This window comes from Mytilus trossulus, chromosome 14 (genome assembly GCF_036588685.1).
Source record: "Mytilus trossulus isolate FHL-02 chromosome 14, PNRI_Mtr1.1.1.hap1, whole genome shotgun sequence".
Taxonomy (NCBI): Eukaryota; Metazoa; Mollusca; class Bivalvia; order Mytilida; family Mytilidae; genus Mytilus; species Mytilus trossulus.
Window position 1 is genome coordinate 79,506,682 of NC_086386.1, and position 55,540 is coordinate 79,562,221.

The 55,540-nt window shown below is 31.0% G+C and overlaps 3 protein-coding genes across 4 annotated transcripts; 2 read left to right on the forward strand and 1 right to left on the reverse strand.

The window, feature by feature from the left end:
- Positions 1 to 2,256: 2,256 nt before the first annotated feature.
- LOC134698113 (uncharacterized) lies at positions 2,257 to 10,300 on the reverse strand. The gene is made up of 5 exons (XM_063560403.1): positions 9,972 to 10,300; positions 8,065 to 8,152; positions 6,429 to 6,562; positions 5,924 to 6,005; positions 2,257 to 2,312 (listed from the first exon to the last, which is right to left on the reverse strand). Exons 1-5 carry the CDS (start codon positions 10,254 to 10,256, stop codon positions 2,257 to 2,259), a joined length of 645 nt encoding a protein of 214 aa, XP_063416473.1. The 5' UTR covers positions 10,257 to 10,300.
- A 13,430-nt stretch (positions 10,301 to 23,730) lies between these two features.
- On the forward strand, positions 23,731 to 30,498 carry LOC134696686 (uncharacterized). Its single transcript, XM_063558606.1, has 6 exons — positions 23,731 to 23,881; positions 26,282 to 26,338; positions 27,341 to 27,524; positions 28,355 to 28,488; positions 29,256 to 29,388; positions 29,864 to 30,498. The coding sequence occupies exons 2-6, from the start codon at positions 26,311 to 26,313 to the stop codon at positions 30,084 to 30,086; spliced, it is 702 nt and encodes a 233-aa protein (XP_063414676.1). The 5' UTR covers positions 23,731 to 23,881; positions 26,282 to 26,310; the 3' UTR covers positions 30,087 to 30,498.
- Positions 30,499 to 33,701: 3,203 nt separating this feature from the next.
- On the forward strand, positions 33,702 to 53,877 carry LOC134695931 (sorting nexin-5-like). Of its 2 annotated transcripts, XM_063557424.1 has the most exons (15): positions 33,702 to 33,743; positions 35,667 to 35,746; positions 36,230 to 36,391; positions 38,443 to 38,544; positions 39,587 to 39,717; positions 40,417 to 40,492; positions 41,427 to 41,510; positions 45,829 to 45,903; positions 46,526 to 46,556; positions 47,480 to 47,564; positions 50,052 to 50,091; positions 51,113 to 51,199; positions 51,671 to 51,760; positions 52,274 to 52,339; positions 53,134 to 53,877. In XM_063557424.1, the coding sequence occupies exons 2-15, from the start codon at positions 35,738 to 35,740 to the stop codon at positions 53,269 to 53,271; spliced, it is 1,176 nt and encodes a 391-aa protein (XP_063413494.1). In that variant the 5' UTR covers positions 33,702 to 33,743; positions 35,667 to 35,737; the 3' UTR covers positions 53,272 to 53,877. The 2 variants fall into 2 exon arrangements, with proteins under 2 accessions (XP_063413494.1, XP_063413493.1); XM_063557423.1 differs by lacking the exon at positions 35,667 to 35,746 and having other exon boundaries at positions 33,703 to 33,743.
- The last annotated feature ends 1,663 nt before the right edge of the window (positions 53,878 to 55,540 follow it).

Here is a 55,540-nt window from a genome sequence, read left to right on the forward strand (position 1 = left end):
GTTAAAAAAAAAAGGAATTTAATCGTATAAATCAATAAACTGCTGGGAAAAAAGTTCCCCCTTTGTTCGTATTTACAGTGGAACAACTCGTAATGGATCTTTTCAAATCGACAGTAGCTCGTAAATATAGAATAAAGGACTTTTTGTTTTTGATACTGACTTTTATCACAGTAAAATATCAGTTCAGCCTGATATTTTCTGTGATAAAGTCAGTTTCAAAAACAAAAAGTCCTTTATTCTGTTTATCGATAATTTAAAAAAGATAACAATCACTACAATAATAGAGAAAATAACAAACAAACTTCTTTTTCGCGTCGAATCACGGCGAATCACACTTGACGTCAAAGGCTGCATTACGTCATTTGAAATTTTGTAACAGCACAGTAAACATGGCGTTCTCTTGCACAAAATGAAAAGTAATTTTTGGATGCGTTTCATTAATATTCAGCTTTGGACATGACACTAACAATGGCAAATATAATGGTAGAATATCGGTAAGTCAAATTTCTTTATTTTTCACAAAGCATCAGTAAAGTGATAGTCAGAAATAAGAATAATACGATATGAATCTGACAGCAGATTTTTCATCGATCATCATTTAGAGTTCAACGACAAGTTGAATCTATATTTTACTTAGTTTAGTGGATAAAATTACATTTATTTTGTCATTATTCGTTCAGTGTTCATCCGTTGAAAACGATCTCATTTATTTCAAATAATTTTAAGATAGCACTGTGAGGTGAGGAAACATTTATACAGGAGACAATGTATGCTGACTGTAAATTATCTGAACAAGCTCATTTCCTGTCGACTTCATAATTATTTCTACCACTTTAATAGACGTCACTAAACTTTTAGCTTATAATTTTTGCTTTTTCAAAGTCATGTTCATTTATTTTCATCACGGACCAGAAAAATGAAACTTGAAGTTTAAAGGCCCTGTGATTACCTTTAATTTCAGAAGCGAATTTAGAGGTAGACGACCCGGGTCACAGTTACCCCTTATAAAGGCTACAATTCTGGTCAAAGCAGACTTTTATAGGTCAGTTACCCCCCTTTTTAAAATTTATCCTAGATCCGCATATGAATATCACGGTTCACTTTTTTGTTCTTTGTTCTATGAATATCTGTCATATTGACAATGACATCACATCTTTTAATATTGTAAATGATGGTCCCACAAAAATGTCGAAAATGCGTAGTTTTTCCTAGCGGTACCTTTTTAGTAACTATTTATGTGTTGCGTTTAAATATGAATTGTAACACTTTATAGTGACTGAACAGGTAAAACGAATACTTCTCAAGAAACAGAAAAAGACAACTACTTGGAACAGCACCAGGCTATGTATAGGTGACGGTACATGTATGGTATGAATAAAAACTCCGCATGGACGATATGTTATTTGTACTTCATATAACGCTTTTTTTTTTAAAGTCTATCGGTTTTTTCATGCATTTGCTGTTCACATTTTCACAACAATCGTTCAAAAAGGCTGAACTAAAAGTTTAAAACAATGTAAAGTGTTTCATTCGCCAAAAATCTCGTGCGTTTCTGCGAAACAAATCAGGCGCAATTTTGTGCATGAAAGGGGAAAGTAGATCCTTACGCGTTGCATCCGTGCATGTCATTTGCGTACTAACTCAATGATTTATTATATCACAGCCAGTCCACTGATACTGACATAATCAGCGAGTACACATCAAAGGAAAAATGTACAAGTTACCGATAAAGTTTTTGAAAAGGCCAAAAAAGCATACAAATCGTGGGATTGTTGAGTTTATGCAATCCGTTAGAAAAGTGAAAGGCGCATTTTTTATACTATTAAATAACGGATAAGAAAAGAAGATTATGTATGAACTTTTGAAAAACTAAGACTTTCTACCTCAGGAATTGATTACCTTAGCTATATTTGACTAAATTTTTAGGAATTTTGGTCCTCAAAGCTCTTCAACTTCGTACTTTTTTTGGCCTTTTTTATTTTTGGGATTCGAGCAAGAGACCAAATGACACAATAATTGATAACTGTTGGTTACCGTTCGACCTTCAACGATGACAAACCAATACTGCAAAGTCAGCAACAAAAGGCCACGACATGTCTAATGTAAAATATTTCAAACAAAAAATAAACAACATAGTTAATGTACAAAATTTAATGAAGGAAAAACACAGAAGAAACACAAAAATTGGATGAATCTAATGTGTCAATCAATGGCCACAGCCACACTGTTTTGAATTTCATTCTATAATCAAAGCTGTCATTTATTATTTAGTTCTTTAGAGTTATGGTGTGTCACCTCATTTGCTTTTAAACCTAAAAGTATTAAAGATATTATAATGTTAGGAAACAATGATTTTATACAGATATAAGAGGAAGTGGTAAGAGTGCCAATGAGACAACTCTCTATTCAAATAAAAAAAATAAAAATACCTCACACCGAACATCAGCGTATGAAGGGCCAATAAAATGACGGATATAAAACTATTCTAACAGGAAAATCAACCGTCTAATCTACATACAAAAATACAAAAAAACGATAAACAATTATGAACCATACCAACGAACAAAAACTGCAAAACATCAGATTTCCTTTGCATTTTAAAATATTATTTACTCAAACAATATTTGCATTGCAGACGGCTGTATTCATATTATAAACTTGTTTATTTTGAAAGTTTGACAAACATGCAGAAAGATTGATAAATGTAACAATTGTTCAAGGATGAGAGAGTCGATCATTTGAAAGAAATATGTTATTCACCTTAAAAACAGGACAAAATGGCGTTTTAGAAAAAAAATCATGCATGTATTCAAGTGCCAGATTTGATAGTGTTCAACCGTATGGTTCACTTATACTTTTGACAGGCACTCGTGTCGTTCAATTCATAACGTTGGTCTTGATTAAGGCTCTTCAAACTGAAAAATATAAAGAAAAAATATCATCTTTCATACCAGAATAAAAAGTTTTTGCATAAACTTTGACAATTTAACAATGTTCAATGTAGGTTGTATGATCATTTAAATTCCTGTTTGGATTTCGCAATATTTTCCTTAGGTCCTGATATTTAGTCAAAGACTAGTATTTGTTTTATTAAATACGCATCTTGATTTTGTTCTCTGTAACGGATAATATAGTTACTTGTAAAATTAAAATCAGGAATATATTATCAGCTTAAAAAGATATGTCATAAATTGCGTAACTGAGCCTCTTCAAGAAACTAATTAATCCAGATTCGTAAAATTCCAATAGATTATAAAAAAAGAAGATGTGGTGTATTTGTCAATGATTCAAATTATTCAACCAAGATCAAATGAATTTGACGTAGAAAAAGTATAGGCGACAGTACGACATTTAATGAGAAAAACTAATACCGTATACACATGGTATACTAATTTCTGTGTCATCTTATTCTCTTGTTGAGAGTGGTCTCATTGGCAGTCCGATCACATCTTCTATTTTTATATAGAGGCTATAAAAGGCACCAACTTGACATTTTCATTGGCTGTATCACAAAATGATATGATGAATTCTAAACAAAACACCTGAGCAGTGTATTCATCATGAGCAAAGACAGACCATTCTTCTGTTGATCGAACATGATAAATATCGGCTATTATCAGAACACGTTTCTAATGTCTACCCGAGTAAACGCGCGTTTACTCTGTGTCCGTTAAGTAAGTAGTAAACGAGCGTTTACTTCAGATTTCACAACAGTTTTATTATGTGCACTTGAAAGGAAACGGGCGTTTACTTTTCCCGTAAAATGATTGTGTAAATTAAGAAATAAACTTCTGATAATTGTTTACGATTCAATATTTTGAATAAAAGAGGACATGCTGGCACTATAAATTGATGCATACCAAACTGTTTAGTCATTTTTTCCAAAATTGCTGTCATATGTATTATACAATCCATCCTGATATTAAAATATAGCTGATTTACTATGCAGCTAATAAGATCTTCATAATAAAGTGCCAATATTATATAGTCAGTTTTGGTTTTTGCAGACAAATATTTTTGTTATACGAGTCAACCTGAGGTATGAAACCTAAGATATTTTGAATAAAGAGATGACATGCTGGCACTCTCAACCGATGCGAACAAAATTTTGCTGTCATTTGTTTATAGTCCCTCCTGATCTAAAAATATAACTGAATTACTGGGCAGCTTTATAGATTTACTTGATGAAGTGCAAATGTTGTCAGTTTTGGTTAATGAGGTCAAATATTTTATTTTCTACGAGTCATCCTGAGTCAGACAGTCTGAGATGTAAAAACTACTGGATTTTGTGATGATTTTATTATTCGAATAAAAGAAAGACATGCTTGAACTGTTTATTTGTGCAGAAAAAGAAATTTAGTATTATTAGTTTTCAATTAATTAAAGAGATTGAATAGCATTATTTACTGTAGTCGTCAATGTGTCAATTGAAAATTACATCCCAGCTTCTTTGTTCTAACAGGGATGATCTGAGCTGGATCACCCCTACCAGATCACCCCATTTTGAGTTTCTTTGTTATGCATGCTTTTTTTTTGTTCTATCACATTTTGCGGGAATGTTAAATCCACTATAAAACTTATAACTAACTATTCAGAAATTACTATGTATCAAAATTCACGTAGAAAAAATCCAGTGTATATGCTGGGATTCGAACTCAAGACCTTAAGCATATCAAGTCACGACACATACCACGACACATACCACTACACCAGAACGACTGGATACAAAATAACAGTAATTTAACATACTTTAAGGAAGCAAGATCTTTTATTATAAGTTTGGCGAGTTGGCAGACCTTTATTCAGTGGGTTTTAAACCTTTTTCTTTAATAAGTGAGTTGTCAGACTGATTAAGTGGGGCAAGTCGGTAAACAAGAGTGGCGATATAGTGTGGGTCTATTGGCACGTGGGGCGAGTTGGCATTGTTTGATATCTACTCATCGTGTTCGGGGGTCATAAAGGGTATACATCATATAATAATATATAAAGTATATTATAATGGTTGAGTGGCGTTCTAAACTAGATTTTATGAATTATAAATAGTTTATCGTCTGGGATGTAAAATTGTTATCCCACACGGACTTGGTGTGTCGGTGTGGGATAACTATTAATGAACACTTGGTCTTTTAATTTTTATATACTTTATCATTTGATATGTAAGGTCAGTGTATTCAGAATACGAATACTATTTAAGTCAACGCACGTTTATTACAAACAGTAAACGTGCGCTTACTTTCGACGAAATTAGGAGACGCGCCTAATTTCGCGTCAACGCAGAGTTAGCATTAACGCGGAGGTAAACGCAAAAGTAAACGCCCGTTTACTTTTTATGTCTACTGAAATTTCGGAGTTAACGCACAGTTAATACGGCGTTTACTTAAAGTGCCCGTGTACATGTAATGCTTGGTCTGCACTCAACTGTACATTGGTAACCTCTTTCATACTGCATTTTTTTTTATCTTATTGGGGTGATCTCTGGTATCTAATGTTTAGGAAGAATAAGCAGATACTGCTTCACAATTGCCACCGCCTTCATGAGGTCAGTTTCATATGCATAAAGGAAAAACTCTGCAAAAAACAGGGCCAGATATTACTTTAAAAAAACTCAAACTTTGCGCTTCAACATTTTGAAAAATGACTCTTGATCCCAGAGGCCTCTAGATAATTAGACAATGCTGTTGGCTGTCCATTTTTGATTTTTTTTGTGGTATTAAACTGGCACGACAATGTAATCGAGACTATTGATTGTTAATAAAGAGTAGGTCCTGTTAAGCCAGAGACTATTAATCGAGACTAGTGACTGTTAATCGAGACAAGTGACTGTTTATCGAGAGTAGTGACTGTTTATCATATATATTTTTATTACCTAAATAAATTGAATTTTTCATATTTCCACCACATTTTCGTGCTGGATCACCGTTACAATCGTAGTCGCATTCTGCTTCTGGAATTTTTGGATATTCACTTTCAATCAGGACATTTCCACATAGACAGAAGCCACCTGCCTACAAATTATAAATTATTATTGGTAAACAGTTGTACATGTTGATTAAAAAGAATAACTCCAACTTGAAGCAGAAATGAACGATATTTCATTAGTTTTTTTATGTGTAATTAAGGTACAAAAATGTAAACAGTGCATAATGTGGACCTTAAAGTAATGAGGAGGTTCAACGTTAAACTGTGGTAGTGATTGTTATCGTCATGTGTTGAAGGTGGTCTTCTGTTGAGTTTTTTACTCCTTTGTCGTTTTTTTTATTCTTGTCATATTCTCCTTTTACATTCGCAATTTTACTTGATCATTTCCAATTCGACTTTTGTAGAGCAGTTACAATTATTAATTTATATTCAATTTGCTATTGCTTGACATTAAATTGATTTTTGTTAACCTAGATAAACAGTCTTTGTAAATATTGAAAGATACGAACTTGCAAGCCACAAAATTGGTATCCACTGCAATGTTGCTTACAAAATACAAGAGACATGTAATAGCTGTTTGTCATGTTGTGTTTCAAATGCCTGCTAGCATCATCCTTGTAACAACCTAGATAATCTGCTCTCTCTAGATAATCTGCTCTCTCTACAGTCAAAACGATTAAGTTGATATGAACTGATAGTTCAATAATAAAATATAAAGAATTCATCAATATCATTGATATAGTTTTTAGGGTGTTGATTGTAAAACCAGCGTGTTTCAATAAAATCTATATAATAATTTGTCGATATTTTTAATCACTTTCGTGCGTTGATGTTTCTAAAAGTGTCATGTGCTCCTTTTTCTATCAGCAAATTAAGTTTTGGATTATATTATTGCTCCAATTGGTAAAATCCAGAGATATCTATGTTTGGCTCCTTTTCTGTTGTTTTTACTCAGTGAATTCCTGTTTCAAATTCGTAAGTTCCACAGTGTATGAAACATAAAGGACACCAACATATTTTTTAACACAAGGATAAAAAAAGAGACTTGTTACATTGAAAGTAGTAAAGACGGGTATACAGTATGTATCATAAGTAAAATACAAGTAACTCATAAAACGTTACATACGGTTGCATACGAAAATGGGTTGAAAAAAATACCATGATTTTGACTATTGTGTGATATCAATTCTACATTTAATTGCAGTATATATATATATACGAGTCTAAATTGAAAACTACGTTCAAACCTATGATTGCGTTGGATAAAAACCGCAATTTTATATATATTTATTTGGTGTTTTTAATCTCCGTTATTTTTCTATTTGCTGTTCATATAGAAAATTTTGGAAAGTTGAGGTTATATGGTTAATAAAGAATGTTTAGAGGAATAACTTTCAAAATTTAAACTGGTTGGGCACTATATATAAATACAAAAATTAAAATACAAAAATTACTGTGACAGAGCTATTTTGTAATTTTCAAAAAGTTAACTTGGAGTGATGTTTATTTTCTTGTCAAGTAATACAATGTGTAATTTTTCTTTAGTACGGGATAGCATAAACATTTTTGCTTTTGCTAAGTATTTTCTTGTTTGAAACTAGGAACAATTAATTTCGTACAAATGCATTGAAAAGCGCAAATTTATTTAAGTTGAATAGTGGAAAATATGGTGGTAAATAAACTCATCGTAGATACCTAGACTTGATTTTGTATATACGCCAGACGCGCGTTTCGTCTACAAAAGACTCATCAGTGACGCCCGAATCCTAAAAAGTTAAAAAGGCCAAATAAAGTACGAAGTTGAAGAGCATTGTAATACACCTTTTACAACTGACGGTAATCGTGTTGTATCTATCAGCCATCCGTAAATATATCGACATCTGTCCAAGTTAAAAAGACTTTGTCAACCTTAATCTGTTTTAAGACAAACGTATATTTAGTTGGGTGGTAATTTGGTCATCAAATTTCACAGTTTTTTAAAAATGTGTGTTGATAGATTATATGGATAAATAACTGACACATTCAGTTGGGTGGTAATTTGGTCATCAAATTTCCCAATGTTTTTAGAATTTAAAATGTGTGTTGACGGTTAACATGGCTAACTAACAGTAAATGAACATTTTAACTAATTAAAAAAAATCGTACCGAGTTTAACACACACTGGAAGGTCTTTACTCGTGATGATACAGGTTTCTCCAAATGAACACGGATTTGGCCAGCATGTATCTGATTCCTGTAAAAAAATAGTACTTGTTATTAATTGGTCAAAATTTATTTGACAATAGATTGAACAAATTGCACCTTTAAGTGATGATGTTGCGAGAGAAACCTATTTTACTAAAATTAGCTTGTCAAATTTAGATGTTATCGTTGGGAGCATTTCACAATGTATTAATTACTCAGATGTCGGTCCTCTACTACTTGAACACACTCTCTAACATTTGCCTGTTATTTCGGTCTAATTAATGAATCCACAGTAGTCTAACGGCATGATCATTCTTTTTCATTCAATTAGTTATACCGAAGTAACAGGCAAATTTTAGAGCGTGTTTTCAAGTAGTTCAAAAACGCACAAATCGATAAAAATACTGACAACGCCATGGCTAAAATGACAAGACGAACAAACAGACAAATAATAATACACAAGACACAACATAGAAGACTAAAGACATCTCAACACGAATATTTTAGTTATTTATATATGTAATGTGTTCACTTTTATTATAAGTTCCATGTGATATAAAGCCGACAAATAATGGTTCCATGTCGTTAAAATTAGCAAATATATAGTTGTCATCCAGCTTTTTATGTTTGTCTTGATACTATAATGGAAATTACAACATGTATACATGCCTCGAGCAATAGTTGGTATCTCAGAGACAACAAACTTGATATTACCCTCACACCCAGTCAGTAGGTGTATTCTAGTATTTTTTTTGGGTCCCTTTATAGCTTGCTGTTTGGTGTGTTGAAGACTGTACCTTAACCTATAATGGTTTAGTTTTATAAATTATACTGGATGGAGAGTTGTCTCATTGGCACTCACACAACAGCTTCCTATATCTATATGTAACAATACGCAGTATAGGAGAATGTGCACCATAATCTTTACAAGATAAAGAGAAAGAACAGTTCCTTGTTGATATTTACTGAACTATATTGTGCAGTGGGAATGTCAAGAGCCCATTGCATACGTTTTCTGGGGTAAAATATTTAGGCTAGAACGGACTTTTAACATTTGATTTTACCTTTACGTCTTTTAGTGCTGCATTTATGGACATGATAGTTTTTATATTGTACTGTCTTGTTTTTATCAAAATATCTTATTCATTTTTTTATTATTTGTTATACAATGGATCAAAAATATTGAGCTTAAATGGGAATTGACAAATGTTTTGTACTCTAAAATGTTCTATCAATGCGCTAAAATTACCCCCGCCGTTTCCAAAGGAACAGTGAATTTCTTCAATTGAATTTATAATAGTTCAATCGTGTAAAGAAACGGTCAACTTTGACTATTTCGAATTGGAAATTTACCACATACAGTGTGTGTACAGCATATACAATTATAAGTTAAAATGGCTTTTAATAAACATGATAAAAATATAAACACAATTCAAAAAAATGGACAGAAAAGTTTGCAAACATGTTTAATCTTATAAATGAATGTATAAATAAAGGCAACAGTAGTATACCGCTGTTAAACGCATAAATCCATGGACAAAAAACAAAATCGGGGTAACAAACCAAAACCGAGCGAAACGCATTAAATATAAGAGGAGAACAACGACACAACACCGAAACGCAACACACACAGAAACAGACCAATCATCAGACAAAACACCACGAGAATAACAAATGTAACATGAAAACCAAATACATGAATTTGGGATAGACAAGTACCGTGCCACGTCTTATCTCAATATCTCAAAAATAAGAGAAAACACAAACGACTCAACGTTAAAATGCAACACAAAGAGAAACGAACAATATTATAACACTGCCCTCAATGATAGTTAAAAATGTAAATTTAATCACATGTAAGTACTTACAATCGTCCATGTTGACATTTCTGAGTACATGTAATGTCCCTTATCTATTGGTGTGGCCTGTTGAGTCGAGTTAAGCAGTTCGCAGTATAAATGGCTTTTAACGAAGTTGAAAGCAGTACACCCAGCGTACCTAGTGCATCTTAGCATGCACATCCTTGGTCCTACATTGAAAAACACTTTCAGTATCTGAGATTCAAGGTACTTGCCACTATGAAAAACTCCACCAGATACTAAATACACCATTGTGATAATTAAGTGGATGACCATTGCTCTAATAATCAACATTGTCTTAGAACAATACAAGTATGTTTAACGTTGGAGTGTGTATCATTAACATCTATCTGAAAAAATCAAAGTATCATATATCTGATGTGCAAACGTGTATATTGAAATTTACTGTATTGCATTCAGTTGACAAATGAAAAAAATAAAAGAAGAAAACAAGATTATAATACATCAATGTACGTGTGTTACTATATGGATAAAATATGAACATACTAGTACATCAATGTATGCGTGTTAGTATATGGATGAATAAATGAACATACTAGTACACGGATGTACGGATGTTAGTATATGGATAAATAAATGAACATACTAATACATCAATGTACGGATGTTAGTATATAGATAAATAAATGAACATACTAGTACATCAATGCACGTGTGTTAGTATATGGATAAATAAATGAACATACTAGAACATCAATGTACGGATGTTAGTATATGGATAAATAAATTATCATACTAGTAAATCAATGTACGTGTGTTAGTATATGAATAAATAAATGAGCATACTAGTACATGAATGTACGGATGTTTATATAAAGGTGATTAGACTGTCATACATGAATTTACGCAGTTTAGTATATAGACTGGGAATATGAATTCATTCATTAAATTCATATGAAATGAGTTTCTTGAATAATTTGATGTTATCGAAATTATTAAACAATTGCATGCATATATATAAAACTTAGTTGTGCAAGTACGATTTGTTTTACATTTAATATACATCTATAATGTAGCGTGGCAGATAAGTGAATTGATAGTTATCTAAGGTACCAGGATTATAATAGCATTGGGATTATTAAAAAATTTTCACGTGTTCCCATAACTTTATAAAACTATTCATTACAGTTATATGAAACCTCAAATTAAAAAAAGATATGCATATGTTTTTGATAACTCAATGGATTTTCATTTTACAACTTATGTACATATACTTTTTTTCTGAGGAAAATTCTTTAATTTGTCCACATTTAGAAGACGTTTACTTCTTTCTAGTTGGTTGTTTCCAGGAAGCAATTCGCCGACATATTTGCCGTATGCATAGTGACCTGAGCGTAACCCTCCTCGTAAAAATCCGGTGATCGCAATACGCATGAATCTGTCATTAGAATAAACTTTTATCTGATTGTACATGTTAAACACGTGCTCAATGACAATTTTTTTTGTTATTTGTTTACTATAAGGTGACAATCGGTAAACTTCGGCTTCAAAACACGGCATTTAATGAGCAGCCATACTTGTTAAATCATAACAGACAGAGAGAAAAAAAATAGACTATTATACGATTTATTTTCGTAAAAAATGATACAATCGTGCACAAAGGACTCATTTTATGAAATATACATGCATTGGTTTAAAAATTGGATAAAAATTATTTTTCAACACTCACTCATGTGGCTTTAACAGTTAATAAACGATTTGTTCAATTAGATATGTTCTTTAAAAATCTGATAGTTCTATCTACCTTCAAAAGCACGTGTGTTTAAAGTCGTTTATCAAAGGTTTTCCCTCGCACAGGCGCTGTGGGTTTGTCCAAACTATCACGAGAAGGCCCATTTTTAAGTTCACTAAATACGGGAAAATATCGGACAGTTTATGTCGGAAAAGTCAAAAATTCAATATCGGTACATTTTTAATACTTTTCTTTTAAGTTAAAACCGCGTTCAAATCTTACAAAAGTATAAACTTGACTATCAGGTACATAAAACATTGTTCAACTTGAAATAAAATGAAGTTCCATATGGCTTTAAATTTGTACTACACAGCACTTTACAAACGTGTTACATGTGTTATATCTACAACAGAATATATAACCAAGGATGATTGCAACAAAATAACCAAAGAGAAAAAAATATACAATTTAAAATCATTCGAACTAACTGCTCAAATAAATTAAATAGAAGATACAGCTGTTGAAAAGTCATCAATTGATTTAAGTGCTGATAACATGGCGGATCATATCCTGGAATGAATGGATTCAATTCTTTAAATAATGTAATCGCCATGGATTGTGCCTTATTAATCATTTAAGTGCTCACTTGAGAGGTTAAACATCAACGCAAATAACAAAGAGTCATGACAACAAATAAATTGCAGTGTTTTTGCTATCCGCTTTACCACATCGATTTTTTATATATGAATAAATATTAGAATTACAGTGAAACCTGACTTAACCGAATCCTTCATAAACCGAAAACCTGTCTAAACCAAACATATTCTTAAGCACATTCATCTCAAATTGCATGTGTTGTGAACCTGACAAAACCGAACAAAATCTTAAGTCCTGAAGAGGTTCGGTTTAAAAGGTTTCACTGTACAATAATAATGAACTCTTGGAAAAGTTCATAACAAAGAAACACAACAAAGCATACAGAAAAAAACATGTTAGCAAAAATGAAAGACAAGAATACAAAAATTATAAGAGAACAATGACACATTGAAGGGATGTATAAGTACAGAGCCACGCCAAAAGAATACAACTTAAAGAACTGACTAAACAGTAAAAGTAACATTTATAAAGACAATTTCAAGAATACTATAACACGTTATTAGGGTGATAAACAACGTCAGTGCCCAGATTCTATACCTGAGGACCCTTTTGTATTATTTGAAATCGAAACGGAATCTTTAGCAACAACGTCTTCATTACTTCCAAAAAGTCTTTTAGAATGACAAACTTTTGGCGTTCCTATGGGCACAAAATGTGCGATTCATATTGCAGACCTTTTCTTATTTTTATATAAATCAGAGTTCCTTTCAGACGTAACGTTCTCATAAAACCCCCTTTTCCATCAGCTTTATGCTCAGACACTGATAACGTTTTACAAAGTCTGAGTAGTTGTTGCATGTTCTTAATACCGAATAAGTTGACACATGTATATTCCAAATGCAGGTGTAGTTCATTTATTGTTATATAAGTCGGGGACATTAGTAATTTCAAAATAAAAAGTCGTCTCGTTTGTCATTGATTCAGGTACAGAGGACCGAGATATAAATCAACAAATGAGGCTGAGGATAAAGTCGTGTATGTTGTTGGAACCCTTTCAAAAAAGTTTAGATTGTTAATGTAAAGAACATCATCAATACAACTGAATGTAAAGTTATATGATCTGTCTTATTTGATCTTCTTAGTTTTGACAAGTGTCTGAAGAAGCTTTGTTTACAAGAAGATTATACATGTTATTGTAAACGAAGATATATACCATATATGACCAAAAAAATGTACAACAGAGAATCGTTATAACAAAGCATACAATAATACAGAGGCAAAATGTGAATCAGCAATTTCCAAACTTATTTTAAATAATTGCATACTAGTGTTATTGTCAAAGATTTACAACGAGCTTGTAACAAAGTATCTAACTTCTACCGTCTAGGCAACAAACAGTCCAAGTTAGACAAAGATTTACAACGAGCTTGTTACAAATAATCTAACTTCTACCCTTTAGGCAACAAACATTACAAGTTAGACAAAGATTTACATCGAGCTTGATACAAATTATCTAACCTTTACCGTTTAGGCAACAAACAGTACAAGTAAGACAAAGATTTACAACGAGCTTGTTACAAATTATCGACTTTCTACCGTTTAGGCAACAAACAGTACCAGTTAGACAAAGATTTACATCGAGCTTGTTACAAATTATCTAACTTCTATCGTTTAGGCAACAAACTGTACAAGTAACAGAAAATGTATTCGCACTTGTCTATATGCTGCACACGACATGATATTTGTCATATTGGAACATATACCAATTCTATTTTCTCTTTGATTATTCTGATAACGACCAAAGTAACAATAATCTTAATGTGCTACTACACTGTTTTATAAATACTGATACATTGCAATTAAAATTTAAGTAATATCCGATACCAAATACTAGTTTATAGATATATGAAATTGAGAATGGAAATGGGGAATGTGTCAAAGAGACAACAACCCGACCATAGAAAAAACTACAGCAGAAGGTCACCAACAGGTCTTCAATGTAGCGAGAAATTCCCGCCGATATGTAGTTTGTTACATTCTTCTGAAGGTGTAATCCAGCTTTGTAAAAAAATATCTGTAAGGGGGTTCCTGGGTATAAATCTGTTTTTTTTTCTAATATAGGATTTCGCTGTATTTTTTTTGTAAATCAACTTTATCCTATACTTAAAAGAAAAACGCAGAAGAAAATATGGGGTCATCGTTCATTCAAACTCACAATCTGCCTCCGGAAGTAGCAGACATTTTTGATAATGTCTTTTTTTCTGATGACCTAATAGGAGAAATAAAGGTAATATCGAAATAAAAAAATATCTTAACCTAATTAGAGAAATCGCTTAAATTTTACAATTATTTAGTTTATGTAGAGCTTATTTGAAAACAATAATAAAAATATAAGTCACCGATGAGTTAAAAAAAATAGTACTTCAAATTCAATGCCAAAAAATGGCACTGTTTGCACCAAAGGGAGATAATTTGGAGCTTTTTCAATGATATAAACATTTTAAAAGCCAAACCGAATCAATTGTTTGTGTTGATTTTTGTACCATATCATAAAGTAATAATTAATAGTGTAATGAATAAAACTTGTAATGAAAAAAAAAAAGTTTTTGCTGAAATTTTTATTCCAACGAGCCACCCTTAAGACGTGTTTTAAGCATGTATTCAGTGCACGTCGTATTTTTATGTGTCACATATTTGTTTTTTGATTATTTTTTGTACATGAATAAGGCCGTCATTTGAATTGGTTTACATTGTCATTTCGGTGCCTTTTATAGCTGACTATGCGGTATGGGTTTTGCTCATTGTTGAAGGTCGTACGGTGAACTATAATTGAAATACCACATCTTGTTTTTGTAGTAAATGATAAGAATGAATGGTTACTCATACTATCGAGCTGAAATTGTTTGAGTCTTCCAAGTAACCGCTTTTGGGAACCACACCGTACATTGAGGTCAAATTATCATTATATATTCAATTGTTAAACATGTTAATTAAATATAATTATATTTTACATTTACTATATCAAAAAAGATATGTGGAAGTAAACAATGAATGGCCACCTGTACAAAAACGGTCATAACAAAAATGAAGTATAACTATTTGTTGCACCCATAAAATCAAAATCGAAGGGTATATTAATTAAAATATTATATATATCTTTACCTTCACCAGTAGAAAAAGTACACACAGATTGTTTGTCATCCGTTCTTTATCATTATCGTGTTATAGACTATAAAATATATAAAAATGGTATACGGATATTCAATTGTGTTTCCTTTTTTTTATTAGTTCCATTAAAACTGCGTAAAATAATTCGCTTTTGTTTATTTGACTGTTTAATTGACTTTTTCATAACTACATACGTTCATATACTATATTATTCAAACATTATTTGAAAAAATATAGAATAATGGTTCATCCATTTGTTATTGTTTAACAGCTTGTGACTTATATTTTAGTACCTTGTGCATTAAATTTTATCAATTCGTATGGATGACCAATAGTTCTATATTTTTTTCAAATAATGTATAAATAATACAGTATATGAACGGATGTAGTTATGAAAACATGCAGAAATTAAAGAGAGTCAAGGGATGGACTTTTTTGTTAAAAAATTCTAAACTATCTTTAAGTATCGCAAATCGCTCGTAAACCGCACATAGCAAAATGTTACGTTAGAACCCGTTAATGCATATGACGATGGTTTAGGCAATTTTTCAGCGTGAGTCTACGATTTATTTAAAGATTATTTTTGGGGTAAAATAACAAGTGCTTGCTCGTTCTGAATGGTTTTATTCTTTTGTGTCACGACTGCTTTGCGGATTGTTTTGAGCGATAACCAGCACGTTACGTGTAGTTACGAGTTCTTACTTTTATCGTTTATATTCTTATGTATTGTTTACAATTGGGAAAGAAAAGGTGTAAAGTTTTCGAATTCGTTAAGACTCGTTCTAACTCGTTACTATTAGTTACATTACGTAAACGGGTTGAAACTAACACGTTAAAACTTCGATGATTAAAAACAACTCATCATATATCATGTAGATACTAAGAATTGACATTTATTATTTGCGCTAGACGCGCATTTCGTCAACAAAACACACATCAGTGACGCTCGAATCAAAAAGTTAACAAAATGGAATTTAATCGTATAAATCAATTAAATGCTGGTTAAAATGTTCGCCCATTGTTCGTATTTACAGTGGAACAACTCGTAATGGATCTTATCAAATCGGCAGTAGCTCGTAAATATAGAAAAAAGGACTTTTTGTTTTTGAAACTGATTTTATCACAGTAAAATATCAGGTGAGCCCGAAGGGCGAGCCTGATATTTCCTGTGATAAAGTCAGTATCAAAAACAAAAAATCCTTTATTCTGTTTATCGAAAATTTAAAAAAAAAATCATTACAATAATAGAGAAAATAACAAACGAACTTATTTTTTTGCATTGAATCAAGGCGAATCATACTTGACGTCACAGGCTGCATCACGTCATTTGAAATTTTGTCACAGTGCAGTAGACATGGCGTTCCCTTGCACAAAATGAAAAGTAATTATTGCATGCGTTTTATTGATATTCAGCTTTGGACATGACACTAACAATGGCAAATATAATGGTAGCATACCGGTTAGTCAAATTTCTTTATTTTTTACAAAGCATCAGTATAGTGATAGTCAGAAATAAAAATAATACGATATGAATATGACAGCAGATTTTTCATCGATCATCATTTAGAGTTCAACGACAAGTTATAATTTATATTTTACTTAGTTTAGTGGATAAAATTACATTCATTTTGTCATTATTCGTTAAGTGTTCATCCGATGAAAACGATCACATTGATTTCAAACAATTTTAAGAAAGCACTGTGAGGTGAGGAGACATTTATGCAGGAGACCATGTATGCTGACTGTAAATGAACTGCACAAGCTCATTTCCTGTCGACTTCATAATTATTTCAAACATTTTAAGAGACGTCACTAAACTTTTAGGTTATAATTCTTGCTTTTTCAAAGTCATGTTCATTTATTTTCAACACGGACCAGAAAAATGAAACTTGAAGTTTAAAGGCCCTGCGGTTACCTTTAATTTCAGAAGCGAATTTAGAGGTAGGCGACCCGGGTCACAGTTACCCCTTATAAAGGCTACAATTCTAGCCAAGCAGACTTTTATAGTTTGGTGTCCTCGGTTACACACCTTTTTAAAATTTATCCTAGATCCGCATATGAATATCACGGTTCACTTTTTTGTTCTTTGTTCTATGAATATCTGTCATATTGACAATCACATCACATCTTTAAAAATTGTATATGATGGTCCCACAAAAATGTCGAAAATGCGTAAATTTCATTTTTTTCCTAGCGATACCATTTTAGTAACTATTTATGTGTTGCGTTTAAATATGAATTGTTACACTTTATAGTGACTGGACAGGTAAGTAGATCCTTACGCGTTGCATCCGTGCATGTCATTTGCGTACTTACCCAATATATCACGGCCAGTCCACTGATACTGACATTATTAGCGAGTACACATCAAAGGAAAAATGTACAAATTACCGATAAAGCTTTTAAAAAGGCCAAAAAAGCATACAAATCGTGGGATTGTTGAGTTTATGCAAAACGTTAGAAAAATCCGAGTAAGTGAAAGGAGCATTAACAAAATAACAGAAACGAAGCTAGTAATTAGAATGATTTCATTTTAGTCTTCTCTATTTCTATACTAATGAATAATGGATAAGGTCAAAATGGTTACTATATAAAAGACGATTATGTATGAATTTTTGAAACACTGAGGCTTTCTACCCCAGGAATTGATTACCATAGCTATATTTGACTATTTTTTTTGGAATTTTGGTCCTCAAAGCTCTTCAACTTCGTACTTTTTGGGGCCTTTTTTATTTTTTGGATTCGAGCAAGAGACCAAATGACACAATAATTAACTTTTGGTCACCGTTCGGCCTTCAACGATGAAAAACCAATACTGCAAAGTCAGCAACAAAAGGCCACGACATGTCTAATGTAAAATATTTGAAACAAAAAAATGAACAACATAGTTAATGTACAAAATTTAATGAAGGAAAAACACAGAAGAAACACAAAAAAACGACAATCTGTTATGATCAGAAGACAAACAGAAATAGTTAGACAATCAGTATTCATAATTAGTTCTGCTTTATACATGTATAAAACAAATCAGCCATTAAGGGGTGCACAATTAGGACCCATTAGCATACATATTGTGTGTTGAAATAACAATCCTCTAAACTCAACAAATACATTGTTGATCAAAAAGTTCAGCAAACTGATTATATCATCTTCAGTATATTTTCTGATAGATTTAGTGTGGTTCATCAAACGATAAGAATTATCATAGCCCAAAACAAGAAATTTGTTACTACGATTCCCATGTTTATAGAAAATGAAAACTGTTATTCCTTGGTTTTCGATTGTTGTTGTTATTTGAATCTAGTTCATTATCCTGTACATAAGTTAGGCTTTTTGTTTTCTCGGTTGGATTGTTGGTCATTTTGTCTTTATTGGAGAGTTAGCACATTGACAACCGTACCAAATCTTCTTATTGTATGTGAAATACTGATGAATATTTGCTTGAATAAAGTCATTGGCCATTTCAGAATCAAGGATTGTGGCTAATGTAAATTTTCTTACCACAAAACCAAAATTCAGTCAATTCATTGGTTGAATTCCAATCTTTCGAAGGCTTATGACCAATCACGACGTGAATAACACTTTTCACAACATACCTAGAATGCATTAGATTCTGAAAAAGCGTAAAATGACACGTTTATTCGGCAAAATCTATTTAACGACACAGTGAGTTCTACAAATTTGACTCGTACTGAATGATGTGAAGTCATTTCTACTTAAAATCGAGAATATGTTTGACGGTGGACGAATTGAAGCCTATCAGTTGGCTGAATCCGAAAATATAAAAAGTGCTTTGCCATGCAAAATTAAATGTACACGTTTTTCCAACACGAGGCACAAAAACCAACGTCCGCAGGGATGATGTCCTGGTGTTTAAAAGAAAACAAAATCTTTTGATAATGCTATGAAACCAAATTAAACGGCCTTAAATGAAAATAGAATGAGAACTAGAGAATGCCATTTTTTTAGTCAACAATATGTTTCTGCTGCGGGTTTTAGGGTTTGTTTTTTTTTGGGGGGGGATGTCAAAAAAAAATATAAGATTGAACCTGATGTTATAGCTAGCTAAATATCTCAGTTGATTGATAGTCGCATTAAATTCAATTAGAATTCCAAACAGACTATTAGGTAAAAATATTAAAAAAAATCGGGGTACAGCAATCAACATTGTGTTATTATCTTAATCACAATAATAAACAAACAAATAGGTAACAAAGCAGCACTAAAAGGCATATAAACAACGCACATTAGCAAAATTGAAAGACAAGAATAGAAATACACAATTACGGGATGTATAAGTACAGAGCCATGTCATATGTAACAAAAAAAAACACAAAAAGGCATATAGACAAAGCAAATAAGCCAAAATAAAGACAAGAATACAAAAATTTAGAGCACTGTAAAAATCGACATTAAGTGCAAACAGAGACAAATATTTCCATTTTTATTCTTTCTTTCGATATAAGTTTTGGTGACGATCGATTTTAACGCGATATCTTCCTAGTGCTTTTCATAATAATATTATTATCAGAACATGCATAATGTCTATCAATAATATGATTACTAAGTGTACACATATATTAATTATTTAATTCTGGTTGGTGTCTCTAGGTATGTCTTATTACATGGCTTATTATATGTTGATTTAGGAAAACTATGATCAACGAATTGTATTGCTTAAGTATATCAATCTAAATAAATATATTTCCTCAATATTTTAGACTGACAACCATGAAAAGTGACTTTATAAAACTTGATTATTGATGTGTAAATATGATATAAAAGCAACGAAGGAAAATAAAAGAATATATATCCTTAAACAAACAATAGATTTGTCTGTTAAAAGATTATTAAATATTTTTTTACGACCTTTTTTTAAATGAATTAGAGAACCGTATCGTTAATGTAAATAAATACATATAAAGTTCAGATGAGACGTCAATTAAACATAATGACACAAATAACACAAGATGTTTTGTCGACAAGATTGTGTAAATAAACTCATCATATATACCAGGACTAAATTTTGTATATACGACAGACGCGCGTTTCGTCTACAAAAGACTCATCAGTGACGATCGAATCCAAAAATGTCAAAAAGGCTAAAATGAAGTACAAAGTTGAAAAGCATTCAGGACCAAAATTCCTAAAGGTATTGCCAAATACAGCTAAGGTAATTTATACCTGAGGTAGAAAAGCCTTAGTATTTCAAAAACTCAAAATTTTGTAAACAGTAAATTTATATATATATCCATTCAATGATAATTCATGTCAGCACAAGTGTTGACTACTGGGCTGGTGATACCTTCGGGGAAATAAATCTCCACCAGCAGTGGCATCGACCCAGTGGTTGTAAATAAACTCATCATAGATACCAGGACTAAATTGTGTATATACGCCACACGCGCGTTTCGTCTACAAAAGACTCATCGGTGACGCTCTAATTCAAAAATGTTAAAAAGGCCCTTGTAATTTACCTCTTGTTTCACATGTCAATGTGACGCAGTGTTTTGAAATAAAGCATATTGTTATATTGTTATTGTTATTGTTTGTCATTATTTAATTTACATAAGATTACAATTCGTTTTATGTCATTTACATGTACGCTATCGATAGCATTTATACATTGCTGCGCATGAATGAAAATGAATTACTTTAATTTATAAAGAAAAGTGAGACCTGTTAAAAATCTGATTTTTGAATGAATAGATATGTTTTGTAATAAAGAATTATGATATACATCTCTATCGTTTATAAAGCTTTAAATCCTATGCTACTGATCAAATGATTACCTTTTAAGAATATAATAACAACGGTCCTTCAATGAATACATTGTGAAATGTTTTTGAAATTTTTATTGAAAAAAGTCACTGAAAATCTTAACGGATCATGATTTTGATATTTGACAATGTTTGATTAGAAACTTTTCGTTTTTAATTTTGATCGGAGCCCGGTATATTTGTGGTGTTACTTTTTTGTACCAGGACAAGACAATATTTCTATTTAAGTCTCACCTTTTACATGAAATTAACTTTCATTTATATGTAGCAACTTTTCATGTTTTCTTCGACTTTTTTTCAGTTTTAATACTTAAACATAAAGCTTGATATGTTCGTCGGAGCCTTTCTTAAATAAAATCTTTAAAGCTTACAGCATCTGATATGTGACGAGAGTTTACAGGATCCCAGACGTTTGCCAGGTACATAAACAAGTTGTCGGATTAAAGTTGTTTCTATATCTCAACCCTGCTCCACGTACACGATGGGTGTCACATCTGGAACAGGATCTGCTTACCCTTCCGTAACACGTGAGATCACCCCCAATTTTTGGTGGGATTCGTGTTTATAGATATAGGAAGATGTGGTGTTAGTGCCAATGAGACAACTCTCCGTCCAAATAACAATTTAAAAAGTAAACCATTATAGGTTAAAGTACGGCCTTAGTTTTAAGTTTATAATGCTTTGTCTTGTGTACTATTATTTGTCTGTTTGTTTTTTTTTCTTTTATAGTCATGATGTTGTCAGTTTATTTTCTATCTATGAGTTTGATTGTCCCTCTGGTATATGTTGCCCCTATAAAGCTTTCTTATTGAACTTACAATAATAGTTAAAACAAAAATCAACTGATGATATTATCATAAAAAAACTTTTTTTGTTTTTCTTATATAGATAAAAAAAAATTGTCAAGGCAAATTTGCAGGTTATTCATGTAAACTTTATGCAATATCATTATAAAGCAGGTAAACAACATTACTTCAACTTAAAAATAACCTAGATCTTTATACACAATCATAAGATTATTTATATGTAAATGAAGTTATTATATTACTGGTCTTTCATGACGATATCAATTCAATAAGAAAATAATCAAGCGCGGGTAATATTCAACCCACAGATAATAGAAATTTTGATTTTAATTTATTTAGAACTAAATTTATATTATAAGTTATTACAAATATGTATGGAAAACTTGCGTACGTGATATACATATGTATTTATTTTAGGGTTTTGTTGAATAAAACTTTGTCAAATATATTATATAGGACGACCATGATTTATGACATGAAATGTTTGTTCATCGAAGTGATAATAATATCTCTCTTGTATTTGAAAATCCATTGTATAAGAAATTGTATAAGTCTCAGCTTTGAAACAAATTAAAAATCATGCATTTTTATTAACCATATGAATTAAATCAAAAGTTGAAATGCAATGGTTAAGTCGGGTTATTATCGTTTGTTCAATGTCCAAATTTGACTTGTGTTTAGACTGAGAAAGTACCATGTTGGTTTTGATTGTATCATTTGTCATAATTCGATCATTAGATATAAATACTGTTATCGCTATTTTGGAATTTTCTTTTGATCTTACTGACTGCTAATTTTATTTATTCAGCACAGTAGACTGATATGAAAAATTGTCGTAAGACATCAAGGGCGCACCTGTCCGTTGTCTATGAAATTAACAACATCGCCGTAGGTAAAATAGAAATAAACAAATTATCATTGGTCATCTCAACTCGGTTGTTTTCTCACTTTCGTTGTTACGACTCCAGCGACAAAATTTAATATCGTTGAGATGATCAACGATAATCTATAAATATTCAAAACCTTTTGAAACAAAGTAAGAACAATGTGACACATATTTTACTAGATCACGTGAATTTGCCAACTTCAAGAAGTGATTGAATGTTGCATTAAGAACCATATCAAAGCTGTTCCTAAAATTGAGACGACCGTCTTTTGAATAGTGGAATATATAGCAAGCTTAACAATGTATAACTTGTCATTTAAAGCATTTTTAGTAAATTGCGTGTTATATTTTCACTATTATTTTTGTCATTTTTTTTGGAGATGTCTTCCAATGACAACACTTTTGAAAATTTTTAATAAATTTGTGATTTTGTTATAAAGATTATTTACGTATTAAACAATATAATAATGTGCATACATGTACAAAGATATGCATATCAAAATGTGTATTTCACTTAGTGAACCCTGTCGTTATTAATCTGGATGACACTGTATATACGACAGCATCCTAGTATATTTAATCATACATGACTTTAGATATTGCATAATAATTTTAATGATATACTATTTGTACAAATATATTAGTTATTAAATAATAGTTCATTTGCTACGATTCAGACTATCATATTAAAGGCCATCATGACGTTATAATCTTTAATGCGTTATTGTTAAATATATAGTTAGTTATCAAAGATTATTTTAGGAAAATCGTAATAATTATAGAATCCAAATTCGACAAGGTCCAACTGAGTCCTTTTCTATTAAAGTTAGAAGGTATACTGGAAAGTTTCACATTATTTTTAGAGTTTTCAATTTCCAAATACTAATTATAAAAATGACGAGACAGCGTCTATGCTGTATATAGTTTAGGCACCATTCGATCTTATTCACTATATCGACCTGTCGGCGTTCAATGTGTGTGCTTGCCAGGTAAGACTAAAAAATATTGAGCAATGTTAAAAACTTTAAGTTCTAGCTCACAAAAGTTCTTATAAAACATAATGAAATCAATTAAATATAATAATAAATCACTTCAAATGAATGAAACGTTTCTACATATGACGATTTTAAGTCTAGAATCGGACGTGTCGTGTTGTTTAACCTGGTCAATTCAATAATTTTATTTGAAAGTGTCTTTCAACTTTTAAACAGCGGTAAAATACAATTGACTTTAGTTAATATAAGCAGAGATTTTACAAAACATTTTAAACCCCTGTCGCATTATTTTCGCCTGTCCCATTTGTCTTGTGTGTGTGTGTGTGGTTTTTTTTTTATTTTATTTTTTTTATTTTTATTCGCTGCTTTGTTTCGTATTTCAATGTTGTGCAACTCTTGCTGAAGTAATGTATTTTATGTCTTAAGGACCAGCTTTGGTCGACTTGTTGTTTCTTTTACTGTAAATACTAGTACTATTGAATATTCGTATCATTACTACACATGAGTATGTGTTTCAGAAAGACAGATTAATAAAAAGATATATATTGCTTGATTTCTCAAAAATCCATCTACAGACATTATATTAAAAGAAAATGTATATAATTATAGTCAACGATTCTACTTTATTTATTTCAAAATATTAAATACAGCACAATATGTGGTCATTGAATGGCACTGATTAAAGTTATTTAACGCACCACCCAAACTTTTGACATAAACTTTCAATCATAATTAAATTTCATGAAGTCGATGACCGTGTTGAATATAACCATTACTTGGACAAGATAACATTGCCTCTGACAAAAATGTTAACCTCGTATATACATTCTATTGAAAACGAATAACCTGCAATCGAAAATTTATATTTATATCACCTGTCCCCTTTCAAAGCCATATCTATTTATAAATATATTTTCTATATATTTCAATGAGTTTATATCACATCGTCATGTGAATGACTTGATAGTACATTGTTGTCCACAAAGATTAGGCAACAGAAGCATATCACTGTTCAATAATCATAAATCGCTTATAGTAAGCGAAAACAAGAAATAGTATAATCAGATTGATATAATTAGGCAAAAATAATATATTATATCGATAAATTAATGTTTCAAATCAAAATACTAACATGCAAATCTCTACAAATGAAGGATAAAAATCTGTAGAGAAACAAATGTCACCACTATAACTCCTTTATAACGATATTTCTCCACTTTCATCAGTATAATTGAAATATTTGAAATGCCCGCCAAGCATTGCGCTTTAATATTAAATCTAACGATCTCTTACTTTTTTTTTCTTTCTATAAAAATATAACACTTACCTATATTGCATACCCGTTAAGCCAAAACCAGCAAATATTTTAATTCATAATGGTAGGCTGTGTAACGGTTTATATCTTCTAAGCGACTTTCAATTTAGCTGGACAAAGTTTTTGAAACGATAGGCGAAAGTAACCAAAAAGTCTTTCAAACTCATAAGTCAAATCATAGCCCATTACAAAAACATATATGTTGTTTGAATTGGCTGTTGATTGTTTTGTATTAACCCAAGTTATTCTAATTAATATATGGTTGCACGAACTTTTGGAAAATTAAACATTTAAAGTCGAAATTATACTGACAAATGTGAATGCTTTGGCAGATAAAGACAAACAGCGTATTACAAAACATACCATAGAAAACTAAACACTGAGCAACAGAAACTCCACAAAAGACCAGAGTGACCACATGTGTTTTGAAAGATTAAGTAGATCAAGCTTATTAAACTGATGTTATAACACAATAAGTGTGAATGAAATAAATGTGATTGCAACATAAGATAGGGCATTAAAGGTACAGATGATGTCGTCAGAACTTTTATTCTCAAAGACAAAAATGCATACCTTTTTAAATTATCACCGAAAATAGTTAAGTGATAATGTTTGATGAAAACGGTGATAGTTCAGACATGTCACTCTAGAACATCATTGCATTTTAAATGTAGTGTTAAAAAAATGGAAAGGTACTAGCAATAACTACAGTGATTTCACAAAATCCCGAGGTAACCATTTCAGAGATTTTACCCAATCCTTTAAACAAAAAAGATTTTAAAAACTCCGTTTTGTTTCATGAGCTATAAATGGCGAGCTTTTTACAAATGGAAACCCATTTAATAAATCACGTGCGTTCAATGCGTTTTTTCTTGATCTACATGTTCCTAAACATTTGATAGTCAGGAATTTGTTAAAGAAAACACGAACATTTGTTAAATGGTAGTACATGTAGCTATATGGTCAAAAGGAACCTTTAAACATATTAGCTTTAAACAAATAGCTCAGGGAAACTTCGGTGGCAAGTTATTAACATGATTGAATTTTGTTTAAAGGTAACTCGTTGTATATGTTTGCAGGTTTACAAAGTTTAAGACAATAACAGGACATGATGTTGAAATGCGTTTGTGTTGAGTGTGAGTATAGTCGTTTAATGTTTGAAATAGAATTGGGTTTCAAATATTGACCGGTTAGGTATAATATGATTTTTTTTATATTGCGTTTGAATAAGATATTGTTTGTTTTGTATTAACACAAGTATATCTAATTTCTATATGGTTTCAATGATTCTTTGGCGTTGTGAAGATTGAGACAATTTTATGAGAATTAATACTTAAGTCTATATTTCGATATCTATGGGTATGTTTAAAATATTGATATAAACAACAGAAACCAACAAATCATTACTTGAGGTAAAAGAGAGGCGAAAGATAACAGATGTCGTGCATACTCAAAGATCGAAAATAAACTGACAACACTATGGCTAAATAAGAAAAAGACACGCACATAATAGTACACAAGACACAACATAGAAACCTTAAAACTAAGCAAAGCGAACCCCACCAATATTGGGGTAGTTCATTGCCTTAATGTGTTTATATTTGATACTTGTTTTCTCTTTGGCGTTGCCCAAAAACAAGATGTTTTAAAAATTATGCAAACCTTATACAAACGTTAATTTGTAATTATAAGATAAATATATAAAAAAAAGGGGGACCTACAGTACAGACATATTTGGACAAGTTATAGGAGTATAACATCCACCCCTTTCTACATTTGAAAATGCCTGTATCAAGTCAGGAATACGACAGCTGTTGTCCAATCCTGTTGTATGTGTTTTGACATTTGTTATGTGATAAGGGACTTTTGATTTATTTTCCACAGAGTTCAGTTTTTTTGTGATTTTACTTTTTATAGATAGATATGATACTATCATCACTATTTTGTTTATGATACTCACTGCTTAACCCAGCTGCTCGTATATCGACCATTCACAAGAATGTTTTGCCATTATATAATAATTTTCATAAACTCGGATTGACATTGATAATACTTGTATAAATGTAAAAATAAAATTCTACTGTAAAACACGAACAAATAAAGACGTCTATTCATTCTCATTTTTTCTTCTGTTGTAGTGTTTATCATAATGATATCCTTAAGTGGGGTTTATGGATTTTATAAACTAGGGCAATGTCCACAATTTGAAAACTGTGTGAGTTTGGCGATCAAAAAGGGAACTCTGTTCAACACGTTAGTGCAAGAATTAGTGCCAGGTGATAACTTGGGAATACTTGACGCTGGAATGGAACTGATATGCAGGTATTCTTCTATCCATTTATATGCAATGTAAACAAACCATATCTTCGTACCAGCAAACATTGAACTCGTTCAATCCATTGACCCCTCAACACGAAACAAAACACACAACAAATAAATTTAACATTATAAGAATTGGTTGATTCATTTATGGATTTACTGCTAATTCTGAAGTCTTTTCTGTGTTGTTGCAAAAACAATATGATGTAATTTATCCCAAAAGTGATACAAAGTTTTCAAACATACTATTTCCTGCGTAAGATAGGACCGATGTCTTTTAAAAATATGATTATAAATTCATAACAGTGCACTAGACATGTCGTTTTAGTTTTATAGTTTGTATATCATAAACCAAAACACAGCAACAAACAACGACTCAAATACGATTGAAAAGATCTTTTATTAGTAAGTTTGAAATAACTGATTATTTTGTAGATAATAGATGATGGAAGATGTGGTATGATTGCCAATGAGACAAGTCTCCGTCCAAGTTACAATTTTTAAATTAAAGTTAACCATTATGGGTCAAAGAAAGGTCTTTAAAACGGAGCATTGACTCAGACCGAACTGAAGGCTGTAAAGTGCCCCAAAATATAATAGTGTAAACCATTTGAACTGGAAAACCAATGCATGTAATAAACGAGAAACGAAGAACGAGAAACACTTATGAACCACATAACCAAACGACATCTACTGAACATCAGATTCTTGACTTTGGACAGGTGCAAACCATTACAGCGGGATTAAACGTTTCAATGGTAGCTTGCATTCTTCCTTATCTAAAACAATAGTGTATCATCACAACATAAAAAGACTGTAATTCATTGTTCTAGAAATAGACCTGCAGTAGTACGTTGCTTAGTGGACATGACTTATCAGGATTGTTATCAAGCGAAACGCTTAATGCAAGCATATGACAGAACTGATTTCCAACAAATAAGTGACGGTTTCTGCTACTACACCGATGGTTAGTATTTGATAAAAACTATCAACTTCTGAAGCAAAGTTGTCGGCTTTCCGGACATTACCGAAGTCCTGCGTTTTTTTATTGCAGAGTTTATGAGCTTGGTCCTTGCATAGAAGTTGGAAAACTATATGATTTATAATTGTGATAATCTTGAATTTGTACGAAATTCTCCCTCTTCTTAGATATTTTTTCCCTTTTGCTTTTCATTACTATTTCATTAGAAAACGGAATTAGAGCGAGCAGTCAGACTGTTCTTGAAACACCTCTTTCAAGAATGCAAGATGCAAGATACAAAACCTGTTCAAAAGCTTTTGTTTAAACTAAGAAAGAATCCCTAAACTGATTAAGGTTCTGAATTCTTAATTGTAAGTTTTTATTACTAGTAAGACTTCATTACATAAAGGCTACACTTATTATATATGTTTTGGATATATTTAGAAACGGCGAATAATCATTACCATGCGTTGTTTCCTTTAGTTAGAGACCAATCCGTCAGAATTTGTTTTCAATTCAATGTAAAAACAAATAATTAGTAGTAACAAACATTTTTTTTTTCATGTAATTGCTGTCAGTTTGTCTCGATTTATGATTTTTGAATGACAGTTTTGTATCTGCTTTTTTAAATGTGCAATGATGCAACAAGACAATGTTTTGCATATAGGCTGAAATATAATACATTTTCTTTATTCAATATCTATAAGTTTAGATCCAATGGATCTAAAAGTAACAAATTGCATGTTCTTTATGAACAATTTTTTTAATTTCAGAAATGTCAGACCTCTTACGAATCGTCACAAAAGTAAACAATCGCCAATGGTTTTTTAGCTGCATTGAATATATGTTCATAGGCATTACAGAATCAAAAACTGGTCAAACATATTTGGAATATTTTCGATGCAGGTACGTTTGATTTTGATATTATGTTATCATAAAATTACCGTGAGTATTCAAGGTTTAATAAGAAAATATGACAATATAAATGTAATCATAAGTAACACAAAGTCAAATCACGATTACATTTCAATGTAGGTGTAATTGTAATGTAATCAATTACATTAAATTGGCAAAGTAATTATAATTCAATCAATTACAGTTTAAAGTAATTGACGCCATCCCTGCATCTAACCATATAACAGCATTCATGATAGAAAGTAGAAGATGTGATATGATTGATAATGAGACAACTCTCCAATTGAGACAACATGACGTTACATTTAGGAACTATAAGTTGAAGTATTAAACGAACTGATTTATTTTCAAAACATTTATTAAGTATTGATATACATGTACATGGTCCAGATGTGTTTTTTTCTTTTTCTTTTTTTATGATGTTTTTTTAGCTATTCGGTGATTTTGTTGCTTCTTTTTGTTACAGCAAATACGGAATTATACCTGCAATTGATGAGCTTAGTGTGTGTTTTACTGAACATTTGGAAGGTACATGTGATGAAGATATCATCATTTTCGTGAGAGAAAGAGCCTTAGATATTCAAAAGTATTCTTGTTCGCGAGCAGAAAAGCATATGAAACAGCAAATAATGAATATATTTGAAAGTTTTGTAATTTTGAAAGAGAAATTAGTTAGAGTGAAACGTTAAAACAATTTTTAAAACCAAACCTACTTTATGTATTCTTTTAATTTGTTATTCAGGACAATATACTTGGTTAAGATTTAAGAACATTTAAAACCCACGTCTACGCCTCTGGCTTAACATATTCATATACAAATGTAAGACGACCAATTATTGCCTCACCTATAAAAAACGATCATTGAAATAACTATCCGAGGAAAACTCATTTCGACGTATATTAGGTACAAAAACCACTTCCAAATAATACATTTTGAAAGTAAAATATAACTGGATTTTTCTGACAGATTTGACAGGAGAGAAAAAAATTAAACTGAAATGCAATGCATTCAGAATGAAATAAAAACACGGGATGTAAATAAGTATATTTTTTACGTCTTTCTTTTTCAATGTATATTTTGTTATTATCAAGTGATTTTGCCATGTGTTTCCTTTGTTCGTTTTCTCTAAATTCCTGAACCCTGTGATTACTTTTTTTGTGGAACAGATCAATAACTTTGAGTGTATATTGAATCAGAGACATATATATATGTATATATATTTGAAATTTCAATTTCACAACTAAACCACAATACAAATCTGCGCTAAAATCCATAACTATTTTTTTTTTAAGTTTTTCATTCAGACGCCTGAAGTGTTGAATAATATTAATATTTTGTAATGATATATTATGTATGATATGTATTTTGTATCTTGTGGTTATATATTATTAGTAACATTGTGTGTTTACAAGTGACCTAGTACGATATATATGGGGTCATTAAATTTCATATTGAGCAAAGCTATAAATATAGTATTAGGTCACTAGCACACATGTGGTATTATGACTAGCGGCCATTCTTCAATCCTTAGTATTCAGACCCTTGATTTCCATTTGTCTATACATAAAACAACTTCCAACAATAACAACTTATATATAAGCTTTAAATTTATTTTATTAATCTATTTCAATCGTTCATTTCATGGATCAATGTTTTTCGTCTGTTGAATCTTTTCAGATTATTTTTTTTTTGTAATGGAAGTAACTCCGTTATATGCCAACAATAACAAATTGTTAGCTTTATGTTTTATGAACTTATTTCAACCTTTCATCATCAATTTCTTCGTCTGTTGAATCTCTTGAGATTTTTCCTCAACACCGTGTTTTTTTATAAAGGGTTGTGGCATCTTTTTTTTTGTTTGAAAGGGAAATAACTCCTTACTAACCCCATATGGTAACCAACCCTTGGTATAATTTTTTTAGGACATCCTATATCAAATATAAATAGTCACCACGTGCAGTATATATACAACGAAATTTGTTTTACATGCACACGTATAAAAATTGCGGTTTTATCCAACACAATCGTAGGTTTGAACGTAGTTTTATATTTAGACTTGTGTATATATATAAGCTTATATCGTTTGAAATTAATATATTATGTCGATAGAATGCTTTCCTTTTTTTATACATATTTATTGTTTTTCATCTTGTTTAGTTTTCATCTGTAATTTTTTAATTTAAATATATATATTATGAAATGTCTCAATAACCATCTCGTTTTTCTTGTGATAGAAGATGTTAGGGGTATGTGGGTTACACTAAAGACCTGAAAGTGGACCTGAAAAGACCTGAAAAGACCTGAAAAGACCTGAAAGTATACGACTAAAATTATTCAAATTGCAACAACTTTTTTATTATTGAATGGAATTTCTTCAAGTTGGAATTTTATTAATTGTCAATATCTACATTTCATTAAAATTTAATTTTTTTAAATTAAAAACAAAATTTTGATGCCAAAAGTTGGACCTGAAGGGAGAAATGAAAAGACCTGAAGGGACCTGAAAATCTATGTTCGGACTAATTCTAACTTCAATAACTTTTTTAATATTGAATGGTTATCTTTCAACTTTAGATTTTGTAAAACTAAAAATTCAGTATAATGATAAAATTAAAAAAAAAGATATGAAAAATATCGTTGAAAACTCGGACCTGAACGGAAAATTAAATAACATAAATTTGCTTGAAAAGACTGTGGTCAAATTTATTCAAAATCTTTAACTGTTTTTCAATCAATCTCCTTGAAGTATGAATTTTGTTATAGGAAAGGTATAATTTATCATTAAAATGATAAAGAATTTTATCGAAAATATAATGGTTAAGCTACACAATTCGGACCTTGTCGGGGAAATAAAAGACATGAATAACAGGATCATAGGGGTAGATGTATTTAAACTCGCACAGCATTGTCTTTTCTATTTGTTTTAATTTTAGACAAGTGTCCATTGAAGAGAAAGAATGACTTTATATTTATACAGGAACATATTTGAATACAAAATACCTTGTAGATGATGAATCCTAAACCTAAAGAGAAAAAGAAGATTGCCCGGTGAAATTATTCAAACTAATTCAACTTGCTTATACTGCATTAATATATATATCTTAAACTGTTTTATTTATAAAATAAAAATAATAGTATTGCTACCCCATGAACCAAATATGTAATTTAAAGACGCGTGTTCGTCCATTGGAATTTTTAATTACATAACGTGTGCCAGTTGTAATTTACACCTTGTATTGATATTAGGTGATAATTGGATCATTAATCTAAATAAACATTTCACTTTAATCTTTTAATTAGATTATCGTTAACATTAAATATTTTTATCACAATTTAAGTTGCTTTTGACTCTTCTTGAATGAAAATGCAAATGTTTTATAAGCTATGTTGAATTAACTATATATACACAGGTTCATTCAGGACTTTATTTTTCATCCAGCAGGTCCGACATTTGTCACAAAGTGCAGGTTCCAGACTTGGGACACACACAACGATTGTGATGGGGTTATCATAGTTTAAAGACACCAAGCCTTTTTCTTAATTATTTATTTCTATGGTATATCATGTCTCTTTGACTTATGAGTTTTGACATGTGAGTTTTGATTATTCTTTGTTATCTCCCGTCTTTTTTGTATCAGTTTTGCGTATCATATTAGTATCTTCCGTCAATAAAAATTAGAAAGAAGGGTGACCGAAAGAAAGTGTGATCCCAATGAGACAGTTTTCCAAAAGAGAACAAATGACACCGAACATGAAATGTTAACAACCATATTTTTTAAGTTTCTGTTTGTTATTTTCTTTTTAAAAAAATAGCGGAATTTTAGGCACATTTAGATTTTTGAATTTACGTTCAGGTCCGAGTTTTGACACCCAAACGATATTTTTCATGTATTTTTTTTTTATATTATCATTATATTGAACTTTTTGTTTCACAAAAACAAAAGTTGAAAGATATCCACTGTATATTAAAAAAGTTATTGAAGTTAGAATTATTCGGACCATAGATTTTCAGGTCCCTTCAGGTCTTTTCATTTCTCCCTTCAGGTCCAACTTTTGGCATCAAAATTTAGTTTTTGATTTTAAAGAATTAAATTTTAATGAAATATGGCTATTAACAATTGATTAAATCCCAACTTGAAGAAATTCCATCCAATAATAAAAAAGTTGTTGCAATTTGAATAATTTTAGTCGTATACTTTCAGGTCTTTTCAGGTCCACTTTCAGGTCTTTAGTGTAACCCGGGGTATGTTGGTCGGATTTGTCAGACTTATTTTATAAATTATCGGAACATTTCGGTTGTCTACGTATGTCTTCTCTTAAATCGTCTGCAAGCGCCAAGATGAAGGTTTGGCTAAATGTTTCTCTTTTCTTATATGCGTTAATGAAGTGTTTAAACTGTTACTGAAATAGAAAACTGTTGTTATTTCAATTTTCTTCAGAACAGAGCATGAACATTTTAACATAGTAGTCATAGCAAGCTCCAGGTGTTCTTAACAGTTTTGACACGCCCCCAAAAAAATAATGTTTCCCTCATGAAACAGCATTTCATTCCATTTAGAACAGTGATTTTACGAGTCCTCCGCATTAAAATGATTTTGTTATGAAAACAACTGAGGTAGAACCTAAGAAGAGAATTAGAAGTTCCTTTATACTAAATATAGCTTATAAGTGCCTAAAACTTTAATAAAGTCCAAAGAGGAAGATAGATTCTGTGACATTATTTCCTTGTAACATGTCCGTTTGGGTCCAGATACACGTTTACACCCTTCATGTTCCCATCTCACAAGTTCACTCCTAAGGTCTGTTTACACCCTATACATTCACGCCCAATTTTCATTCCACACTCTATAGTCCCCGACCTGACGAAAGAAGCCGAGGTAGAGTGCGTTCTGATAACTAAGAGCTAGATGTTCACCGCTGCTACACAGTGCTCAGAATATACAGGCCTTGTGGATGGAACAATGTCATGCAACTACCTAATACACCTTATCGCTATTTGTCAGCCATTACTGGATATTACACAGGTTCCCGTAAAAATTTTGACGTCACAATACAAAAATTATCTGACGCCACAATGGAAAAGTCATTGTTGTATGCGTCAAAAGTTCAAGCAGCCGGGATAGCCACGATTAGTGATAAGGTGTATTGTCCTTTAAGTTGCCATAATCACACTTTATTTAGAAACAATGAAAAAAACACATATTTATAATAGCAATACACTATCATGATTAGAATTTAATCAAGACAAAATTAAAACACGTCATAATCTTCATCACTCTTTTTTATTATAAGATACAATGAAGAAGAAAAGACGATTACTAATTTAAGCATTTAATGTATACACTTGTATTGTCAAGGAATAGAAGTTCCTTCATAATATAAGTTCTAAATGAAAAATAAATTTCGGGAATATTACTTCCACAGGAAAAATATTACAGTAGATGTTCCTAACGGAATAAATAGTATAGAATATTTGTTCCATCAGGTACAGGTATTATGACATTGTTTATAATGAAGTTTCCACTGGAACTTCTGTTAGGTGGAAAAAATATACGTTGACAGTATATTACCAAAACATGATTTAGATTTTTTCAACACAAAAAAACGTCAGAATCTATTTATTTAAAAACAATGAAAAAAAATGTATAAATAGCATTAGCAATACACTTATCAAAACTTGATTACAAAATTAGTAAACACAAAACCAAGCAATGAAAATTAGGCGGGAACATGTAGGGTCCAGGAACTCCTATTGGTATTCGGAAGAAGGAGAAGAAACTAACAACCCCTTTTAAACCAATGCAATATTATACTTTTTGTTTCTACACTTACTGAAAGCAGTCATCTATATAAAAAAGAGAAACAAGAAACACTTATGAACAACATCAACAAGCAACAATTTTAAAAACCTCCAAATATAAGTTTCCTGGCTTAATTAGGACTTTGAACAGCGGTATGCTACTGTTGCCTTTATTTAGCCTATAATTTCGCTAGGACAGGCCGGTGCAAAATATTGCCCAACTAGAAACAAAAGTATAACATCACAGCATATAAATATTAAAGACACACTAAAAAATTAGGATATATACCAATTGAAATGTTAACTCAATCAAAAGACATGTTATCAAAAATAAGTGAACTTTACAGTAACACTGAATGAATAAAGTTGTAATCCTCCTAAAAAAGCTTTAAAATCTATTCCTATCTTACAAAAAAGTATGTTGTATGTTGAATGAGATGGGATTTTTTTCTTGCTTTATACTATCAGGTTGAATTTTGTCCATGCTTTACTGGTTGTATCTGACTCTAGGATAAAAGTGTCTGTCTGTAGGACTAAATATGAACAAAGTAAGCTTAATTTCTGTAAACCTACTTATTTTCCCAGGCAATTTATTTTCACGACTTGTAAAAAATATTTTGGATCTTTCCTTTTTAAACTAGTCTGACCATTAGTAAATTAGAAAAATCATGAAATAAGATAGCCGTGAAGTGTCAAAACAAGAAAGGGTGAAACACAAAATAAAGTATCTGCAAGTAAAAAACAGTTTGTTTACAGAAATTTTATGTAATATGGATTCATTAATATTCGTTGGATACCAATTTTTGTTTATTTCGTGGGAACAGGGGAACAACGAATTTAAATGTTCAACGAAATACAAATTTTCCAAAGGAATGCATGCAAACTTTTCCAAAACAACAAATTTAAATATTCTTGAATATGTGAGTTTTTCACAATCCACGAAAATTGGTACCCACGAAAATAAATGAATCCATAGTATACATGTATAATGATAATTCTAGAGCAGTTCAGATGTTACAATTTTTTTTCAGGAATCTGATCAGAATGGACATGAGGACTCGGATGGGGAAATTGATATTAGATCAAATAGTCCTGTTGTAAATTCTGGTCCATTTAAACACCTGTATGATGTTAAAGTACCTACTGCAGTTAAAGATGGAGATAACTTAAAGTTCACCATAACAGTTTGTGATGTAAGATTTAGGGAAGGACAAAATATTGTGCATTACTGTAAATTCTGAAATTGTAGCCAGTTTTTTTGTTAATATGTTCAATGCGACACTGTCAGTATCGCAATAATAAGTTTATTATTTTATATACCTGTAAGCAGATTTTCATGAAATCACTATAATAGATAATGATTTCATGGCTGAATGCAATAGTTTCTGAATTTACAGTATATTATATTATAGTAACATGAGATGAAGAGTTGTACATGTATATGATTGAGACAGCAAACCAACAATACAATTCACTAAAATGCATGCACATAATGCAGTACAAAATTTGAAATTAACAAAAAATTTAAAAAGATGTAAATAAATCAAAACAGAAATTTATAAAGAGATGTCATCAACATCAAATTTAAGAAATTATAAAGAAAACAACATTAAGATATATACATCATGTACTAACAAATTACAACCACTGAGATTATCCCTAACTTTTGAGAGATTAACTTGATCAAAGGTGAGAGTTAACTAGTTTTTCCAAGATGTCATATTATTCCAATGAGACAACTCTCTGTCCAAATCACAATTTACAAAAAGTGAAAAATTATTGGTCAAAGTACCACTGTCAATTTGGAGCTTTATAGATATAATAGCTATTCCGGTGACAAACTACTATAAAGGGTCCAATGATGACGAGACTAAAGTGCAAAACAATTTAAACAGGAAAAACATCAGTCTAATTATATATATATAAAAAAAACAAGAACCACTTATAAACCACATCAACAAACAACAACCACTGGACAATTATGCTTCTGACAGTGACTAATAGGTTTTCGAGGTTTAATTGATTACAACTTGCCCTATGAACAAGCCAGGTGTAATCCACCTGGTTTCCGCCTGTAAACTTGAAACTACGCCTGTAGATGGCCAGGAATTAGAATATTTATAAAATTACGCCTGGAACAAAAAATAATTCCAGGCGTGAAAAATTTATTTCATGTCATCAAATGTCAGAAATTGTATTTAAATAAAATTACACTTTGGTAGTGACCAGGAATTTTTTTCATTTTTTTTTTCATAGCAATATAAGGCATGAAATTCAGATACTGAGTTGCAAATTCGTAATTCATCTAAGTCTGAGGCATAATTTTGTACTTAAGTATTTTTGTCGAGCCTTCGACTTTAGTCGAAAAAGCGAGACTAAGCGATCCTACTTTCCGTCGGCGGCGGCGTCCACAAATATTCACTCTGTGGTTAAAGTTTTTGAAATTTTAATAACTTTCTTAAACTACACTGGATTTCTACCAAACTTGGACAGAAGCTTGTGTATGATCATAAAGATAGTATCCAGAAGAAAAGTTGTAAAAATAAAATTCCATTTTTTCCGTATTTTACTTATAAATGGACTTAGTTTTTTCTGCGGGGAAACATTACATTCACTCTGTGGTTAAAGTTTTTAGAATTTTAATAACTTTCTTAAACTATCCTTTGTTTGTACCAAACTTGGACAAAAGCTTGTTTATGATCATAAAATAGTATCCAGAAGTAAATTTTGTAAAAAAATAAATCCATTTTTTCCGTATTTTACTTTTAAATGGACTTAGTTTTTCTACAGAGAAACATTACATTTACTCTGTGGTTAAAGTTTTTAAAAATTTAATAACTTTCTTAACTAGCTGGGTTTGTACCAAACTTGGACAGAAGCTTATTCATGATCATAAGATAGTATCCAGAAGTAAATTTTGTTAAAAGATATTTTCATTTTTTCTGTATTTTACTTTTAAAGGGACTTAGATTTTCTTCCAGTTAACATTACATACAGTCTGCACTTTAAGTTTTCAAAACATTAATTAGATTCATTAACTATCCTACATTTTTACCAAACTTGGACTGATGCTTCTTACAATCAAAAGGAATGTTTTTATTGATTTTTTTCCTCCTATATGTTGAGCCTGCGATTTACAGCAAAAGTAGGCGAGACACTGGGTTCGGCGGAACCCTTACAAATTTTTATACACATCTGACATTATATTTTACTGATGATTGTATTATTAATGTTTATATATTAGCCAGACAATGATGAAGAACTTAGTACAGTTACCAGAATTTATGACGATATAGAATGGTTACAGCATTGTTTAATGACTCAGAACAGTGTATCAGGAATTATAGTATGTATCTTTAATAAATTAATAGACCTTATGTAAAATAAAGGACAGATCATACAAAGAATTGCATTAAATTATGATTTTCCTCTGTGAAGTTTCTTTAGAACTTCAAGTTCAATAGACCACTTTCGAGTTCAATGCATTTCCGTCAAAAACTCTGGTTTTAGTGAACATCATTCGTGCATTTAGGGCCATCGTCACTTCAGTTCCAATGTTGAGCAAGTGGTTGAGAAACTATAATGTTATAGTGCATGAATTGTTTGGAAAATTAATTGAAATGCTCATAATTGACAATCAGCACTGCTGTCTTTTGGGAATTGTAATTAAGTGCTTACAAAACAGATACTATTTGTAGTTTATCCTGCACAATGACGATAACTAAGACGCTTGATGAATGTTAATAGTGCAGGGATATAGGGATCCTTTCTATCTGGTAAATGATGTCATAAAGGCGTGTATAATTGACGAATTTTTTTCGGTGACGCCTGACGGATGAACTCAAAGTGTTCTATACATTTTTATCTGACATCACCTCATTTTATAATATAGGGCCTATATGTCTAGAGCGAACCCTGGGTATCATATCAGCATAATTGTATTCCTTATCATGTGGTCAAAGAGAGGCACAAGATTCCAGAGGGATATTCAAACTCATAATATAGATATATAGGAAAATGTGGTATGACTGTCAATTAGACAACTCTCCTATCCAAATAACAATTTATAAAAGTAAACCATTATAGATTAAGGTACATAAGACAAACTGACAACACCATGACAAAACACCAAATAGTTACAAAGAGATAAAGATTAAGTTTATAAAAGATTACATAGAAAACAAAAGACTTAGCAAAACTAATACATTCAAAACAAGAGGTGTATATTTTTTTATACCCCAACCTTAAAATAAAAAAGTAGGTCTGTACGTGGGTCCCAGAAATATTTTCATTTTCATAAAATTCAATCTGAAGGTTTTCTATTTATCATTTAATCTTTTGTATGAACTGAATAATCAACATATCACCTACTTTGCTATATATTTTAGGTACCACCTTTACCAAACAGACCAGAAACAGATGCTAAGGCAGCAGAATCTAAATCAAAGAAACAATTAGGCAGTGGAAGCAAGGTCATGGTTCAGGATGATTTTACTCGGGACTGTAGGAGTGCTGAAAAGTAAGTGTGATGTATCTTCTGCAGATTTATTTTAAGAAGTTGACAGGAAAATCATGAAAATAAAAATATATCAAGTTATAGTTTAAACATATTTATTTATAGTGGATTGGGAAACAAGTTTTGCAACTTATATTAATCCCTTTCCACTTTATGGTTGCCAGTGCGGCCTTGTAGGGGCATTAGCCTGTTCTTTTTGGAAGCAAAGGTGTCTTTAATGTGGAAGAGATATGGCTTTCTCTTAACACGTGTATAAGTCATTTACCGTCCTCTTCCAATGGACTAGTTATAGTACAGTTTGGTAGTGAAGGTCGTGTTTTATGACGATTTTACTAGGGACTGAAACTTTTCAGAAGTAGACAGGAAAATAAAACAATTATGAGGTTATAATATGAATGGCTTATTAAGTTTAAACATTTTATATACATTACATGATCTTAAATTTATAACATTCAGCAATATTATGATCTGTGACATCCTCTAGGATATATAGTATCACACTGAAATGACAAAGTATTTTGTATTGAACTATGTGGACTATGTTATATAATAAGAAGAGACCTTCATGAATCTCAATGCCCACACAAACCTAGAAAATAAACCATTAAAGACAACATTATTAGTAGCAGAAACTTGGTGTTTTATTTATGAAATAGATTTTTTATATAAAGTTTTTATATTAGAATTATTTTTATATTCCAGCTACTTTAAACTTGTTACTCATCATGAAGTGTTTGGAAAAGATGAAAATCTACGAAAATTTCTGTTAGAGAAAGAGGTGAGACTTTCTTTAATTTTTATATTACCCATAATGAACTGGTGCATGTTTCAGAGTTCAGTGTGACTAGTATACTAGTTGTTGGCATGACACAGGTTATGTTTTACTACTATATTTCATGATAGTGAACCCCTTACTAGAAGGATTGTGCCTGATATTCATACAATGAAGACTTAATCTTTGAACCAGTTTAATTAAGGTCTGGAGCAGGCATGTCAGTTAACTGCTAGTAGTCTGTTGTTATTTATGTATTTCATGTATTATTGTCAGTTTGTCTTGAACTGAGTTTTAATGTACGTATTGTTATGCGTTTGCTTTTCTACATTGGCTAGAGGTATATGGGGAGGGCTGGAGGGCTGAGATCTCATAAACATGTTTAACCCCTCCACATTTTTTCACATGTCCCAAGTCAGTAGCCTCTGGCCTTTGTTAGTCTTGTATTAATTTTAATTTTAGTTTCTTGGGTATAATTTTGAGTTTAGTATGACATCCATTATCACTGAACTAGTATATATATATTTGTTTAGGGGCAAGCTGAAGGACGCCTCTGGGATCGGGAGTTTCTCGCTACATGGAAGACCCATTGGTGACCTTCTGCTTTTGTATGTTCTATGGTCGGGTTGTTGTTTATTTGACACGTTTCCCATTTCCATTGTCAATTTTATTATTGTTTAGGTGCCAGCTGAAGCACACCTGCAGGTGTAGGATTTTCTTACTTTATTCAAGACCTATCTGTGACCTTGGGCTGTTTTCTGTTCTTTGGTTGGGTTGTTGTCTTTTATTTTATTGAAGATTAAGGGTGCTTCATTATGGGTACTGTTCAACATTCGTTGAAAATTAGATACATATTCTAATATGAAATATTGTTAAGTTAACAAACAGAAAAACAAAATTCACAGATTTGCATTTACTTCATTTATCATATATTTTATAGGCAGCAGTAAAAGCGAAAGTAAAGAGGGGATTCTTCAACAGAATGTCAAATATGGTAGATGAAGCCAGAAAGGGACAGCATAAGGTATGATTAATTATTTTACATTTTTATACCCCACTCAACCACGCAACGAGTTGTGAAGGGTATAATGTTTTTGACCCGTCTGTCCGTCAGTCAGTCCGTCCGTCAGTCTGTCCGTCCGTCCGTCAGTCCTGTTTCTTGTCATTTGCAACTGCAACAGTTTGTCATCGCAACTCCTCTCAAATCACTCAACAGAATTTCATGAAACCTTTTCAGTTAATAAGGACATACTATGTAGTTGTGCATATCGACGGGAAATTGCGATTCAAATTTTTTTCTAGGAGTTACGCCCCTTTGAACTTATTTACTTTAGTGTACTACTGCAACAGTTTGTCATCGCAACTCCTCTCAAACCACACAACAGAATTTCATGAAACTTTGTAGATAATAAGGACATACTACTTAGATGTGCATTTAGACAAGAAATTTTTATTCATTTTTAGCTCACCTGGCCCGAAGGGCCAAGTGAGCTTTTCTCATCACTTGGCGTCCGGCGTCCGGCGTCGTCCGTCGTCGTCCGTCGTCCTGCGTCCGTCGTCGTTAACTTTTACAAAAATCTTCTCCTCTGAAACTGCTGGGCCAAATTAATCCAAACTTGGCCATAATCATCATTGGGGTATCTAGTTTAAAAATTGTGTCCGGTGACCCCGCCAACCAACCAAGATGGCTGCCACGGCTAAAAATAGAACATAGGGGTAAAATGCAGTTTTTGGCTTATAACTCAAAAACCAAAGCATTTAGAGCAAATCTGACGTGGGGTAAAAATGTTCATCAGGTCAAGATCTAACGGCCCTGAAATTTTCAGATGAATCGGACAACCTGTTGTTGGGTTGCTGCCCCTGAATTGGTAATTTTAGGGAAATTTTGCTGTTTTTTGTTATTATCTTGAATATTATTATAGATAGAGATAAACTGTAAACAGCAATAATGTTCAGCAAAGTAAAATCTACAAATAAGTCAACATAACCAAAATGGTCAGTTGACCACTTTAGGAGTTATTGTCCTTTATAGTCAATTTTTAACCATTTTTCGTAAATCTTGGTAATCTTTTACAAAAATCTTCTCCTCTGAAACTACCAGGCCAAATTTAAACAAACTTGGCCACAATCATCATTGGGGTATCTAGTTTAAAAATTGTGTGGCGTGACCCGACCAACCAACAAAGATGGCCGCCATGGCTAAAAATAGAACATAGGGGTAAATGCAGTTTTTTGCTTATAACTCAAAAACCAAAGCATTTAGAGCAAATCTAACAGGGAGTAAAATTGTTAATCAGGTCAAGATCTATTTGCCATGAAATTTTCAGATGGATTGGACAAACTGCTGTTAGGTTGCTGCCCCTGAATTAGTCATTTTAAGGAAATTTTGCCGTTTTTAGCTCACCTGGCCCGAAGGGCCAAGTGAGCTTTTCCCATCACTTGGCGTCCGGCGTCCGTCGTCGTCGTCCGTCGTCGTCCGTCGTCGTTAGCTTTTAGAAAAATCTTCTCTTCTGAAACTACTGGGCCAAATTAAACCAAACTTGGCCACAATCATAATTGGAGTATCTAGTTTAAAAAATGTGTGGCGTGACCCGGTCAACAAACCAAGATGGCCGCCACTGCTAAAAATAGACCATAGGGGTAAAATGCAGTTTTTGGCTTATAACTCAAAAACCAAAGCATTTAGAGCAAATCTGACACGGGGTTTAATTGTTTATCAGGTCAAGATCTATCTGCCCTGAAATTTTCAGACGAATCAGACAACCCTTTGTTGGGTTGCTGCCCCTGAATTGGTAATTTTAAGGAAATTTTGCTGTTTTTGGTTATTATCTTGAATATTATTATAGATAGAGATAAACTGTAAACAGCAATAATGTTCATCAAAGTAAGATTAACAAATAAGTCAACATGACCGAAATGGTCAGTTGACCCCTTTAGGAGTTATTGCCCTTTATAGTCAATTTTTTACCATTTTTCGTAAATCTAAGTTATCTTTTACAAAAATCTTCTCCTCTGAAACTTTTGGGCCAAATTAATCCAAACTTGGCCACAATCATTATTGGGGTATCTAGTTTAAAAAATGTGTGGCGTGAATCGGTCAACCAACCAAGATGGCCGCCATGTCTAAAAATAGAACATAGGGGTAAAATGCAGTTTTTGGCTTATAACTCAAAAACCAAAACATTTAGAGCAAATCTGACAGGGGTTTAATTGTTTATCAGGTCAAGATCTATCTGCCCTGGTATTTTCAGACGAATCGGACAACCCTTTGTTGGGTTGCTGCCCCTGAATTGGTAATTTTAAGGAAATTTTGCTGTTTTTTGTAATTATCTTGAATATTATTATAGATAGAGATAAACTGTAAACATCAATAATGTTCAGCAAAGTAGGATTGACAAATAAGTCAACATAACCAAAATGGTCAATTGACCCCCTAAGGAGTAATTGTCCTTTATAGTCAATTTTTAACACTTTTCATAAAATTGGTAAATTTTTATTAACATTTTCCACTGAAACTACTGGGCCAAGTTCATTATAGATAGAGATAATTGTAAGCAGCAAGACAGTTTATTACAGTAAGATTTACAAACACATCACCATCACCAAAACACAATTTTGTCATGAATCCATCTGCTTCCTTTGTTTAATATTCACATAAACCAAGGTGAGCGACACAGGCTCTTAAGAGCCTCTAGTTTGTTATTATCTTGAATATTATTATAGATAGAGATAAACTGTAAAGGGAAACAATGTACAGCAAAGTAACACCTAAAAATAAGTCAACATGACCTAAATGGTCAATTGACCCCATAAGGAGTTATTGCCCTTTATAGTCAATTTTTAACAATTTTCATAAAATTTGTAAATTTTAACTAACATTTTCCACTGAAGCTCTTAGGCCAAGTTCAATATAGATAGAATGATTGTAAGCAGCAATAATGTTCAGTAAAGTAAGATATACAAACACATCACCATCACCAAAACACAATTTTGTCATGAATTCAAATGCGTCCTTTGTTTAATATTCACATAGACCAAGGTGAGCGACACAGGCTCTTTGGAGCCTCTAGTTTTTCTAGGAGTTACGCCGCTTTGAACTTATTTGCTTCAATGTACTTCTGTAACAGTTTGTCATCTCAACTCCTCTGAAACCACACAACAGAATTTCATGAAATTTTGTAGATAATAAGGACATACTATGCATGTAGATGTGCATATTGACAGGAAATTATTATTCAATATTTTTTCTTATACAATTTTTTTCCTTACACTTATTTAATTTCTCCAATGACAATGTGGGGACAAGGGGTATGTGAGCGTGCTCACTAAGGTTCTTTAATTTATTTATGAAATAATCTTATATAAAGATCCAGTGGTGGATCCAGAATTTTTCATAAGCGGGGGCCCGATTTCGTCACGCTTCAGTGATTCCCTATATAAGCAACCAAATTTTTTTCTCAAAAGGGGAAACCCCCCCCCCCTTAATCTGCCTCTGTAAAGATCTATATATTGTCATCAAATAAAATCACAATAAATATACTTTTAGCATAAATGCATTTATACACAAAACTAATGGAAATGAATGGCTTTGTCTAGTTTTTAATAAATTTTGTTTAATCAGAAACTGCAACAGACGTTTCTTTCCAACATTTCTAACAGAAACAGATATACCAAAAATGTCCAGCATACGATTAATAGCTTAAAAGCTTCTACTAAAATTATGACTTTATTTCATTTCAGATTAAGGGGAGATAATCACTGAAATTTACATTCTACAGAAAATCTTTCTTAAGATTCTCCACCTACTCTATTTGCAAAGGAAATGTTTAACATAATCACTACATTACAGTGTATGAAATATTTGAAATTTTAGTGACTAAATTCATTGGCATGTTGTTATTGTTCATCTGTCCTTCTGTCTGTTCATCTGTTTATCCATCTGTCCCCCTTCACGTTAAGTTTTTGGTCAAGGTTGTTTTGGTGAAGTTGAAGTCCAATCAACTTGAAACTAGGTGACATGTTCCCTATGATATGATCTTTCTAATTTTAATACCATATTAGAGTTTTTCCTCAATTTTCACTGTTCTCTGAACATAAAAAATGATAGTGCGGATGGGGCATCTGTGTACTAGTGACACATTCTTGTTAAATCAGCACTGGTGTTTTGATTCATTAAAGTTGTGTCCAACTATTTGAAGTTTAAATCAAATATTTTCTGAAAAACACCTTGATTTTGATTTTTTTATTAAATAGATTATCAACATTTAGTTAACCTTGTTTTTTGGTTTTTTGGATAATTCTAAAAATGTATAAATACCTATAAATTTTTAAACTGTTTTCAGGATGTTGATGATTTTTTTCAAAAACAAAGAGAATGGGCCGTCAATTATGGAAAGTATATGAAAGATGCATCACTGGTACGTAAACACATATCTCATACATATACAAAATACACATATACAAAATACACATGTACAAAATACACATGTAAATAAACATCACAGGTACATAGTATACATATCATAATACTACATCAAAGGTACAATATCCACACATATTATATATATCACATATGGTACAACCCTTTTAAATTTGTCACATTCTGCATAAATATATATATAGAAATATAAGATTAGAAAAGAACTGCCATGTTAAAGACAAAATGAGAATATTAGTTCATCAAATTTATCACTAAAAAGTTAAAGAGATAGGTAGCAAAAATAACACCCATCAAAGTTTAATAAAAGTGCCTTCTGACCGCTCAATACAATTAATTCTGGAACAGCCCTAACTACATTGAAACAGGGATGATTTTAAGGGTCCAAGGAATAATTGCTCTACCCTTGGCACTATAATTACATAACTTTATCCATGAGAGATTAAATTCTTGAAACCACAATAATGTTAACATAAAGATCTTAGATACTGTGTCCAGTTTATTATTTCTCCTGATTACTGAATGAATAGACTAAATATTTTAAGGCTTACTGAATGAATGGACTAAAAGATCAATAAGTTTTTCTTATCTTTTTTTTTCAGAATTTCAACAAAATGGTATATGCTCAGATGAGTAAGTTTTTTTAATTGTTATATTACAAATGTATCTGAAACATATATTTTATTTCATCATATACTTAGAACAAATAATATAATATGATTTTTACCGTATGATAATAGCATTAAGTTTAGCATTCCATATTTTTGCATAAAATTGGTGCTTAGGGGCCTGATATGAAAAGTTTATCAGATGCTTCGACTTTTATCACATGCCTTTCTGTAAGGTTATCGCATGGCGTTCCAGTGATACTAGGCAAATTCAGGAAAATACACCTCAATGGTACGTTTTCAGTGAAAAACATCACAAAGTTAAGGGTACAAAACCATTATTTGGAAAGTATTCTGTATTTCATATTGAATGTACTAAATTTGGGGTCTGACGTATAACATGTCATATTTCATATTACATGTATTTTGAGTAGCTCTTGGGCTGATATTGAACCTAGGGCTGATAATACATGCGATATAAAAATGCCATGTAATAATCTGATAGTATTATCCTACTTGACAACAGAATAGGCAGCAAGATAGTACGTGATAATTGCTGCTACTTAGCAGATATTAACAGAAATGTTCAATTTTTTTTGTTTCTTATTAGTCTATGAAAATTTTCATATGGAAATCAACAAAAATAATATATGTAGAAAAAGAAGATGTTGATTTGGTGAAAATAATAAAATGGATGTTTTCAGATATTTTTATACATAATTGTTTTAGTTTCCTGTAAATAACTCAGATAAAATGTGATTTAATAAACAGACAAAACAATAGATGATTAAAATAAAATTTAGTTTAAACAATATTTTATTTTTTCAAAAAGTGCACAAAATACAGTTATATAATATAAATACTGGGATTCTGAAACAAGAAAAACTTATATAAATCTGTCTCCCTTATTTTCTGCTATAACCTTAATATAATCAAAATGTTTTTCAGGACTAGCAAGTTGTTATACTCATTTAGGAACATGTTTGTCAGGAGGAACTATAGACAGAGATGAAACTTCAGTCAGGATTAACAAGTAGGTCACAGAAACCTGAATTGTGCATGTTTTTTTATATTTTAACACACTTCAGTTTATTTTGTGGAATTTTGTATCCATGGAAACATAAATATATATCTGTTTGTTGGCATTTGTATACTGAAAACCAACTTAAATTCCTGGGCAACTGATTTTTGGTGGTTTTTGCACATAGGAAAATAACGTGAATATGAATCATTGTGAAAATTTAAAATAAAATTGAGAATGAAAATGGGGAATGTGTCAAAGAGACAACAACTCGACCAAATAAAAATACAACAGCAAACTTGATCTTGCCTTATCTAACTACAACAAGTTAATTTGAAAATCATGAAATTGAATCGCTGTGAAGTAGGTTAGAAAGAGCTCAAGGCAAAATAAAGTATTTGCGAAAATAAGTTGGTTTACAGAAAATAGTTCCATCTCTCCACTTGGTGGTATATACTCAATTATTTGGAATAACACTCCTTTTTGAAATCCTAAATTTCGGCCTGGTACTGGATGAATATCAAAGACACTTAAGTGATGATGTTATCCTAGTCAAACATGTTAAAGGGGAGATAATCAAAACTTCATATATTATAAGGGGAGATTTAAAAAATTTATCAACTTCATAGAAAGGGGAGATAATTTAGATTTATTAAGGAAGTACACCACTAATTTATTGTCCCATTGCTTTCTATGTTAAATTCCTCCATTTCAAATAGGCACACCTCTTTCATTTTAAGTTCAAATACAATGGCAATCATTGCATGTCAAAGCAACACTTTATTGTGTCTTGTACTGAAAAAAATCAGCATACCTTTAATGGCATATAAGAAAGAACTGATTCCCGGAACTTCGGATGTACCAAAACAGGTACTTCAGATCTGACAAACAGACTAAATGTACCCTCTTTTTGAAATTTGGTGCAGTTTTTTTAATATTAAAAATTTTAAGTTGTTCTACAATGATCACCAGTCCTTCAGCTTTCATTTGATGCCAAAAATACCTAAATATTCTACATATTTTGAAATTTACACTCATGCGTAGGAACTATTTTGTGTTAAATATGTACTACTTTCTGGTATGTGCTTTCTGGCCGGGCCGGAATTAGTGGTGTTACACCTTAACTTCGTACAAAGTGGAGGTGATCAAAATCATTATCTGCATTTAAAGAGGAGATAATCAAAAATTGATTAACTTCATGTAAAGGGAAGATAATCAAAATCATTATCTGCATATAGAGGGGAGATAATCAAAATTTATCAACTTCATGTAAAGATATGATAATATAAATTTATTAACCTCATAATTATATGAGTGTTATTTCAGGGGAAGGGGTATCCTTCTATGAGTTCAACCACAGTTTGGTTATACAATTAAATGTATATGTTTCAATGGTTATTTTAAATTTTTTTGTGTGTTTCAGTTTATTTCATGTTTAATGTATGGAAGAATGTTCAGCATATTGAATTTGCACAGTTTATGCAATTAATATCTTCATATGAAAATTGAAAAAAAATAGAAAAAAAAAATGATTTAAAAATAAGGACTAAAATACCATACCAAAAAATGAATTTAAAATAAGGACTAAAATATCATACCAAAAAATGATTTTAAAATAAGGACTAAAATATCATACCAAAAAATCATATAAGTTTATTTTTATTTATCTACAGACCATTTCCACACTGATTTGGATTCAAGCATGCACACCTAAGAGAAACATTTCAATATTGGTCGATATAATGTTGTCTTTTTGTTTATTTTTTTCAACTAAAAGGCATTATTCAGAGGTTTCAACTAAAAGTTCTAAAACCAGAAATACACTGATTGCACATTGGATGCTGCTCATTTAAACTAATATTATTTACTTTCAAATTATTATTTATTTTAGTCGTAATCAGTAGTACTACATGTAGTAGGATTTACACTGTTTTTAACAATCTGCTGTAAAACATTTTGTCTAACTTTTTTTTTTAAATAATCTTGTTTTTTGTTCAGCCTCACAGAATGCACAAATTGTCAAATTTTCACTATTGTTATCAGTATTTATAGAATTTTACAATAAATGTGCATTGACAAAATATAACTCTTTAATTGAAATCAGGAAAAATAGTTACAAAATGCCTTATAGGTACAAAAATTAATGAAGAACAAATTTGAATTATTATTTTTTTTTTTTACATTTTCTTTACTTTGTTGGAAAAGATGAATCTGAAATTTGAATTTTCAACAAGGTGCAAAATTACTATAGGCTTTTGTATTTACTTTGGCAAAACCATGGAATAATTGCAAATATTCATGAATAATATTTTTCTCCCTCAATCTGACAACAAACATTGCACACTCAAGAATAAATGAATCCACAATTAGTCAGATAATCCAGTTCAGCATTAGTTATGTGTAACTTTGCTTGACAGTATTATGCAGAAAAAATAAAAAGCAATGCAATGCACAGTTATTGTAAATGTACAGTATTATAACTTTAGTTTTGTTCTTTAGATATCTTGGAAAACTTGGTGAAGGCATAGAAAATGCTAAGGTATAAACTATTTCTAAGAGCTCACACCCTCTGCTAGGCTTCATTGATAATGCAGTGAGTTTTATGTTCTGGAAACAGCAGTTTTAAACATTTATTTAGATAATATTGCATGGCCAGTTTATCATGAATAGCACATAAGTGTAGCTTAGAATAGATATGAATGTATCACTGCTAGTAGTATAGATACATATAGCCAAAATGTAGCACTAATGAAAAATTTGAGATTTTCATAGTTCCAGATTTTTATGCTCAATTTGCTAGCTTTATTTTACCATTGGCCTTCTTTAAGATCCTCTCATCTTTTATTCTTAATCTTTTGCCACTTTTTCTTCTACACACCATATAAAATACTGCTTAGCTGGAAGCTAGTTGACCAATTTATACCAAAACTGAACACAGAATAATTTGGATGGTTATTATATATGTAATGATAAAAAAAAATGCAATTTATTAGTTGTTTTTAGGAGGAAAATGTATTATTTTTCAACTAAGATGAATTTATCTTAATACAGTATTATTATACATCATTTGATATAAACAAAAAATCAAGCTATTGTCTCAGCATTTAACAAGAGCATAACTTACGGGACTGAGTCATGAGGGACCATTGGACTGTAACTATCCTATGCTTTTATAAGATTTTACTTGCTTTCAGTTTCACCCAAAGAACAACCATTTAAATGGAAGGTTTTAGACATGTGAATTAATTGATGATTTATTTATCTCAGATGAAGTGTTTTATTTTAGAATTTTATGTTTGACTCCTAAAATACCAAATATCAATTTTTATTTGGAAAAAGATCAAAAACATTGTTAATAACCAGAATTTTGTACTTTTTTTTTGTATTTTTTGTTTATCATGTTTATTGGTAATAATTTTTTTTTGTATTTTTTGTTTATCATGTTTATTAGTAATAATTTTTTTTTTCATAGGATTTGAATTTTTCAAAGTGACATACTTTTAAAATGTTTAGTTATTCTATTATTTTATTGATAGTTTTGTTTTATTTTATCTCTATAGCATGGTTTAGAAGTATTAAGTGCCAATGATGAAAAGACTGTTGCCTTTCAATTAGACCTGTTTGCCAGATACATGGATGCAGTAAAGGTAATTTAGGATCAAACACACTTTTTGACACCTGGTCCAGTATAGACTTTTGTCATCATTTGTTATCTGTTATTATAAATCTGAACATTTCACATTGTCATCCCGCAACAATTGGCACATGTTTGGTTGAAAATTTGTGTTTTACTGAAAAAAATTGACATTTTAAATATGTCTTTATCAAATTTTCCTAAAATATTTGCATCTATTTATTAAAAAAAATGTAATCTGGTTTAACTTAAAATTGAGAATGGAAATGGGGAATGTGTCAAAGCCACAACAACCCGACCATAGAGCAGACAACAACCAAATGCCACAAATGGGCTTCAATTGAGCAAGAAACTCTCTCACCCGGAGGTGTCCTTCAGCTGGCCCCTTAACAATATGTGTACTAGTACAGTGATAATGGACGTCATACTAAACTCTGAATTATACACATGATATAAAAGTAAAAATTAACATTTATTTCAACAGGAAATGTTGTTTAGAAGAACCTGTTTACTGGTGGAGTATGAAGATGCATGTAAAGCTTTAGAAAAGGCAAAACCTAACAAGAAACAGGCAGTAAGTGGGTTAAATTTTTATATATATCAATAGGTAAAACGAAAACATTCACATTTTATAGACTTTGAAGGAGGGGAGATATGAGGCCGAGGTGGTGTCATCTTGAATTCCTAAAAAAATTATTTATTCTCTACAGGAGCCTAAAAATGAAACATATATTCATTAGTCCTTGTAGGTGTGAATTTGTCAAAATATAGTTAAAGACCACATCCTGTTTTGTAAAAAGTCCTTTTGTCCTTTTATAATATTTCTGCTTTCATCTAATGTGAACCAACTTGTTTCTTATCATTTTTATCACCGTTTTGCACTGATTTAATTTCCTGATTTTCAAATTTGTACAATGTAGATGATTAAGGAAAGATCCAAGTTGTACATATTTTCTACGACTTATGATTGCGTTATTTTACTACTCTGCTAAAATAGGGTATTAAAATGCTCCTGAAAATGAGTTGGTTTACAGTATTAATTTCTTAAAGGAAATTCAGTAACTCTGTTTCATTCAATTTCTTAAAGGCAGAAGAAGCCAAAGAGAAAGCAGAAAAACTGTATGAAGAATGCACCATAAATGCCAGAAAAGAGGTAAATTTATACAAATCTGCAGTATTTTTTTTTTAGGATTGAATTTATTAATCCTAATCATTTGGATAAAATTAAAAATGGAAATGGGGAATGTGTCTTAGAGACAACAACCCGACCATAGATATTTGTTTGAGTCTGCAATACATTTCAGTTGATTTATGGTAAGCAAAATGTAAGGAGTAAAAAAGATGTATGTAGGTAGGCCTACAAATAAATTACTTTTAATCATCATTAGCAATATCAAATTTTATACACATATGACTGAAGAAAACACATCTTCCTGCTCATTATAAAAAAATAATGATGTGATATATATGCATTAAGCTTAAGACAACTATTCACCGAAAAAAAAATGCCATAAATGCCAGCTTCTGCTATAATAGGTTTATATGATTCCTTTTGATTGTAATCATTCATGTTTCTTTTGTTGGAGTGGGAATTTATAATAAAATCAACATGTTGTTTCTTTCAAAGTGAATGCAAAATTCAATACTATGAACAAATACTATGCATAAACATTTCTTCAGTGTCATAATTATTAAAAATTAAAGTAACAAAAATACTGAACTCCATGAAAATAAAAATGAAAATTGTAGAAAATGGTAAACCAAACCTAACCTTAAAGCTAGCCAGAAGACTCTCACTGGTATGACAGTTGCATTATTGATAACAGTATACATTAAAATATATGAACAGTACATGTTTGATTACATGCATGTATAAGAATTTTTTCTGTAGAACTGTGCTCTCATTATAATTTATGTTAACTAACATTTGAAAATTATCTTTTGCAGTTGAAGACATTCCTACGAAACAGGCTGATATCTTTTGAAGATTGTTTGTCAAAGTTTGCAGAATCCCAAATAAAGACGGCAAGAGATACATATACCTTACTTGTCAGATCACTAACAGAAATCAAACAAATGGATTAATGTCTTATTGCTACAAAAACTGTTATAAATAACTTATTTACGAACAAAAGGCCAAAGTTATACAACAATTATGAGGACTTGGAAGACACTGTAATTTTAGCTCAAACTTCAGTACAGAGCAGAAATCATAACATAAACAATATGTTGTTAGCTGTTTTACAACACATATATAGACTAAATGAAATTTATATTATTCCTAAAAAAAGATTAAGAATGTTTTCAGTCTGTTGTCAGCTGTTTTAAACTGAAATAGTTTTAATATCTTAAAATTGAAAATATCTTTGTAATTAATCATGCTACATTCAATTATGAAAAATGAATGTATACTTAGTACTTTGAAGTTGATTCTAAATTTCAAATGAATTAATTTATTTTAACATACTAGGTTGTTTTTGACAGTTTCAAATGGCACTTAATCTTTGTATTTCTAAATTAAGGATGTTCGCTATTCTGTTTAAAAATAACAAGCTTTTTAAATGGCTGTTATATAATATAAAGGGTTATAATTCTCTCTAGATTTTTCTTATATTTAACATTGGCACCTTTTTTGTTTCAAAATGTATGAAAAAATAACAAGGATTTTATGAGACTTTGAAATAAGTGTTTTTACACTTATGTAATAGAATCAAAATCTGTTTATTGCAATACATGGATAAAACCAGAGGATTTCGAAAATCTGGCAAAAATTTAAAAAATAGAGGAGCAAACATCCTTAAGACTTGTAAAAGAGTTAAGATATAACTTATTAACATTTGATTTTAATTTTGTAAATAAACATGAAAATATGGCATATTTTACACTAAAAGGTTGTACTTGTTAAAAAAAGGGGGAAGTGGGATGCTTGCCTATTGTGTTGCAAATAAAGCATTTGTGAAAAATATTTGAGTAAGGAATTTGAATATATACAATTTAATCTAAATTGACATTAGCTTATGCTTCAAAGCTATTTAATACTGAAGTAAATTTTCTGTTTTTGGTGATTAATTCTTAAATATTGTTTTATTTTATGAAAACATATTTAGTAGGAAGGAAACACCAAATGGGATTGTGATATGTATGATAGTTGTTAAAGTGGTGTAACATCACATTTTCTATACAACAAATGGAAGTTTTTTACAACATTTTCTATATGTTATCTAGGAATAAAATTGTATTTGACAGGTTATATATAATATTTATATTTTGTCACAATAAGCTATAGTAAATGAATAAAAAGCTATCCCTTTTAAAAGGCAAATTGCACCAGCTGAATTGAGGCATCTCAAATGGGTTTATACTATTGGTTGTTTATTTTTATATATTTTGATGAATAAATTAGTGCATATTTATATTAAATGTTATCAGAATGCTTTGTAGGTATTTAAAAGTACTAATTTTAGTGCAATTAATTCTAGTCATATTTTGTATACTCATTAAAGATACTCATTAAGCTTTAAATTAATTTAATATATTGTTAATATAATATTGATCAACTATTTGTTGAGAACAGATTTTTTTTTGATATAATAGTTATTTGTCTATATGGTGTCCATTTGATGTCATCTTAATTTACCTAAACATTGGACTCACAAACTCGACTTTAACAGTCACAATTCGAACAGAACATGACTTTAACAGTGCTTATTTGTTTTCAAGGTTCGTTAGAACCATTCCAACCCCCTGGCTACAGGTATATATGATCATATAGATTAAAGCAACATAAACACAAAGTTTTAACATGATGATAATATTTTTTCTACTGTAGCTGATTTGACAGGTTATATATACATAATTTTTTTCTTCTGTAAACTGAAACAACATTTTTCAATGTAAACAAAATTAAGGATTTTTTTAAGGTTGTATGTGCAATGTTCAACAAGAAATTAGACTAAGCTATTTGTTTTCAGTTAATGTAAGCTACTTGTACTATTGGATGCTCATTTCAATCTACTTGTTGACATAATTGTATATAAAAAGATTAGGTAAGAACTGCTTTATATCATGATTGTTTTCTCAAAATTATATTGAAATGATAAAAATTATTTTTACTTATTTCAAAATTTAAAATAAAGTAATTTCCATAATATTTTAGATTTGGACAATAAATAAAAGTGTATGAAAGAAGTGCAATTGATTTTTTTTTTAGATTTTTATACAGTAAGCATATAGAACAAAACAAGGCATTCTTCTTTGTAACCTAAATTTAGCAGAAAATATTCTGTGTTTAATTATTTACATAAAGTATCTGTTTCACGAGTGCATAAAGCATAACACATATTTTATTTCATAC

Bases quoted from the DNA above. Each gene is read 5' to 3' on its own strand.
- LOC134695931 (XM_063557423.1), top strand. From the start codon at position 33,705: ATGTCTTCTCTTAAATCGTCTGCAAGCGCCAAGATGAAG. The intron at 39,718-40,416 runs GTAAGTGTGATG...TTTATATTCCAG, and splicing joins GACTGTAGGAGTGCTGAAAA to CTACTTTAAACTTGTTACTC. The intron at 47,565-50,051 runs GTAGGTCACAGA...TTTGTTCTTTAG, and splicing joins ACTTCAGTCAGGATTAACAA to ATATCTTGGAAAACTTGGTG.
- LOC134696686 (XM_063558606.1), top strand. From the start codon at position 26,311: ATGATGTTGAAATGCGTTTGTGTTGAGT. The intron at 28,489-29,255 runs GTTAGTATTTGA...TTTTAATTTCAG, and splicing joins TTTCTGCTACTACACCGATG to AAATGTCAGACCTCTTACGA. The intron at 29,389-29,863 runs GTACGTTTGATT...TTTTTGTTACAG, and splicing joins TTGGAATATTTTCGATGCAG to CAAATACGGAATTATACCTG.
- LOC134698113 (XM_063560403.1), bottom strand. From the start codon at position 10,256: ATGTTGATTATTAGAGCAATGGTCATCCACTTAATTATCACAATGGTG. The intron at 8,153-9,971 runs GTAAGTACTTAC...ATTTTTTTACAG, and splicing joins AAATGTCAACATGGACGATT to GAATCAGATACATGCTGGCC. The intron at 6,006-6,428 runs GTTCGTATCTTT...TATAATTTGTAG, and splicing joins ACCAATTTTGTGGCTTGCAA to GCAGGTGGCTTCTGTCTATG.